General features: G+C 29.6%; 1 pseudogene; it reads right to left on the bottom strand.

The window, feature by feature from the left end:
• Positions 1-36,544: 36,544 nt before the first annotated feature.
• LOC143242342 (glutamate receptor ionotropic, NMDA 2C-like) lies at positions 36,545-64,624 on the bottom strand (annotated as a pseudogene).
• Between the last annotated feature and the right edge of the window lie 7,465 nt (positions 64,625-72,089).

Below are 72,089 nucleotides of genomic sequence, written 5' to 3'. Positions count from 1 at the left end.
TGTAGAACTACTGAACCATTCTTATTTATAAATAACATTGTATAAACACTATGAACAACATGTAGAACTACTGAACCATTCTTATTTATAAATAACATTGTATAAACACTATGAACAACATGTAGAACTACTGAACCATTCTTATTTATAAATAACATTGTATAAACACTATGAACAACATGTAGAACTACTGAACCATTCTTATTTATAAATAACATTGTATAAACACTATGAACAACATGTAGAACTACTGAACCATTCTTATTTATAAATAACATTGTATAAACACTATGAACAACATATAGAACTACTGAACCATTCTTATTTATAAATAACATTGTATAAACACTATGAACAACATGTAGAACTACTGAACCATTCTTATTTATAAATAACATTGTATAAACACTATGAACAACATGTAGAACTACTGAACCATTCTTATTTATAAATAACATTGTATAAACACTATGAACAACATGTAGAACTACTGAACCATTCTTATTTATAAATAACATTGTATAAACACTATGAACAACATGTAGAACTACTGAACCATTCTTATTTATAAATAACATTGTATAAACACTATGAACAACATGTAGAACTACTGAACCATTCTTATTTATAAATAACATTGTATAAACACTATGAACAACATGTAGAACTACTGAACCATTCTTATTTATAAATAACATTGTATAAACACTATGAACAACATGTAGAACTACTGAACCATTCTTATTTATAAATAACATTGTATAAACACTATGAACAACATATAGAACTACTGAACCATTCTTATTTATAAATAACATTGTATAAACACTATGAACAACATGTAGAACTACTGAACCATTCTTATTTATAAATAACATTGTATAAACACTATGAACAACATGTAGAACTACTGAACCATTCTTATTTATAAATAACATTGTATAAACACTATGAACAACATGTAGAACTACTGAACCATTCTTATTTATAAATAACATTGTATAAACACTATGAACAACATGTAGAACTACTGAACCATTCTTATTTATAAATAACATTGTATAAACACTATGAACAACATGTAGAACTACTGAACCATTCTTATTTATAAATAACATTGTATAAACACTATGAACAACATGTAGAACTACTGAACCATTCTTATTTATAAATAACATTGTATAAACACTATGAACAACATGTAGAACTACTGAACCATTCTTATTTATAAATAACATTGTATAAACACTATGAACAACATGTAGAACTACTGAACCATTCTTATTTATAAATAACATTGTATAAACACTATGAACAACATGTAGAACTACTGAACCATTCTTATTTATAAATAACATTGTATAAACACTATGAACAACATGTAGAACTACTGAACCATTCTTATTTATAAATAACATTGTATAAACACTATGAACAACATGTAGAACTACTGAACCATTCTTATTTATAAATAACATTGTATAAACACTATGAACAACATGTAGAACTACTGAACCATTCTTATTTATAAATAACATTGTATAAACACTATGAACAACATGTAGAACTACTGAACCATTCTTATTTATAAATAACATTGTATAAACACTATGAACAACATGTAGAACTACTGAACCATTCTTATTTATAAATAACATTGTATAAACACTATGAACAACATGTAGAACTACTGAACCATTCTTATTTATAAATAACATTGTATAAACACTATGAACAACATGTAGAACTACTGAACCATTCTTATTTATAAATAACATTGTATAAACACTATGAACAACATGTAGAACTACTGAACCATTCTTATTTATAAATAACATTGTATAAACACTATGAACAACATGTAGAACTACTGAACCATTCTTATTTATAAATAACATTGTATAAACACTATGAACAACATGTAGAACTACTGAACCATTCTTATTTATAAATAACATTGTATAAACACTATGAACAACATGTAGAACTACTGAACCATTCTTATTTATAAATAACATTGTATAAACACTATGAACAACATGTAGAACTACTGAACCATTCTTATTTATAAATAACATTGTATAAACACTATGAACAACATGTAGAACTACTGAACCATTCTTATTTATAAATAACATTGTATAAACACTATGAACAACATGTAGAACTACTGAACCATTCTTATTTATAAATAACATTGTATAAACACTATGAACAACATATAGAACTACTGAACCATTCTTATTTATAAATAACATTGTATAAACACTATGAACAACATGTAGAACTACTGAACCATTCTTATTTATAAATAACATTGTATAAACACTATGAACAACATGTAGAACTACTGAACCATTCTTATTTATAAATAACATTGTATAAACACTATGAACAACATATAGAACTACTGAACCATTCTTATTTATAAATAACATTGTATAAACACTATGAACAACATGTAGAACTACTGAACCATTCTTATTTATAAATAACATTGTATAAACACTATGAACAACATGTAGAACTACTGAACCATTCTTATTTATAAATAACATTGTATAAACACTATGAACAACATGTAGAACTACTGAACCATTCTTATTTATAAATAACATTGTATAAACACTATGAACAACATGTAGAACTACTGAACCATTCTTATTTATAAATAACATTGTATAAACACTATGAACAACATATAGAACTACTGAACCATTCTTATTTATAAATAACATTGTATAAACACTATGAACAACATGTAGAACTACTGAACCATTCTTATTTATAAATAACATTGTATAAACACTATGAACAACATGTAGAACTACTGAACCATTCTTATTTATAAATAACATTGTATAAACACTATGAACAACATGTAGAACTACTGAACCATTCTTATTTATAAATAACATTGTATAAACACTATGAACAACATGTAGAACTACTGAACCATTCTTATTTATAAATAACATTGTATAAACACTATGAACAACATGTAGAACTACTGAACCATTCTTATTTATAAATAACATTGTATAAACACTATGAACAACATGTAGAACTACTGAACCATTCTTATTTATAAATAACATTGTATAAACACTATGAACAACATGTAGAACTACTGAACCATTCTTATTTATAAATAACATTGTATAAACACTATGAACAACATGTAGAACTACTGAACCATTCTTATTTATAAATAACATTGTATAAACACTATGAACAACATGTAGAACTACTGAACCATTCTTATTTATAAATAACATTGTATAAACACTATGAACAACATGTAGAACTACTGAACCATTCTTATTTATAAATAACATTGTATAAACACTATGAACAACATATAGAACTACTGAACCATTCTTATTTATAAATAACATTGTATAAACACTATGAACAACATGTAGAACTACTGAACCATTCTTATTTATAAATAACATTGTATAAACACTATGAACAACATGTAGAACTACTGAACCATTCTTATTTATAAATAACATTGTATAAACACTATGAACAACATGTAGAACTACTGAACCATTCTTATTTATAAATAACATTGTATAAACACTATGAACAACATATAGAACTACTGAACCATTCTTATTTATAAATAACATTGTATAAACACTATGAACAACATGTAGAACTACTGAACCATTCTTATTTATAAATAACATTGTATAAACACTATGAACAACATGTAGAACTACTGAACCATTCTTATTTATAAATAACATTGTATAAACACTATGAACAACATGTAGAACTACTGAACCATTCTTATTTATAAATAACATTGTATAAACACTATGAACAACATATAGAACTACTGAACCATTCTTATTTATAAATAACATTGTATAAACACTATGAACAACATGTAGAACTACTGAACCATTCTTATTTATAAATAACATTGTATAAACACTATGAACAACATGTAGAACTACTGAACCATTCTTATTTATAAATAACATTGTATAAACACTATGAACAACATATAGAACTACTGAACCATTCTTATTTATAAATAACATTGTATAAACACTATGAACAACATGTAGAACTACTGAACCATTCTTATTTATAAATAACATTGTATAAACACTATGAACAACATGTAGAACTACTGAACCATTCTTATTTATAAATAACATTGTATAAACACTATGAACAACATGTAGAACTACTGAACCATTCTTATTTATAAATAACATTGTATAAACACTATGAACAACATGTAGAACTACTGAACCATTCTTATTTATAAATAACATTGTATAAACACTATGAACAACATGTATAGAACTACTGAACCATTCTTATTTATAAATAACATTGTATAAACACTATGAACAACATGTAGAACTACTGAACCATTCTTATTTATAAATAACATTGTATAAACACTATGAACAACATGTAGAACTACTGAACCATTCTTATTTATAAATAACATTGTATAAACACTATGAACAACATGTAGAACTACTGAACCATTCTTATTTATAAATAACATTGTATAAACACTATGAACAACATATAGAACTACTGAACCATTCTTATTTATAAATAACATTGTATAAACACTATGAACAACATACTGAACCATTCTTTATTTATAAATAACATTGTATAAACACTATGAACAACATGTAGAACTACTGAACCATTCTTATTTATAAATAACATTGTATAAACACTATGAACAACATGTAGAACTACTGAACCATTCTTATTTATAAATAACATTGTATAAACACTATGAACAACATGTAGAACTACTGAACCATTCTTATTTATAAATAACATTGTATAAACACTATGAACAACATATAGAACTACTGAACCATTCTTATTTATAAATAACATTGTATAAACACTATGAACAACATGTAGAACTACTGAACCATTCTTATTTATAAATAACATTGTATAAACACTATGAACAACATGTAGAACTACTAAACCATTCTTATTTATAAATAACATTGTATAAACACTATGAACAACATATAGAACTACTGAACCATTCTTATTTATAAATAACATTGTATAAACACTATGAACAACATGTAGAACTACTGAACCATTCTTATTTATAAATAACATTGTATAAACACTATGAACAACATGTAGAACTACTGAACCATTCTTATTTATAAATAACATTGTATAAACACTATGAACAACATGTAGAACTACTGAACCATTCTTATTTATAAATAACATTGTATAAACACTATGAACAACATATAGAACTACTGAACCATTCTTATTTATAAATAACATTGTATAAACACTATGAACAACATGTAGAACTACTGAACCATTCTTATTTATAAATAACATTGTATAAACACTATGAACAACATGTAGAACTACTGAACCATTCTTATTTATAAATAACATTGTATAAACACTATGAACAACATGTAGAACTACTGAACCATTCTTATTTATAAATAACATTGTATAAACACTATGAACAACATGTAGAACTACTGAACCATTCTTATTTATAAATAACATTGTATAAACACTATGAACAACATGTAGAACTACTGAACCATTCTTATTTATAAATAACATTGTATAAACACTATGAACAACATGTAGAACTACTGAACCATTCTTATTTATAAATAACATTGTATAAACACTATGAACAACATGTAGAACTACTGAACCATTCTTATTTATAAATAACATTGTATAAACACTATGAACAACATGTAGAACTACTGAACCATTCTTATTTATAAATAACATTGTATAAACACTATGAACAACATATAGAACTACTGAACCATTCTTATTTATAAATAACATTGTATAAACACTATGAACAACATATAGAACTACTGAACCATTCTTATTTATAAATAACATTGTATAAACACTATGAACAACATGTAGAACTACTGAACCATTCTTATTTATAAATAACATTGTATAAACACTATGAACAACATGTAGAACTACTGAACCATTCTTATTTATAAATAACATTGTATAAACACTATGAACAACATATAGAACTACTGAACCATTCTTATTTATAAATAACATTGTATAAACACTATGAACAACATGTAGAACTACTGAACCATTCTTATTTATAAATAACATTGTATAAACACTATGAACAACATGTAGAACTACTGAACCATTCTTATTTATAAATAACATTGTATAAACACTATGAACAACATGTAGAACTACTGAACCATTCTTATTTATAAATAACATTGTATAAACACTATGAACAACATGTAGAACTACTGAACCATTCTTATTTATAAATAACATTGTATAAACACTATGAACAACATGTAGAACTACTGAACCATTCTTATTTATAAATAACATTGTATAAACACTATGAACAACATGTAGAACTACTGAACCATTCTTATTTATAAATAACATTGTATAAACACTATGAACAACATGTAGAACTACTGAACCATTCTTATTTATAAATAACATTGTATAAACACTATGAACAACATGTAGAACTACTGAACCATTCTTATTTATAAATAACATTGTATAAACACTATGAACAACATGTAGAACTACTGAACCATTCTTATTTATAAATAACATTGTATAAACACTATGAACAACATGTAGAACTACTGAACCATTCTTATTTATAAATAACATTGTATAAACACTATGAACAACATGTAGAACTACTGAACCATTCTTATTTATAAATAACATTGTATAAACACTATGAACAACATGTAGAACTACTGAACCATTCTTATTTATAAATAACATTGTATAAACACTATGAACAACATGTAGAACTACTGAACCATTCTTATTTATAAATAACATTGTATAAACACTATGAACAACATGTAGAACTACTGAACCATTCTTATTTATAAATAACATTGTATAAACACTATGAACAACATGTAGAACTACTGAACCATTCTTATTTATAAATAACATTGTATAAACACTATGAACAACATGTAGAACTACTGAACCATTCTTATTTATAAATAACATTGTATAAACACTATGAACAACATGTAGAACTACTGAACCATTCTTATTTATAAATAACATTGTATAAACACTATGAACAACATGTAGAACTACTGAACCATTCTTATTTATAAATAACATTGTATAAACACTATGAACAACATGTAGAACTACTGAACCATTCTTATTTATAAATAACATTGTATAAACACTATGAACAACATGTAGAACTACTGAACCATTCTTATTTATAAATAACATTGTATAAACACTATGAACAACATGTAGAACTACTGAACCATTCTTATTTATAAATAACATTGTATAAACACTATGAACAACATGTAGAACTACTGAACCATTCTTATTTATAAATAACATTGTATAAACACTATGAACAACATGTAGAACTACTGAACCATTCTTATTTATAAATAACATTGTATAAACACTATGAACAACATTCTACTGAACCATTCTTATTTATAAATAACATTGTATAAACACTATGAACAACATGTAGAACTACTGAACCATTCTTATTTATAAATAACATTGTATAAACACTATGAACAACATATAGAACTACTGAACCATTCTTATTTATAAATAACATTGTATAAACACTATGAACAACATATAGAACTACTGAACCATTCTTATTTATAAATAACATTGTATAAACACTATGAACAACATGTAGAACTACTGAACCATTCTTATTTATAAATAACATTGTATAAACACTATGAACAACATGTAGAACTACTGAACCATTCTTATTTATAAATAACATTGTATAAACACTATGAACAACATGTAGAACTACTGAACCATTCTTATTTATAAATAACATTGTATAAACACTATGAACAACATATAGAACTACTGAACCATTCTTATTTATAAATAACATTGTATAAACACTATGAACAACATGTAGAACTACTGAACCATTCTTATTTATAAATAACATTGTATAAACACTATGAACAACATGTAGAACTACTGAACCATTCTTATTTATAAATAACATTGTATAAACACTATGAACAACATGTAGAACTACTGAACCATTCTTATTTATAAATAACATTGTATAAACACTATGAACAACATGTAGAACTACTGAACCATTCTTATTTATAAATAACATTGTATAAACACTATGAACAACATGTAGAACTACTGAACCATTCTTATTTATAAATAACATTGTATAAACACTATGAACAACATGTAGAACTACTGAACCATTCTTATTTATAAATAACATTGTATAAACACTATGAACAACATGTAGAACTACTGAACCATTCTTATTTATAAATAACATTGTATAAACACTATGAACAACATGTAGAACTACTGAACCATTCTTATTTATAAATAACATTGTATAAACACTATGAACAACATATAGAACTACTGAACCATTCTTATTTATAAATAACATTGTATAAACACTATGAACAACATGTAGAACTACTGAACCATTCTTATTTATAAATAACATTGTATAAACACTATGAACAACATGTAGAACTACTGAACCATTCTTATTTATAAATAACATTGTATAAACACTATGAACAACATGTAGAACTACTGAACCATTCTTATTTATAAATAACATTGTATAAACACTATGAACAACATGTAGAACTACTGAACCATTCTTATTTATAAATAACATTGTATAAACACTATGAACAACATGTAGAACTACTGAACCATTCTTATTTATAAATAACATTGTATAAACACTATGAACAACATGTAGAACTACTGAACCATTCTTATTTATAAATAACATTGTATAAACACTATGAACAACATGTAGAACTACTGAACCATTCTTATTTATAAATAACATTGTATAAACACTATGAACAACATGTAGAACTACTGAACCATTCTTATTTATAAATAACATTGTATAAACACTATGAACAACATGTAGAACTACTGAACCATTCTTATTTATAAATAACATTGTATAAACACTATGAACAACATGTAGAACTACTGAACCATTCTTATTTATAAATAACATTGTATAAACACTATGAACAACATGTAGAACTACTGAACCATTCTTATTTATAAATAACATTGTATAAACACTATGAACAACATGTAGAACTACTGAACCATTCTTATTTATAAATAACATTGTATAAACACTATGAACAACATGTAGAACTACTGAACCATTCTTATTTATAAATAACATTGTATAAACACTATGAACAACATGTAGAACTACTGAACCATTCTTATTTATAAATAACATTGTATAAACACTATGAACAACATATAGAACTACTGAACCATTCTTATTTATAAATAACATTGTATAAACACTATGAACAACATGTAGAACTACTGAACCATTCTTATTTATAAATAACATTGTATAAACACTATGAACAACATGTAGAACTACTGAACCATTCTTATTTATAAATAACATTGTATAAACACTATGAACAACATGTAGAACTACTGAACCATTCTTATTTATAAATAACATTGTATAAACACTATGAACAACATGTAGAACTACTGAACCATTCTTATTTATAAATAACATTGTATAAACACTATGAACAACATGTAGAACTACTGAACCATTCTTATTTATAAATAACATTGTATAAACACTATGAACAACATGTAGAACTACTGAACCATTCTTATTTATAAATAACATTGTATAAACACTATGAACAACATGTAGAACTACTGAACCATTCTTATTTATAAATAACATTGTATAAACACTATGAACAACATGTAGAACTACTGAACCATTCTTATTTATAAATAACATTGTATAAACACTATGAACAACATGTAGAACTACTGAACCATTCTTATTTATAAATAACATTGTATAAACACTATGAACAACATGTAGAACTACTGAACCATTCTTATTTATAAATAACATTGTATAAACACTATGAACAACATGTAGAACTACTGAACCATTCTTATTTATAAATAACATTGTATAAACACTATGAACAACATGTAGAACTACTGAACCATTCTTATTTATAAATAACATTGTATAAACACTATGAACAACATGTAGAACTACTGAACCATTCTTATTTATAAATAACATTGTATAAACACTATGAACAACATGTAGAACTACTGAACCATTCTTATTTATAAATAACATTGTATAAACACTATGAACAACATGTAGAACTACTGAACCATTCTTATTTATAAATAACATTGTATAAACACTATGAACAACATGTAGAACTACTGAACCATTCTTATTTATAAATAACATTGTATAAACACTATGAACAACATGTAGAACTACTGAACCATTCTTATTTATAAATAACATTGTATAAACACTATGAACAACATATAGAACTACTGAACCATTCTTATTTATAAATAACATTGTATAAACACTATGAACAACATGTAGAACTACTGAACCATTCTTATTTATAAATAACATTGTATAAACACTATGAACAACATGTAGAACTACTGAACCATTCTTATTTATAAATAACATTGTATAAACACTATGAACAACATGTAGGAACTACTGAACCATTCTTATTTATAAATAACATTGTATAAACACTATGAACAACATGTAGAACTACTGAACCATTCTTATTTATAAATAACATTGTATAAACACTATGAACAACATGTAGAACTACTGAACCATTCTTATTTATAAATAACATTGTATAAACACTATGAACAACATGTAGAACTACTGAACCATTCTTATTTATAAATAACATTGTATAAACACTATGAACAACATATAGAACTACTGAACCATTCTTATTTATAAATAACATTGTATAAACACTATGAACAACATGTAGAACTACTGAACCATTCTTATTTATAAATAACATTGTATAAACACTATGAACAACATGTAGAACTACTGAACCATTCTTATTTATAAATAACATTGTATAAACACTATGAACAACATGTAGAACTACTGAACCATTCTTATTTATAAATAACATTGTATAAACACTATGAACAACATGTAGAACTACTGAACCATTCTTATTTATAAATAACATTGTATAAACACTATGAACAACATGTAGAACTACTGAACCATTCTTATTTATAAATAACATTGTATAAACACTATGAACAACATGTAGAACTACTGAACCATTCTTATTTATAAATAACATTGTATAAACACTATGAACAACATGTAGAACTACTGAACCATTCTTATTTATAAATAACATTGTATAAACACTATGAACAACATGTAGAACTACTGAACCATTCTTATTTATAAATAACATTGTATAAACACTATGAACAACATGTAGAACTACTGAACCATTCTTATTTATAAATAACATTGTATAAACACTATGAACAACATATAGAACTACTGAACCATTCTTATTTATAAATAACATTGTATAAACACTATGAACAACATATAGAACTACTGAACCATTCTTATTTATAAATAACATTGTATAAACACTATGAACAACATGTAGAACTACTGAACCATTCTTATTTATAAATAACATTGTATAAACACTATGAACAACATGTAGAACTACTGAACCATTCTTATTTATAAATAACATTGTATAAACACTATGAACAACATGTAGAACTACTGAACCATTCTTATTTATAAATAACATTGTATAAACACTATGAACAACATGTAGAACTACTGAACCATTCTTATTTATAAATAACATTGTATAAACACTATGAACAACATATAGAACTACTGAACCATTCTTATTTATAAATAACATTGTATAAACACTATGAACAACATATAGAACTACTGAACCATTCTTATTTATAAATAACATTGTATAAACACTATGAACAACATGTAGAACTACTGAACCATTCTTATTTATAAATAACATTGTATAAACACTATGAACAACATATAGAACTACTGAACCATTCTTATTTATAAATAACATTGTATAAACACTATGAACAACATGTAGAACTACTGAACCATTCTTATTTATAAATAACATTGTATAAACACTATGAACAACATGTAGAACTACTGAACCATTCTTATTTATAAATAACATTGTATAAACACTATGAACAACATGTAGAACTACTGAACCATTCTTATTTATAAATAACATTGTATAAACACTATGAACAACATGTAGAACTACTGAACCATTCTTATTTATAAATAACATTGTATAAACACTATGAACAACATGTAGAACTACTGAACCATTCTTATTTATAAATAACATTGTATAAACACTATGAACAACATGTAGAACTACTGAACCATTCTTATTTATAAATAACATTGTATAAACACTATGAACAACATGTAGAACTACTGAACCATTCTTATTTATAAATAACATTGTATAAACACTATGAACAACATGTAGAACTACTGAACCATTCTTATTTATAAATAACATTGTATAAACACTATGAACAACATGTAGAACTACTGAACCATTCTTATTTATAAATAACATTGTATAAACACTATGAACAACATGTAGAACTACTGAACCATTCTTATTTATAAATAACATTGTATAAACACTATGAACAACATGTAGAACTACTGAACCATTCTTATTTATAAATAACATTGTATAAACACTATGAACAACATATAGAACTACTGAACCATTCTTATTTATAAATAACATTGTATAAACACTATGAACAACATGTAGAACTACTGAACCATTCTTATTTATAAATAACATTGTATAAACACTATGAACAACATGTAGAACTACTGAACCATTCTTATTTATAAATAACATTGTATAAACACTATGAACAACATGTAGAACTACTGAACCATTCTTATTTATAAATAACATTGTATAAACACTATGAACAACATGTAGAACTACTGAACCATTCTTATTTATAAATAACATTGTATAAACACTATGAACAACATGTAGAACTACTGAACCATTCTTATTTATAAATAACATTGTATAAACACTATGAACAACATGTAGAACTACTGAACCATTCTTATTTATAAATAACATTGTATAAACACTATGAACAACATGTAGAACTACTGAACCATTCTTATTTATAAATAACATTGTATAAACACTATGAACAACATGTAGAACTACTACTGAACCATTCTTATTTATAAATAACATTGTATAAACACTATGAACAACATGTAGAACTACTGAACCATTCTTATTTATAAATAACATTGTATAAACACTATGAACAACATATAGAACTACTGAACCATTCTTATTTATAAATAACATTGTATAAACACTATGAACAACATGTAGAACTACTGAACCATTCTTATTTATAAATAACATTGTATAAACACTATGAACAACATGTAGAACTACTGAACCATTCTTATTTATAAATAACATTGTATAAACACTATGAACAACATGTAGAACTACTGAACCATTCTTATTTATAAATAACATTGTATAAACACTATGAACAACATGTAGAACTACTGAACCATTCTTATTTATAAATAACATTGTATAAACACTATGAACAACATATAGAACTACTGAACCATTCTTATTTATAAATAACATTGTATAAACACTATGAACAACATATAGAACTACTGAACCATTCTTATTTATAAATAACATTGTATAAACACTATGAACAACATGTAGAACTACTGAACCATTCTTATTTATAAATAACATTGTATAAACACTATGAACAACATGTAGAACTACTGAACCATTCTTATTTATAAATAACATTGTATAAACACTATGAACAACATGTAGAACTACTGAACCATTCTTATTTATAAATAACATTGTATAAACACTATGAACAACATGTAGAACTACTGAACCATTCTTATTTATAAATAACATTGTATAAACACTATGAACAACATGTAGAACTACTGAACCATTCTTATTTATAAATAACATTGTATAAACACTATGAACAACATATAGAACTACTGAACCATTCTTATTTATAAATAACATTGTATAAACACTATGAACAACATGTAGAACTACTGAACCATTCTTATTTATAAATAACATTGTATAAACACTATGAACAACATGTAGAACTACTGAACCATTCTTATTTATAAATAACATTGTATAAACACTATGAACAACATGTAGAACTACTGAACCATTCTTATTTATAAATAACATTGTATAAACACTATGAACAACATGTAGAACTACTGAACCATTCTTATTTATAAATAACATTGTATAAACACTATGAACAACATGTAGAACTACTGAACCATTCTTATTTATAAATAACATTGTATAAACACTATGAACAACATGTAGAACTACTGAACCATTCTTATTTATAAATAACATTGTATAAACACTATGAACAACATGTAGAACTACTGAACCATTCTTATTTATAAATAACATTGTATAAACACTATGAACAACATGTAGAACTACTGAACCATTCTTATTTATAAATAACATTGTATAAACACTATGAACAACATGTAGAACTACTGAACCATTCTTATTTATAAATAACATTGTATAAACACTATGAACAACATGTAGAACTACTGAACCATTCTTATTTATAAATAACATTGTATAAACACTATGAACAACATGTAGAACTACTGAACCATTCTTATTTATAAATAACATTGTATAAACACTATGAACAACATGTAGAACTACTGAACCATTCTTATTTATAAATAACATTGTATAAACACTATGAACAACATGTAGAACTACTGAACCATTCTTATTTATAAATAACATTGTATAAACACTATGAACAACATGTAGAACTACTGAACCATTCTTATTTATAAATAACATTGTATAAACACTATGAACAACATATAGAACTACTGAACCATTCTTATTTATAAATAACATTGTATAAACACTATGAACAACATGTAGAACTACTGAACCATTCTTATTTATAAATAACATTGTATAAACACTATGAACAACATGTAGAACTACTGAACCATTCTTATTTATAAATAACATTGTATAAACACTATGAACAACATATAGAACTACTGAACCATTCTTATTTATAAATAACATTGTATAAACACTATGAACAACATATAGAACTACTGAACCATTCTTATTTATAAATAACATTGTATAAACACTATGAACAACATATAGAACTACTGAACCATTCTTATTTATAAATAACATTGTATAAACACTATGAACAACATGTAGAACTACTACTGACCATTCTTATTTATAAATAACATTGTATAAACACTATGAACAACATGTAGAACTTCTTACTAACATTGTATAAACACTATGAACAACATCTTACTTTCTTATTTATAAATAACATTGTATAAACACTATGAACAACATATAGAACTACTGAACCATTCTTATTTATAAATAACATTGTATAAACACTATGAACAACATGTAGAACTACTGAACCATTCTTATTTATAAATAACATTGTATAAACACTATGAACAACATGTAGAACTACTGAACCATTCTTATTTATAAATAACATTGTATAAACACTATGAACAACATGTAGAACTACTGAACCATTCTTATTTATAAATAACATTGTATAAACACTATGAACAACATGTAGAACTACTGAACCATTCTTATTTATAAATAACATTGTATAAACACTATGAACAACATGTAGAACTACTGAACCATTCTTATTTATAAATAACATTGTATAAACACTATGAACAACATGTAGAACTACTGAACCATTCTTATTTATAAATAACATTGTATAAACACTATGAACAACATGTAGAACTACTGAACCATTCTTATTTATAAATAACATTGTATAAACACTATGAACAACATATAGAACTACTGAACCATTCTTATTTATAAATAACATTGTATAAACACTATGAACAACATGTAGAACTACTGAACCATTCTTATTTATAAATAACATTGTATAAACACTATGAACAACATGTAGAACTACTGAACCATTCTTATTTATAAATAACATTGTATAAACACTATGAACAACATGTAGAACTACTGAACCATTCTTATTTATAAATAACATTGTATAAACACTATGAACAACATGTAGAACTACTGAACCATTCTTATTTATAAATAACATTGTATAAACACTATGAACAACATATAGAACTACTGAACCATTCTTATTTATAAATAACATTGTATAAACACTATGAACAACATATAGAACTACTGAACCATTCTTATTTATAAATAACATTGTATAAACACTATGAACAACATGTAGAACTACTGAACCATTCTTATTTATAAATAACATTGTATAAACACTATGAACAACATGTAGAACTACTGAACCATTCTTATTTATAAATAACATTGTATAAACACTATGAACAACATGTAGAACTACTGAACCATTCTTATTTATAAATAACATTGTATAAACACTATGAACAACATGTAGAACTACTGAACCATTCTTATTTATAAATAACATTGTATAAACACTATGAACAACATGTAGAACTACTGAACCATTCTTATTTATAAATAACATTGTATAAACACTATGAACAACATATAGAACTACTGAACCATTCTTATTTATAAATAACATTGTATAAACACTATGAACAACATGTAGAACTACTGAACCATTCTTATTTATAAATAACATTGTATAAACACTATGAACAACATGTAGAACTACTGAACCATTCTTATTTATAAATAACATTGTATAAACACTATGAACAACATGTAGAACTACTGAACCATTCTTATTTATAAATAACATTGTATAAACACTATGAACAACATATAGAACTACTGAACCATTCTTATTTATAAATAACATTGTATAAACACTATGAACAACATGTAGAACTACTGAACCATTCTTATTTATAAATAACATTGTATAAACACTATGAACAACATGTAGAACTACTGAACCATTCTTATTTATAAATAACATTGTATAAACACTATGAACAACATATAGAACTACTGAACCATTCTTATTTATAAATAACATTGTATAAACACTATGAACAACATGTAGAACTACTGAACCATTCTTATTTATAAATAACATTGTATAAACACTATGAACAACATGTAGAACTACTGAACCATTCTTATTTATAAATAACATTGTATAAACACTATGAACAACATGTAGAACTACTGAACCATTCTTATTTATAAATAACATTGTATAAACACTATGAACAACATGTAGAACTACTGAACCATTCTTATTTATAAATAACATTGTATAAACACTATGAACAACATGTAGAACTACTGAACCATTCTTATTTATAAATAACATTGTATAAACACTATGAACAACATATAGAACTACTGAACCATTCTTATTTATAAATAACATTGTATAAACACTATGAACAACATGTAGAACTACTGAACCATTCTTATTTATAAATAACATTGTATAAACACTATGAACAACATGTAGAACTACTGAACCATTCTTATTTATAAATAACATTGTATAAACACTATGAACAACATATAGAACTACTGAACCATTCTTATTTATAAATAACATTGTATAAACACTATGAACAACATATAGAACTACTGAACCATTCTTATTTATAAATAACATTGTATAAACACTATGAACAACATGTAGAACTACTGAACCATTCTTATTTATAAATAACATTGTATAAACACTATGAACAACATGTAGAACTACTGAACCATTCTTATTTATAAATAACATTGTATAAACACTATGAACAACATGTAGAACTACTGAACCATTCTTATTTATAAATAACATTGTATAAACACTATGAACAACATGTAGAACTACTGAACCATTCTTATTTATAAATAACATTGTATAAACACTATGAACAACATGTAGAACTACTGAACCATTCTTATTTATAAATAACATTGTATAAACACTATGAACAACATATAGAACTACTGAACCATTCTTATTTATAAATAACATTGTATAAACACTATGAACAACATGTAGAACTACTGAACCATTCTTATTTATAAATAACATTGTATAAACACTATGAACAACATGTAGAACTACTGAACCATTCTTATTTATAAATAACATTGTATAAACACTATGAACAACATGTAGAACTACTGAACCATTCTTATTTATAAATAACATTGTATAAACACTATGAACAACATGTAGAACTACTGAACCATTCTTATTTATAAATAACATTGTATAAACACTATGAACAACATGTAGAACTACTGAACCATTCTTATTTATAAATAACATTGTATAAACACTATGAACAACATGTAGAACTACTGAACCATTCTTATTTATAAATAACATTGTATAAACACTATGAACAACATGTAGAACTACTGAACCATTCTTATTTATAAATAACATTGTATAAACACTATGAACAACATATAGAACTACTGAACCATTCTTATTTATAAATAACATTGTATAAACACTATGAACAACATGTAGAACTACTGAACCATTCTTATTTATAAATAACATTGTATAAACACTATGAACAACATGTAGAACTACTGAACCATTCTTATTTATAAATAACATTGTATAAACACTATGAACAACATGTAGAACTACTGAACCATTCTTATTTATAAATAACATTGTATAAACACTATGAACAACATATAGAACTACTGAACCATTCTTATTTATAAATAACATTGTATAAACACTATGAACAACATGTAGAACTACTGAACCATTCTTATTTATAAATAACATTGTATAAACACTATGAACAACATGTAGAACTACTGAACCATTCTTATTTATAAATAACATTGTATAAACACTATGAACAACATATAGAACTACTGAACCATTCTTATTTATAAATAACATTGTATAAACACTATGAACAACATATAGAACTACTGAACCATTCTTATTTATAAATAACATTGTATAAACACTATGAACAACATGTAGAACTACTGAACCATTCTTATTTATAAATAACATTTATAAATAACATTGTATAAACACTATGAACAACATGTAGAACTACTGAACCATTCTTATTTATAAATAACATTGTATAAACACTATGAACAACATGTAGAACTACTGAACCATTCTTATTTATAAATAACATTGTATAAACACTATGAACAACATGTAGAACTACTGTATAAACCATTCTTATTTATAAATAACATTGTATAAACACTATGAACAACATGTAGAACTACTGAACCATTCTTATTTATAAATAACATTGTATAAACACTATGAACAACATGTAGAACTACTGAACCATTCTTATTTATAAATAACATTGTATAAACACTATGAACAACATGTAGAACTACTGAACCATTCTTATTTATAAATAACATTGTATAAACACTATGAACAACATGTAGAACTACTGAACCATTCTTATTTATAAATAACATTGTATAAACACTATGAACAACATGTAGAACTACTGAACCATTCTTATTTATAAATAACATTGTATAAACACTATGAACAACATGTAGAACTACTGAACCATTCTTATTTATAAATAACATTGTATAAACACTATGAACAACATATAGAACTACTGAACCATTCTTATTTATAAATAACATTGTATAAACACTATGAACAACATATAGAACTACTGAACCATTCTTATTTATAAATAACATTGTATAAACACTATGAACAACATGTAGAACTACTGAACCATTCTTATTTATAAATAACATTGTATAAACACTATGAACAACATGTAGAACTACTGAACCATTCTTATTTATAAATAACATTGTATAAACACTATGAACAACATATAGAACTACTGAACCATTCTTTCTTATTTATAAATAACATTGTATAAACACTATGAACAACATGTAGAACTACTGAACCATTCTTATTTATAAATAACATTGTATAAACACTATGAACAACATGTAGAACTACTGAACCATTCTTATTTATAAATAACATTGTATAAACACTATGAACAACATGTAGAACTACTGAACCATTCTTATTTATAAATAACATTGTATAAACACTATGAACAACATATAGAACTACTGAACCATTCTTATTTATAAATAACATTGTATAAACACTATGAACAACATACTAGAACTACTGAACCATTCTTATTTATAAATAACATTGTATAAACACTATGAACAACATGTAGAACTACTGAACCATTCTTATTTATAAATAACATTGTATAAACACTATGAACAACATATAGAACTACTGAACCATTCTTATTTATAAATAACATTGTATAAACACTATGAACAACATATAGAACTACTGAACCATTCTTATTTATAAATAACATTGTATAAACACTATGAACAACATGTAGAACTACTGAACCATTCTTATTTATAAATAACATTGTATAAACACTATGAACAACATGTAGAACTACTGAACCATTCTTATTTATAAATAACATTGTATAAACACTATGAACAACATGTAGAACTACTGAACCATTCTTATTTATAAATAACATTGTATAAACACTATGAACAACATATAGAACTACTGAACCATTCTTATTTATAAATAACATTGTATAAACACTATGAACAACATGTAGAACTACTGAACCATTCTTATTTATAAATAACATTGTATAAACACTATGAACAACATGTAGAACTACTGAACCATTCTTATTTATAAATAACATTGTATAAACACTATGAACAACATATAGAACTACTGAACCATTCTTATTTATAAATAACATTGTATAAACACTATGAACAACATGTAGAACTACTGAACCATTCTTATTTATAAATAACATTGTATAAACACTATGAACAACATGTAGAACTACTGAACCATTCTTATTTATAAATAACATTGTATAAACACTATGAACAACATGTAGAACTACTGAACCATTCTTATTTATAAATAACATTGTATAAACACTATGAACAACATGTAGAACTACTGAACCATTCTTATTTATAAATAACATTGTATAAACACTATGAACAACATATAGAACTACTGAACCATTCTTATTTATAAATAACATTGTATAAACACTATGAACAACATGTAGAACTACTGAACCATTCTTATTTATAAATAACATTGTATAAACACTATGAACAACATGTAGAACTACTGAACCATTCTTATTTATAAATAACATTGTATAAACACTATGAACAACATGTAGAACTACTGAACCATTCTTATTTATAAATAACATTGTATAAACACTATGAACAACATATAGAACTACTGAACCATTCTTATTTATAAATAACATTGTATAAACACTATGAACAACATAACATTGTATAAACACTATGAACTACTGAACCATTCTTATTTATAAATAACATTGTATAAACACTATGAACAACATGTAGAACTACTGAACCATTCTTATTTATAAATAACATTGTATAAACACTATGAACAACATATAGAACTACTGAACCATTCTTATTTATAAATAACATTGTATAAACACTATGAACAACATGTAGAACTACTGAACCATTCTTATTTATAAATAACATTGTATAAACACTATGAACAACATGTAGAACTACTGAACCATTCTTATTTATAAATAACATTGTATAAACACTATGAACAACATATAGAACTACTGAACCATTCTTATTTATAAATAACATTGTATAAACACTATGAACAACATGTAGAACTACTGAACCATTCTTATTTATAAATAACATTGTATAAACACTATGAACAACATGTAGAACTACTGAACCATTCTTATTTATAAATAACATTGTATAAACACTATGAACAACATGTAGAACTACTGAACCATTCTTATTTATAAATAACATTGTATAAACACTATGAACAACATGTAGAACTACTGAACCATTCTTATTTATAAATAACATTGTATAAACACTATGAACAACATATAGAACTACTGAACCATTCTTATTTATAAATAACATTGTATAAACACTATGAACAACATATAGAACTACTGAACCATTCTTATTTATAAATAACATTGTATAAACACTATGAACAACATGTAGAACTACTGAACCATTCTTATTTATAAATAACATTGTATAAACACTATGAACAACATGTAGAACTACTGAACCATTCTTATTTATAAATAACATTGTATAAACACTATGAACAACATGTAGAACTACTGAACCATTCTTATTTATAAATAACATTGTATAAACACTATGAACAACATGTAGAACTACTGAACCATTCTTATTTATAAATAACATTGTATAAACACTATGAACAACATGTAGAACTACTGAACCATTCTTATTTATAAATAACATTGTATAAACACTATGAACAACATGTAGAACTACTGAACCATTCTTATTTATAAATAACATTGTATAAACACTATGAACAACATATAGAACTACTGAACCATTCTTATTTATAAATAACATTGTATAAACACTATGAACAACATGTAGAACTACTGAACCATTCTTATTTATAAATAACATTGTATAAACACTATGAACAACATGTAGAACTACTGAACCATTCTTATTTATAAATAACATTGTATAAACACTATGAACAACATGTAGAACTACTGAACCATTCTTATTTATAAATAACATTGTATAAACACTATGAACAACATATAGAACTACTGAACCATTCTTATTTATAAATAACATTGTATAAACACTATGAACAACATGTAGAACTACTGAACCATTCTTATTTATAAATAACATTGTATAAACACTATGAACAACATGTAGAACTACTGAACCATTCTTATTTATAAATAACATTGTATAAACACTATGAACAACATGTAGAACTACTGAACCATTCTTATTTATAAATAACATTGTATAAACACTATGAACAACATGTAGAACTACTGAACCATTCTTATTTATAAATAACATTGTATAAACACTATGAACAACATGTAGAACTACTGAACCATTCTTATTTATAAATAACATTGTATAAACACTATGAACAACATGTAGAACTACTGAACCATTCTTATTTATAAATAACATTGTATAAACACTATGAACAACATGTAGAACTACTGAACCATTCTTATTTATAAATAACATTGTATAAACACTATGAACAACATATAGAACTACTGAACCATTCTTATTTATAAATAACATTGTATAAACACTATGAACAACATGTAGAACTACTGAACCATTCTTATTTATAAATAACATTGTATAAACACTATGAACAACATGTAGAACTACTGAACCATTCTTATTTATAAATAACATTGTATAAACACTATGAACAACATATAGAACTACTGAACCATTCTTATTTATAAATAACATTGTATAAACACTATGAACAACATGTAGAACTACTGAACCATTCTTATTTATAAATAACATTGTATAAACACTATGAACAACATGTAGAACTACTGAACCATTCTTATTTATAAATAACATTGTATAAACACTATGAACAACATGTAGAACTACTGAACCATTCTTATTTATAAATAACATTGTATAAACACTATGAACAACATATAGAACTACTGAACCATTCTTATTTATAAATAACATTGTATAAACACTATGAACAACATGTAGAACTACTGAACCATTCTTATTTATAAATAACATTGTATAAACACTATGAACAACATGTAGAACTACTGAACCATTCTTATTTATAAATAACATTGTATAAACACTATGAACAACATGTAGAACTACTGAACCATTCTTATTTATAAATAACATTGTATAAACACTATGAACAACATATAGAACTACTGAACCATTCTTATTTATAAATAACATTGTATAAACACTATGAACAACATGTAGAACTACTGAACCATTCTTATTTATAAATAACATTGTATAAACACTATGAACAACATGTAGAACTACTGAACCATTCTTATTTATAAATAACATTGTATAAACACTATGAACAACATATAGAACTACTGAACCATTCTTATTTATAAATAACATTATATAAACACTATGAACAACATGTAGAACTACTGAACCATTCTTATTTATAAATAACATTGTATAAACACTATGAACAACATGTAGAACTACTGAACAATTCTTATTTATAAATAACATTGTATAAACACTATGAACAACATAGAACTACTGAACCATTCTTAATAAATAACTACTATGAACCATTCTTCTTATTTATAAATAACATTGTATAAACACTATGAACAACATGTAGAACTACTGAACCATTCTTATTTATAAATAACATTGTATAAACACTATGAACAACATATAGAACTACTGAACCATTCTTATTTATAAATAACATTGTATAAACACTATGAACAACATGTAGAACTACTGAACCATTCTTATTTATAAATAACATTGTATAAACACTATGAACAACATATAGAACTACTGAACCATTCTTATTTATAAATAACATTGTATAAACACTATGAACAACATGTAGAACTACTGAACCATTCTTATTTATAAATAACATTGTATAAACACTATGAACAACATGTAGAACTACTGAACCATTCTTATTTATAAATAACATTGTATAAACACTATGAACAACATGTAGAACTACTGAACCATTCTTATTTATAAATAACATTGTATAAACACTATGAACAACATATAGAACTACTGAACCATTCTTATTTATAAATAACATTGTATAAACACTATGAACAACATATAGAACTACTGAACCATTCTTATTTATAAATAACATTGTATAAACACTATGAACAACATGTAGAACTACTGAACCATTCTTATTTATAAATAACATTGTATAAACACTATGAACAACATGTAGAACTACTGAACCATTCTTATTTATAAATAACATTGTATAAACACTATGAACAACATGTAGAACTACTGAACCATTCTTATTTATAAATAACATTGTATAAACACTATGAACAACATGTAGAACTACTGAACCATTCTTATTTATAAATAACATTGTATAAACACTATGAACAACATGTAGAACTACTGAACCATTCTTATTTATAAATAACATTGTATAAACACTATGAACAACATGTAGAACTACTGAACCATTCTTATTTATAAATAACATTGTATAAACACTATGAACAACATGTAGAACTACTGAACCATTCTTATTTATAAATAACATTGTATAAACACTATGAACAACATGTAGAACTACTGAACCATTCTTATTTATAAATAACATTGTATAAACACTATGAACAACATGTAGAACTACTGAACCATTCTTATTTATAAATAACATTGTATAAACACTATGAACAACATGTAGAACTACTGAACCATTCTTATTTATAAATAACATTGTATAAACACTATGAACAACATGTAGAACTACTGAACCATTCTTATTTATAAATAACATTGTATAAACACTATGAACAACATGTAGAACTACTGAACCATTCTTATTTATAAATAACATTGTATAAACACTATGAACAACATGTAGAACTACTGAACCATTCTTATTTATAAATAACATTGTATAAACACTATGAACAACATGTAGAACTACTGAACCATTCTTATTTATAAATAACATTGTATAAACACTATGAACAACATATAGAACTACTGAACCATTCTTATTTATAAATAACATTGTATAAACACTATGAACAACATGTAGAACTACTGAACCATTCTTATTTATAAATAACATTGTATAAACACTATGAACAACATGTAGAACTACTGAACCATTCTTATTTATAAATAACATTGTATAAACACTATGAACAACATGTAGAACTACTGAACCATTCTTATTTATAAATAACATTGTATAAACACTATGAACAACATGTAGAACTACTGAACCATTCTTATTTATAAATAACATTGTATAAACACTATGAACAACATGTAGAACTACTGAACCATTCTTATTTATAAATAACATTGTATAAACACTATGAACAACATGTAGAACTACTGAACCATTCTTATTTATAAATAACATTGTATAAACACTATGAACAACATGTAGAACTACTGAACCATTCTTATTTATAAATAACATTGTATAAACACTATGAACAACATGTAGAACTACTGAACCATTCTTATTTATAAATAACATTGTATAAACACTATGAACAACATGTAGAACTACTGAACCATTCTTATTTATAAATAACATTGTATAAACACTATGAACAACATGTAGAACTACTGAACCATTCTTATTTATAAATAACATTGTATAAACACTATGAACAACATGTAGAACTACTGAACCATTCTTATTTATAAATAACATTGTATAAACACTATGAACAACATGTAGAACTACTGAACCATTCTTATTTATAAATAACATTGTATAAACACTATGAACAACATGTAGAACTACTGAACCATTCTTATTTATAAATAACATTGTATAAACACTATGAACAACATGTAGAACTACTGAACCATTCTTATTTATAAATAACATTGTATAAACACTATGAACAACATGTAGAACTACTGAACCATTCTTATTTATAAATAACATTGTATAAACACTATGAACAACATGTAGAACTACTGAACCATTCTTATTTATAAATAACATTGTATAAACACTATGAACAACATGTAGAACTACTGAACCATTCTTATTTATAAATAACATTGTATAAACACTATGAACAACATGTAGAACTACTGAACCATTCTTATTTATAAATAACATTGTATAAACACTATGAACAACATGTAGAACTACTGAACCATTCTTATTTATAAATAACATTGTATAAACACTATGAACAACATGTAGAACTACTGAACCATTCTTATTTATAAATAACATTGTATAAACACTATGAACAACATGTAGAACTACTGAACCATTCTTATTTATAAATAACATTGTATAAACACTATGAACAACATGTAGAACTACTGAACCATTCTTATTTATAAATAACATTGTATAAACACTATGAACAACATGTAGAACTACTGAACCATTCTTATTTATAAATAACATTGTATAAACACTATGAACAACATGTAGAACTACTGAACCATTCTTATTTATAAATAACATTGTATAAACACTATGAACAACATGTAGAACTACTGAACCATTCTTATTTATAAATAACATTGTATAAACACTATGAACAACATATAGAACTACTGAACCATTCTTATTTATAAATAACATTGTATAAACACTATGAACAACATGTAGAACTACTGAACCATTCTTATTTATAAATAACATTGTATAAACACTATGAACAACATATAGAACTACTGAACCATTCTTATTTATAAATAACATTGTATAAACACTATGAACAACATGTAGAACTACTGAACCATTCTTATTTATAAATAACATTGTATAAACACTATGAACAACATGTAGAACTACTGAACCATTCTTATTTATAAATAACATTGTATAAACACTATGAACAACATGTAGAACTACTGAACCATTCTTATTTATAAATAACATTGTATAAACACTATGAACAACATGTAGAACTACTGAACCATTCTTATTTATAAATAACATTGTATAAACACTATGAACAACATATAGAACTACTGAACCATTCTTATTTATAAATAACATTGTATAAACACTATGAACAACATGTAGAACTACTGAACCATTCTTATTTATAAATAACATTGTATAAACACTATGAACAACATGTAGAACTACTGAACCATTCTTATTTATAAATAACATTGTATAAACACTATGAACAACATGTAGAACTACTGAACCATTCTTATTTATAAATAACATTGTATAAACACTATGAACAACATATAGAACTACTGAACCATTCTTATTTATAAATAACATTGTATAAACACTATGAACAACATATAGAACTACTGAACCATTCTTATTTATAAATAACATTGTATAAACACTATGAACAACATGTAGAACTACTGAACCATTCTTATTTATAAATAACATTGTATAAACACTATGAACAACATGTAGAACTACTGAACCATTCTTATTTATAAATAACATTGTATAAACACTATGAACAACATGTAGAACTACTGAACCATTCTTATTTATAAATAACATTGTATAAACACTATGAACAACATGTAGAACTACTGAACCATTCTTATTTATAAATAACATTGTATAAACACTATGAACAACATATAGAACTACTGAACCATTCTTATTTATAAATAACATTGTATAAACACTATGAACAACATGTAGAACTACTGAACCATTCTTATTTATAAATAACATTGTATAAACACTATGAACAACATGTAGAACTACTGAACCATTCTTATTTATAAATAACATTGTATAAACACTATGAACAACATGTAGAACTACTGAACCATTCTTATTTATAAATAACATTGTATAAACACTATGAACAACATGTAGAACTACTGAACCATTCTTATTTATAAATAACATTGTATAAACACTATGAACAACATGTAGAACTACTGAACCATTCTTATTTATAAATAACATTGTATAAACACTATGAACAACATGTAGAACTACTGAACCATTCTTATTTATAAATAACATTGTATAAACACTATGAACAACATGTAGAACTACTGAACCATTCTTATTTATAAATAACATTGTATAAACACTATGAACAACATATAGAACTACTGAACCATTCTTATTTATAAATAACATTGTATAAACACTATGAACAACATGTAGAACTACTGAACCATTCTTATTTATAAATAACATTGTATAAACACTATGAACAACATGTAGAACTACTGAACCATTCTTATTTATAAATAACATTGTATAAACACTATGAACAACATGTAGAACTACTGAACCATTCTTATTTATAAATAACATTGTATAAACACTATGAACAACATATAGAACTACTGAACCATTCTTATTTATAAATAACATTGTATAAACACTATGAACAACATGTAGAACTACTGAACCATTCTTATTTATAAATAACATTGTATAAACACTATGAACAACATGTAGAACTACTGAACCATTCTTATTTATAAATAACATTGTATAAACACTATGAACAACATGTAGAACTACTGAACCATTCTTATTTATAAATAACATTGTATAAACACTATGAACAACATGTAGAACTACTAAACCATTCTTATTTATAAATAACATTGTATAAACACTATGAACAACATGTAGAACTACTGAACCATTCTTATTTATAAATAACATTGTATAAACACTATGAACAACATATAGAACTACTGAACCATTCTTATTTATAAATAACATTGTATAAACACTATGAACAACATGTAGAACTACTGAACCATTCTTATTTATAAATAACATTGTATAAACACTATGAACAACATGTAGAACTACTGAACCATTCTTATTTATAAATAACATTGTATAAACACTATGAACAACATATAGAACTACTGAACCATTCTTATTTATAAATAACATTGTATAAACACTATGAACAACATGTAGAACTACTGAACCATTCTTATTTATAAATAACATTGTATAAACACTATGAACAACATGTAGAACTACTGAAAATAATTCATTGTAGATATGACAATGACATCTTAAAAAACGAATCTGGCCATCGGAAAGTGTCAATAGAGGGCGATAATACTGCTGAATCTAACTTTCATTCATATCACAGCCTGCATACTTGAGATGACTTGAGAGCGAGTTCAACAAACTATCCAGTTTTGAATATAGATGCATGTTTTGGAATGGCACACTTGATTTTCGGCTATAGGTTTATTTTAAGTAATTTCTATATCGCGGAGTGCCTTCTGTGTAACATTCCACTTCAACCTGTAACCACGTTCGTAAAAAAATGCACCACGCTAGTACAGCGGTATGTTTGGACTTACAACACTAAAATCAGGGGTTCGATTCCCTCGGCTGTGAGCAGATATCCCTTTGTGGCTTTGCTACACGAAAATACACACACACACCCTCAAAGAATATTGAAAACTTCTAAAGGCAAACCTTTATCCAGTGATGACAGAGAACTACTTGAAATAAAAATGTATCTCAAAACGGCTGGTATGGGTATTAACACTTTTATTGATAAGCAGAGAAATTATGCCATATGAGAGTGAATAATCCCTTCTGACCTCATTGGTGTATCTAACAAGAATTATTACCCAATGACAAAGTTTATAAGAATGGAATATTACACGGAATTATTGACACTATAATTCAAGGTTTAAGTCATTCCTTCTATGTTAGTTATTCATGTCTCAAGATATAAATACAATGTGTTATTATCGCCAAAAGTTTTGTTGCTACACAGTTTAATAAACTTTTACACAAATAAATTTGCCTGGTGTATTTTATTTGTAGTAATTGTTTTTCTGTAATCATTTTGCAATCATATCTGCTGCGATACCTGTAATTAGGGTTGCTCAATAAGTTGAACTAATTTTAAGGAAAACAAATCACTTGTTGAAGATATTCCAAACTGATTAAAATATGTTATTATTTTCAAAGGGTACTTTTAACATGATTGTATAGCAAAAGGTGTTTTTAAAACATTTATTTTAAGTTATAACGCAAAACATAACATAATAGATAGAAAATATTATGTATAGGAAAAATATTAATTCATTAAAAATCACCTTAACTGTATTATCTTGCAGGAAGTGGATAAAATTCTATATGTTTATAAACCTTATATAAATAATATAATTATAATTATAGAGAGGTCAAACAACATACATGACTTTATGCAATAAAATAATTATATAGTTTTAAAGTTACATAACTGTTACATGAAAAGATATTTTGGACCCAAAGAGATGATGACCTGTAAAATGTAGTTACCTCTCAAGTATTTTCTAATTAAACATAATAAATCACAAAATACCACTACTTACGGCGTTTGAATAGTAATGTTATCGGACCTTTATAAGCTCATAAAGTAATATTGGGTTTTAAGTTACTGGAGCAAGCTGTAATCTGTGTAGCAAGCTGTAATCTGTGTAGCAAGCTGTAATCTGTGTAGCAAGCTGTAATCTGTGGAGCAAGCTGTAATCTGTGTAGCAAGCTGTAATCTGTGGAGCAAGCTGTAATCTGTGTAGCAAGCTGTAATCTGTGTAGCAAGCTGTAATCTTTTTTTTGATTCCAAGTACTACTTATCATACTTTACACGTTAACTACATTCTCGAAAATAACGCAATGTTAATTCTCCGTAAAATTAAGTGCATATGTTGCTAAAAAAATAAAGGTTTTAAAATTACTTCTAGCTGCATTCTAGTTACCTTATTAAGTCTTCTTCAAAAGACCAAAACGTTGTTCTCTGCTTTTACCAGTAAAAGTTTTAATACCCATACAAGCAGTTCTGAGAAACATTTTTACTTCAAGTGGGTTTCGTCACGAATTTCATTGTCTGTATTTGTATTAAACTTGCATTGTGAAATTATCCAAGACTGTTTTATACCCGCTGCATGCAGTAATGACACGGTTTTCAGTTTACTTTAGGGATCAGGAGTAGCCTAGTGCCGGACAATTTGAGCCGAGTCTTTACACTTAAGGGCTGTAGATGCGTTATAAGAGTGATGGTCAAACCCACTTTTCGATTAGTCTAAGAGTCGTGGGTGCTGTTGAATGGTTAATCAGTTCAAAATTAGGAAGGCTAGCAGATTAACCCTTTGTAACTTGTGTGAATATAGAAACAAACAATTTTACTTTGTATGACCAATAAATAATTTGCACTTTGATCTACCTCCCCAAGTAGCTCAACGTTATATCTGGGGACTTAGGACGCAAACAAGGTTTCAATAACTGTGGTGTGAAGAGCACAGATCGCTCATTGCGTAGTTTTGTGTTTAACTTCAATCAAACAAACATATATCTTTGCTTGTATCAGTAAGTGTTAGAATTTTATTTAAAACTTATTTGAACTACATTGCTATTTAAACACAAATATTTGATAAAATATGGCCGTTATATTTTTTCAAATATTTTATTAATTATTTCAAGGCCAGCTATTGTTTAGTGGTTAGCGTGAGGGCCTTTGGTTCATGTTCTGCTAACAAAGAATCTCTCTAATTAACTCCCCAAAGAGACATTGATTACATAATTCGTTGCATCTATATTTATCTTAATCATTTACTTATACTTCAAACTATATGCTTGTCATTTATGTTACTTTGGTTAACATTTAACCACTGTGTTTCTGGCCACTTGATGTTTCAAGATACGTCGTTTTCATAGATTAGTGCGTCAAAATTAATTCTTGGTTTTATTTAAAATTACGAAATATGAATATAATCTTCCTATTATATCTTTTTTACAGATCAGTAATCAAACGTCCTAAAACCATGTATTTGATATACAACTTTAATGTTTAGTCATGTAATAAATCAATAAATGTTTTATAAACTAAGCCCTTATACCGATTAACGTAAGAAAAACCTAAGCAGAAAACATACGTTAATATATATAAAAGCCAAGTGTCGGTCAGCCACGCTTGATTTCTCCGAATATTGTGAGGTAAACAAGTTCAATTCCACTTTTTCTCCTATAACACTTCCTCTTTTGAGTAACAATTTCCATTTTAGTTGTATTTAATCATTAACATAGGCATAAAAGCTCCTCTCCTACATTTCAACACTTTTTCTGCCGTATAAAAGCGTGTTAAAGGATAGAGTTTTCAGAATTATATCAGGCATGGCTCTATGTGTGTAACACCATATCATCCACTTCATTAAGACTTCTAGCTATGTAGGATCCGAATAGAAAAGCGGGAAGAACCCGTGATAGTATACACGGAAGTGCATTCGTACCCTATCAACGGTTGTTAAAAATAATTAAAATTAGCGTAAATTTATGCTTGGGAATTATTACGAAAGACTTCAGTTAAAACAAACTGACGACATCAGTTATATGAATGGAAGAGAACGGCTTGCCCTCAAAAGAACAGGTGTGTTTGTAATCACATGGTCATCGTATGTTATAATCTTTTTACAAAGGCACCAATATGTGGAATGTTTGCTCAGTTATATGTTGTGGATTCAGGAACAATATGCAGCATGTTCTTGTGAAAGGATACGTTATGTTTCATTTATTTATTTATTTTATGTATTGTCAGTTATACACGGAACAAGTTTAGTTCCCAGTGGTTTCCGTCATTTTGACAGGCCTTTACGCTGGTATTCGTATATAATTGATGATGAGTCTCTGTCTGAATTCAAGTCTATTATTTTGGAAGCTTGTGAGTTTGTTTCAGCGCAAGCTACAGAATAGGTTATCTGTTCACTACGAGGAATCGAACTCCGAATTCTAGTGTTGCAAATCCGTCAATCTACTGGTGACTTACTGGTGAACATTTGGGAAAACATAAGAAGTAATAAGTTATAAAAACTCAGTAAGTGATTGAAAAGCACAGTACAAAATTTTTGAATTCTAATAAACTATTTTGATGAAAACGTAATATATATATATATATATATATATATATATATATATATATATACATTTACCTTTCTTAAATGAATGTTAAGTTCAGATCATATGCCATTAAAATATACTGTTAAAATTGCATCGTAAAATATATAAGTATGAAATATAAATCAATATTCATATGTGGATAAGTAGTCGACGCAAAAAAAAAATTATTCACTTTGATTCTATTTTGTTTGATCTATTTGCATCCACTTCATAATTCTACATCAAATACTGGTTTATAAGAGTAATAGATTTTAATAACATAATGTATAATTTTTCATGTTCTCAAAACAGCAAGAACCAACAATTACACCTTTCTAATCGTTTGTTTGTTTGTTGTTAAGAGAACAGCTACACAATGGGTCATCTCGATTCTGCAAAACGCGGGTATTAAAACCCGATTTTTAGTGTTATAAGTCATTAGAGTTACCGCTGAGTCATCAAGAACCCCTTCTTATAAAGATATTATATGTTATGGAAGGGCATGTTAACACCTTTAAGCTCACATTTTGGTTGTGTGTGTGTTGAATTTTACGCAAAATTATTCGTACAGTGACTGCATTAGCCGTCCCTAATTGTGAAGTGATAAGAGTAGAGGGAAGACAGCTAGTTAACAACACTTACCACTAATAATTGGGTACTGTTTTACCAATATTTAATAGGATTGAATGCTACATTACTTCTTCAAGGTTAGAAGGGAGCGTGTTCTGCGATGGTTTCTGATCCCGCCATCTATAGGTTCCGAGTTGGATGTCATAGCAGGCTTAAGTTCATTGTAAAACTTTCAGGTAGGTTTAAGTTCTCAGTCATTATCGTTAAGAGAGCCAGAAACTAGCTTGATCTTGCGTTATATTACATGTTGGTTTATTTTATTTCTGTATAATATAGATATTATTTTAGGGTTAATTGTATTATTGAAAGATGGTCTCTTAACTGTTAATGTCCGTCTATTTATGGTTTTGATGATTATTTTGAGTTGTATATGTATATATGTTCCTGGTGGTTCAACGGTAAATTTGAGTTCTTATAACACGTAAAGCTAAAAAGTAAACCTTATTTTAATTATTTTTCTCTTCAAGAACAACGAAACATTAGAGGAACAATATAATTTATATATTATACTTTCATCAGTTAGTTTGGTTTCAGTGTTTGTTTTGAATTTTGCGCCAAACTACACGAGTGCTATCTGAGCTAGCCGTTCTAATTTAGAAAGCAGTTAGTCAATACCATCCGCCACCAATTCTTGGGCTACTCTTTTACTAACGAATAGTAGGATTGACCGCCACATTATAATTTTCCACGGCTGAAACCGTGAGCATTCTCTATGAAGGATACTTCAACATGTGACCCTCAGATTGCGATTGGAACAGCCTAACCACCAGGCCATGCCAGGTCTGTCATCATTTAGTAATTTTGTGTAGGTTTCAGAGATGTTGTTTGAGGAAATGTTGTACACTTGCTTTAATTGTTTCTTTGTAGTTACATAGCCTCATTGACGTATTTGTTTCTAGGTGAAGGAAATAGATGACATTCATGTGAAACAACTTTTATAATGAAGAATGCTTTCAGAATATACAGAGAGATCTTTATAGCACTAATTTATAGTTTATGCGGATGATGTCTTTGTAGTGTTACTTTATTAATCAGACAAAATATACTCATGCATTTTTTTTTTACTATAGGTGTAATTCTATTAACAGCATGCTATTAAATAGCAGTTTTATGCCCAATTCTCTATACCTGATCCTATACATGTACATATAATGCTTAAATAGATACAGAAAATGTGATATGTTGCCTGGCCACTTTATTATACCACCTGATCATATATTTATATAATACTCAGTTTGTTTGCACGTTCAAAGAAAATTGATTGCGTTATTTTTTGGGCGATTTATTGAGTCTCATGGAGGCGAGATGCATTTATATCATCTTTCATTAGCAGAACGATGGGTATGAGCAGAAATATCTCCGGTTTAGGTGTAGCCCATCTATGATGGGTATCGTTATTAAATACCATTTTTTAAACCAGATATTCAAAGACATTTGTCATGAGTTATCTCTCAATAGCAATAATAAAAAAAGTGATGTATTTACCACTAGAAATCATCTATTTGTGTCTGAATAAAAGAAAAAGGTATTAAACAGGACTTAAATTTGATGACCAGAATCCCAAGATTTGGAATATAAACGATTGGAGACAACTTGACTGGATAATGAAGAAAATTTTATCATTAATGTACAACGTTTCGACAAGTTTGTGTGTCGAGTTCAAATAGTGTACAGAGACACTTGAATATATGCATAATATGGAACAATGATATTACATATTAATAATTATGGCCAGGTGGTTAGGGCGCTCGACTAGCAATCTGAAGGTTACAGGTTCGAATCCCTGTCGTACCAAACATGCTATCCCTTTCAGTCGTTATAATGTCATGGTCAATCCCATTATACTTTGGTAAAAGAGTAGTCCACGAGTTGACTAGTTTAGAGTTGGATGGCGCAGGTTGTCCTCGTGCAGCTTTGAGCGAAATTCCAAAACAAACAATTAAAATAACAATAAACGCAGGATAAAGAAAGCTATATTAATTTAACCAAACAGCTCCATCCTGAGCTAGCATTTCAGGGTACCAAAATAACTTTACTGGGTTGTGAAGCAATCTCTGGTCCTGTGACCTCTTCGTTTCATGCTAAATATATAATGTGTCACTGTAAACTACTTGTACCCGACAATGACATGATCTTGTTAAAACGTTATATATTTATAATAAAGGTTTTCATTGCCCAGTCAAACTCTCTCCAAACATTTATTAAAAAGGTGTATAGAACAACAGTTATTAGATCTTGTCCCACTTACTCAGCTATTTTGATAGTAAGTAGAATATTACTATCTCCAACCGCACGTGCGATGAGCATTATAAAATTGTAATGTGGAAGTTTATGATCATTCTGAATAAAAAATACTCATATAAAGAGCAAAATGAAGGTATAACTTCAAAGTAAGTGGAAACATATGCTGTAGTTTCTACTATTTTGTGCTTAGAGTAGGATAAAATGTAGAGAAAAAACCACATGAAACATTTGTCCATGCATGAGTTGTCTCCACAGATCAACCTGCTGGAAACAAGATGGATTCAAGTTGGATCTTACAACCGTGAAGAATGTGATTTTATATGGTTTTATTTAATGTAGATGGTCGTTGTACACCTATTATTTTAATGCACTTAATAACTGTTGTAATTTCTGGTATAAAACGTTTTTACAAAAGAAAACTAATTTTTCTTTATATGATTTGATGAAAAATTGGAAAATCGCTTGAGTTTTTAATAGTAATATATGTTTCTAAAATAGCATTAAAAGGTACTTAAGAGGAAGGTAACACTTAATCATCCCTGATTAAAAACACAACAAATATTCATTCATAGTGGTATGAAGAACAGCTGTGACTGGGATTCCTTTAAAAGTAAGAGTGATAAACTTTGTTGACGATTATGTGGACACTATTAAAAATACGAAGATCATAATGAAACAATCCGGGGATCTCTTATTGTCAATTTGTTTTAGTTTAAACCATGCTGATTTCTTGTTGTTAATACAGTAAAAAAGTGGCTAATCAACACAGTAATGGAAAAGTAAACTATAAATTTAGTAAAACTTGGGTTTGTTGTCAATTTGGACAGTAATGTTTACTCAATAGAATATTAAGTAAAATCTATGATACAAAAATTTCAAACAAAATGCATTCGCTAAATTTAGTGACGTGACATGACTCATTTTTTATTTTTCTTACAAACAAATAGCTCAACAACATTTACAATATTGTGTCTGTGATCACTTCATTATGGATTAACAAATAAAATGAATTAGGTAGTATTAATCTTAAAGGAAGACACATCTCCACGTGTTTAATTATTTTTTAGACAGTTTTAAGAAATAACTTAACAAAACATTACCTCTCGGAGGTGACATTTTCATATCATATCCAAATGGACTTAGCCATTCGAACAGAAAGATGGCAAGGCAGCAACCTGGATACTAACCAACAGGATGAGTAGCCAGGATAGCGTGTCAAAGGGTTCTGAAAACGCAGAAATATTAATGTGTGCATAATTTCTATACTTTATTTCTATTAGAAAACATATCAGTTCAGCATTAGGATAGAAAACACCTAATTTCAGCGAAATTTATAGAAGATGTATTATGAACTTCTCTTGCTTTAGATTTTGAGATGCAACCACAGTCACTAAGGCAATAGAAGCCCATGGTCGTTATGGACTTGCAATACATTGCATCGTGTCCGGAAATTAATAATCCATTGTTTAATAAAACATACTATTTGACGGTAAGTTTCTGGTGACAATGAAATAAAATGATCCTATAGAAATATATCTAAAGCAGTAGACTACGTAACGTGAAATTAGATAAGCGTAATATGTGTTTACCTTACGGTACTTCAACTAGTCTTATTATTATGTATTTAAATTTTATTTGGGGAATTGAATATTTATACGTGTTAGAAGGCAATTTTTTAAATTCACATTTTGTTATTTTTTCTTCAATTGACCAAATATTTAGATGATAAAATTTTGCAGTAAAAATACCAGGAGGCATGATCAATACTTTTGCTTTTTTATGGGAAAATGATACAATATATCATAGAAATAACAATGGTAAAAGGTATTAAGTGTATAATTCTCACCAAGAAATGCCTTTGGTGAAATAATCCCAGTTCGTTTAGCTACGATAAGAGTTATTCCGGTTTCCATGAAGGGAACTGTAAAGTCCAGCACTGTTTGACGTTCGGAATTCATCTTGAAACTTGTCACAACAGCATCTGCTCGCTCTTCTAAAATTTCTGCTATTAGTCCGTTCCATGATCCATTCTAATATGTCATCAAAAACTTGAATAATTTATAAATCTTATAATAATCCATAAACAACAAACTCCTTATCGTTCATTTCCTTGTCCCTTTACTCGAGAATATATTAAATCATGGTATTTATATTTATGGGACAAGGAGACTTCAGAGAATAGAAACATCGGAGGACCATGACAAACTGAAATGGAAATTTCATTTTCAAATTGATTTATCAATTAATCGTTTCTGATTCACGACTTAAAATGTAACATGTGCCTGATAATGAGTTTGTGGGCTGGATGCTGATTCAAGTTGGATCTTGCAACCGCAAAGAATGTGATTTTATATGGTTTTATTTAACGTAGATGGCCATTTTACACCCATTAATTTTTAATCTACTTAATAACTGTTGAAATTTTGTATATAAGATATTTATACAAAAGAAAACTAATTTTTCTTTATATGATTTGATGAAAAATCACAAAATCATTTTGGTTTTAATTGGAATATATGTATTTAAAAATAACATTAAAAGGTACTAAAGAGGAACATAAATTTTAACCATCTCTGATTAAAAACACAACAAATATTCATTCAGTAGTTAGCGTGGCTGCGTATTTTGTTTTGCCTATCATCATGTTTCAAGTTAAATAAAAAAAAAGAGGCCTAGCTAGCTAATGAATAAATATTTACTGGAAAATTATTATCAATTCTACAAGTTTATGGAAAAGTTTCATCACTGATATAATTGTAATTACTAATTTAGTTGTCAGTTTGAATTCATTCCTTTAAGTCGCACACTGAATCCTTTTTTTAGTTGTATCTTTTCACACCTGACTTGTTTTTCATTAAATATCATAATTGTCGTCAATACACACCAACAAGCCACAAGAAGTAAAATATGACACTCGATAGCAACTAACATTAGTTTTAGGATCACCAAACCCTTTTATTCGTAAAGATGTATACTTTATAAAACAAACCAGGTTCTTTAAAACACATTGTAGTAGTTTTCTCTCCAAAACCGTGTTATTTAATAACTTTCTTTATAATAACACCGTGGAATCTAGATTAACAGTTTTTTGTCATCACTCCATGTAGTCGGTACAACCGTATCAGGCATCATCATTTATGTTAATTGTGAGGTTAAACGCCCTTTGATTAGGATAATTTCATAAAATTTAGCAAATGTTACTCAAAGGTTGGCTATGAATAATAACCGTCCACCTGTATGATTTTTGTTGTATTTGTATGGGCTTTCACTCTATAGTTTTGCTGCTTTAGCTCAGGCTCTCTTTAACATGAATGACAAAATTTCCAAGGTTTCGAACTTTACTTTAGGTGAAGATATAGTGAACACGATAACTCACGTGAATTTTGCTTAGGTATGCGCAAAATGTTTGGTAAGAATTAAGCGGTTTTGTTGAATACTTTGCTCATGTGACTCATATTTAGAACAAATTTAACACATAATATAATATTATAAAGGGCTATCAGTGTATTAAATTTGAAAAGAATCCACTAAAGTTAACTACGTTTTCCATTAAATACAATTTTTTTTAATGAATTCATTTCAAATATGATATGTGAAATAATACTGCAGTGTAATACATCCACTGAAAATATGCGATAGTTTGATTCCCACACTCCGAAAACATAAAATTGAAAATTGATAGACTGTTACTTATGTTAATAGTATACAGTGATTTATATGATTTGAAAAAACAAAACAAAAACGAAACCAAACCCTAATTTCGCATTCAGCAAATTATGAAACACCGTTATCAGAATAAGTGGTGAGAATATATGCCGGATTTTCTGTATTCGCTATTGAAAAGGTTTGAAATTTCTACTGTTTCTTTGGCATAGCGACATTGATTATAATATTTGTTCATTAAAGGATAATTACGACGTTTCGAAGGAAAATATATTTCATTTTTTATCTTTTATGTTGCTTAAGTCATCATCATATATTTTCATCGAATTATTTTAATTAGACGTTAATATTTATCTAACACTGAAAAATAATATACTTAATTTTGTATAAAAGTACTTGCACTTCGTTGAGTGTTTTTTCTTATAATAAAGCAGCATCAGGCTATCTGCTGTATCCATCGACGGGAATCGAGCCCCTGATTTTATCGGGAGACATTTACATTTGTTGTTTTACCCCGCTTTAATAAACTGCAGCGAAGGGATTAATCATTGTGATTTTTTTCAGATTTAATAATTCAGGTAATAAATTTACAATTACCCTTGCTGAGTTGAAACAACCTCCAACTCTCATATTTTATACTGTAATAAAACCAATTACAAACACTTATAGGTTTAGTTTTCGCCAAAACAATAGTCACTTACCTCTAAACCCCCATATTCCGTCTTCTACACGATATAGATCATAAGTAAATCCTAAGTCAACAGCAAACTTCTGAAGAAGATCAATACAGAAGCCGGAACAACACATATAGTATTTGGGGTTTCGCATAGCCAGAGTAAGATTGACTCTGAAATCCAAATTAACACATTTTATGTGACTCTAAAATCCAAATTAACACAGTTTTATGTGACTCTGAAATCCAAATTAACACATTTTTATGTGACTCTAAAATCCAAATTAACACAGTTTTTATGTGACTCTGAAATCCAAATTAACACATTTTATGTGACTCTGAAATCCAAATTAACACAGTTTTATGTGACTCTAAAATCCAAATTAACACAGTTTTATGTGACACTCTGAAATCCAAATTAACACAGTTTTATGTGACTCTGAAATCCAAATTAACACAGTTTTAGTGACTCTGAAACCAAATTAGCACAGTTTTATGTGGACGTCTTGAAAAAAATTCTTATATTTTTCAAACTTATTAGGTCGATAAGTGATATGATAATTATTACTCATATGCGTTTTTTCTGAACAATATAACAAAGATGAAATTGGGGTTTCGCATACCCAGAGTAAGATTGACTCTGAAATCCAAATTAATACAGTTTTTATGTGACTCTGAAATCCAAATTAACACAGTTTTTATGTGACTCTGAAATCCAAATTAACACATTTTTATGTGACTTTGAAATTAAAATTAACACAGTTTTTATATGACTCTGAAATCCAAATTAACACAGTTTTATGTGACTCTGAAATCCAAATTAACACAGTTTTATGTGACTCTGAAATCTAAATTAACACATTTTATGTGACTCTGAAATTCAAATTAACACAGTTAAAGGATTATTGACCGCAGTTGAAGTAATTACAAAACGGTCAGTAAATGATATATAATTGAATACATATTTATTTCAGGTTTTGAACTATCAGAACAAGGGAGGAATGTGTGAGGTTAAAAGATAAGTTTTAATATGAAACAATATGTTTTATTTTGTTGCTTGTTTTCGAATTTTGTGCAAAGTTACTCGAGGGCTATTTGAGCTAGTCGTCCTTATTTTTCAGTGAGACTACAGGGAAGGCAGCTAGTTATCACCACCCAACGCCTACTCTTTTACCAACGAATAGAGAGATTGACCGTCACGTTATAACGCCCCACAGCTGAAAGGGCGAGCATGTTTGGTGTTATGGGAATTTGAATCTGTGACCTTCAGATTATTCCTTGGTAAAAGAGTAGCCCAAGAGTTGGCAATGGGTGGTGATGACTTCCCTCTAGTCTTACATTGTTAAATTAGGGACGGCAGGTAGCCCTGTGTAGCTTTGCGCGAAATTCAAAACAAACAAACCAAACTACAAACAAACAACGATCGGTGTCTTAGGGTAGCTACGAACATAGCTGGGTTGTCTGTGAATCGTCAGAGGAGTTTTAAATTCCACATTTACCGTGAGCTGTTTATGTTAAACAGCTTAAAAGACTGGGCAACGGTTGGATGGAAATAAACGTACTCGATATAGACTGTAGAGACTAGACAGTGGGATAGTGGTATAGCAGGTAGTAACTTACTGTTTATTATAGAACCTGCAGCACTAGTTGAAGAGTAGGAGGTGGAGAACAGAGTAACAAACGAAGCTACTATCGAAAGTACAATGGAAAGTTTAAGCAATGAAACACACCATGTGAGGAACATTAACCTTTTAACGTCACATAAATTTACGGGTAGGAAGCGAAGACCCAACGAATGGGTATGTTCCGTTGGGGATAATGCAGACTCCTGATATATTTGATAAGCTACACGTGGTAAACTATTTAAATCATTAAAGTCAGCTGTTTGAGGTACATAATGCTATTTGGAATATAATAATTTACTGTGATATAGATCAGTGGCTTACACAGCGATTAGTGAAGTAGAACACGTGTAACGAAAGGTGGTCCCGGATTGTTAGGGTAAACCGTTTGTATAAAAAGATAAGTAATTGGTCAGTGATGTGTGCATTACGTGTTTGAAATGTAATAAATAAGTAAATTAGTATAGTAGAATATATGTAGGAAATAGTGGGGTATTAGTAATGGCGTAAACTTTGATTAATTGAAAGAAAAAACAAATTAGACATTGTGAAATAAAGAAAAGTGTGAGTTAGGGAAGTAAATATCCTGAGGTAACAGGAAGATCTAAGTAACTGGAGTTTATTGTGTTTGTTTGATTTTAACTTCTTGCAAAGCTATACGAGGGCAATCTGCGTTAGCCGTCCCTAATTTAGCAGTGTAAGACTAGGAAGATGGCAGCAAGTCATCACCACCTCTTGAGCTACACTTTAAAATGAATAGTGGGATTGACTGTAAATCATAATGCCCCTATGGTTGAAAGGACAAACATGTTTGTTGTGACGAGGATTCGAACCCACCACCCTCAGATTAAGAGTCGCGCGCTAGCTGCATGGCCCGAATTTATGGAGTGTAACTGTAAATTAATGATTGGTCTTGAAACTACATATAACTCAATTAAACAACGTGTGTGATTAAAAAGAAAATAATAAATTATTTGAAATGAAAGTTTAGTGGACATATACATGTAGTAAGACAGATAAGTTGAATAAAGTATTTGAATGAAAGAATAACTGGATAAGTGTAATAAATACTCAGTAATATAAAGTTGGATTAAAGATAATGATGAGAGAAAACAAAGATGATATATTAGTGGTATAGGACATGCGTAATATAAAGACAGAAATATATCAGCAAATAAAATTATTTGAAGTAAAAGTTGTTGCTAAAATTTGTTTTCTAGACAACAAACTAAAAGTAGATGAACGATGACAAGCAATGGTTAATAAAAGGTGGATACCGACTTGTGAAAGAGACAAAAGATAATCAAAATAGCGTATGTATTAGTGCTATAGACTGTCTTTGGTTTGTCTTGAATTTCGCGCAAAGCTACAGGTGGGCTATCTGCGGTAGCCGTTCCTAATTGAGTAGTGTAAGGCTAGAGGGAAGGCAGCTTGTCACCACCATCCACCGCTAACACTTGGGCTACTCTTCTACCAAAGAATAGTGATTAACCGTCATATTATAACACCCCACGGCTGAAAGAGCGAACATGTTTTGTATGACGGGAATTTGAATCCGCGACCCTCGGAATACGAGTAGAGTGCCTTAACCACCTGGTCATGCCAGGTCGACTATGTTTGATTAATTTTAGGAAAATGCCAGTGAAGTATTAAAAGCTACTTGTAGAAAGAACGGCGAAATGTAGACTAATTAGACAACTAAACAGTGCGGAATAACATTTGGAGCAAAATTAACGATGCAAATTTTACATAATAAGTCAATGAGTAAATCAATTCAGTAGTTTTCAGTGAAATGTAAAATTGAGTTAGAAATAATAAGTCGCAGTTAACATAAAACTCACTACGAGATATTTTCGAAATTGCTTAACTACAGTTAAGAGCAGGACAATTTGTTTTCAGGTCTTAAATTTTAACATTTGTTTTTCCAAAAATCTTTTGTTTGAGTGCACTTTTTGAGATAAGACAGTAAGATACTGATAGAAATACCACTAAATTGTAATAATAACATAATTATACATTTCTGATGAAAGTAAGTTAAAAAACAACTTATTAAACCAAACAGTAAATTGAGAGCTTCACTAAATTTAAATAAGGAAACAATAATATAATTAAATTTATAAATCATTACACAAACCAACGAAAAAAACTCTACCTAATAACAGGCTTAGGTTCAGGGACAGTGGAACTAACTTATGATGAAGAAATGGATAGAGAACCACGGAAATACAGTAGATAGATTAGTGAAGCGCCCAGTGGGAACTTACAACGCTAGAAACCTGGTTTCGATACCCGCGATGGGCAGAACACAGATGATTCATTGTGTATGTTTGTACTCAACTACAAATAAACAAACAAGATTAGTGAACTAGTTATGTGGATTAATTGAGTAAAACTAATTGCACATTCTTGATGACGAGTAACCTACTTGAAATAAAAATGTATCTCAGTACGGCTGGTGTGTGGTATTAACACTTTTATTGCAATACAATACTGGGAATATATCAGGCAAATTAGCTATATTCAATAAAATACGAAGCCAGATTATTGGAGTAAACCTCATAAAAGTTTTAAATGGAAGTGAATCAGTCAATGGAATTAGTTGTGTGAATCGAAAGATAAGGAGGAGTGCACTGGAATATATTATTTATTTATCCTAAAGATAGATTAATCAATAAATAAAAAATAAAATGAGAATAGAACATCAAAAATAATATGGGAAACCAAGTGAGTTAAATGTTTGGGTTTGTAATAAATTGGTTGTGCTGGATAAGTAAAACAAAATACGTGGATTAAGTGTGACAGCCCCAAGATTGGAACTCACTAGAAGTAAAAAACAACAACAACACGGAAGATAAGTTATTCGAATAGAAAAGTAAAATATAAAGTTGAAATATATTAGTAAATTTTATTGTGATCAGTAAAATTATTGTTAAGGAGATAACAAGTGACACTCAGAAAATTAGTGAGGTGAATTATCGAAAAAACCCTCAAGATTATGTAATAATGAAGTAGTGTAGGAAGGACAGAAAATAAAGGATAATAATTAGAAGCGTCTGCTTGATATAAAGAACTATTATATGTCACTAGAATATATAATTTGTGGTAAACAGATGAAGTATTTAAGGTATTGTTTGTTTGGAAATTTCGCACAAAGCTACTCGAGGGCTATCTGTGCTAGCCATCCCTAATTTAGCAGTGTAAGACTAGAGGGAAGACAGCTAGTCATCACCACCCACCGCCAACTCTTGGGCTACTCTTTACCAACGAATAGTGGGATTGACCGTCACATTATACACCCCCACGGCTGGGAGGGCGAGCATGTTTAGCGCGACGCGGGCACGAACCCGCTACCCTCGGATTACGAGACGCACGCCTTACGCGCTAGGCCATGCCGGGCCGTATTTAAGGTAAGAATATAAGTAAAGTGAACTAAGAAACATAAAATATGATGGATTAAACTTCGAATAACCAAACTTAAGTCTTTTACCGATAGGCTTGTTGTGTTAAAAGCATGTTTGGTTGAAAATGAAAACCAGAAGAAAGGTTACAAAAATATTTTAATTGAATTATTGGATCACTGGCAGCCAGGTTAAATTCTTACAAAATGTTCTTACTCCTTCACTGGTTTGTAGTTTAGCACAAAGCTACACAATGAGCTAACTGTGATGTACGAAACATGGATATCTAAACTCATTTATTGGTGTTACAAGCTCGACGATTCACGGCTATGCTACAAAGGGACAGTTCCCTCTGAAACAATAGAAATGTTATTCTTTTTGAACACGGAATCATAACAGGTCAAAAAATTTAACGGAATATTTAAAAGTGTAAATCAAACTTTACTTACTAATATGTAAGTAAAACTAGTTATATTAATCTTATTACAAGTGTGTTACAATTTCTGTCAATTTGTGGTCAAAATAATTTTCCTGCATTTATAAAGTTTTTGAAAATCATTTCAAGAATTATATGCTAGAAACACTTAACGATTTTTAATTTTAAATATACAATGAAGTTATAATGTTGTTATTAAAACTAAAACGAAAATTTTGGTATTATACTTAAGTTCAAGTCCAGTCATAAACATTATAAATGGAAAATGTATCATGCTTTCAACTTGAAATAACTTATATATTCCTCTCTATACACTAAGCCATAATTTGTGAGATAACCACTATTATTATTCTTACAAGGTAGAGGTGAGGAAAAACACACATACGTTATTACTTTCTACTTTTAGGAATTGTTCGATATTTTGTAAAATGTGTATTTCGCAAAGGACATTTCTGCCAACCAGACGCGAGTGGTATTTTTAGGTGGCAGTACAAGGAATAAAATCAGTATTTGTTTCTTGGTTATTTTGTGCACACCGTTGAGAAGTCCGAAATCTACTGTATTAAGATATGCAGTTCATATAATAATAACTTATATCGATTAGAAGTTATAAGCAGACAAAGAGACACAGGGTTTTGAGGGACCAGACGACCTTATCAAAACAGACACACGAATTGATTAATTCTCTTTCGATTGTTAAAACAAATTATGTCCCCTTTCTTTGTGTGTTTGAGGTTGGATACCTTCTACTCTCTGATCTGGAGGAAAGCTACTACTACTGTCCTTGTCAGCACCAAACCCACTTTCGAGTACCACAATATCTTTTGGTTTGATAGATGGATTTTCTTCAAAAGAGCTGTCAAAATCTTTTCGTAATCGCATCTACAATGGATACACAGATTGCAAATTGAATGTCACGAAATTCTGCACATGCACAAATCGAATAAATAATGGAGACTGGTGGTGACATGGTGAGAAGCAAAGTTCCAGTAACGGTTAGTGGAGACTGGAGTTGTCTCCAGAAGTCATTTAGAGCTCTGGCCTGACAAATCTCGGCATGACTATGTGGATAAGGCGCTCAACCAAGTTAGGTACGATTTGTTAACCATCTTTTAGTATTCCAAAATTAGGCAAACGTGTCGATAACTCTATCGTTAGTGGTTTAATCTAATAAAGTTAAGATACTCATAGAAAAAAACGGTCTTATAAAATACTAACATATAATTATATAGTTTTAATTAGCCGTTTGAGGACATTTTATAAAGTACAGTTATCACAAATAATTACCCAGAAAGCTCTGATTCGGGAGCCACACGACAGGGGACAGCACGATCTGTTTTACATTCTCCTGTCTCATTGTCTGGTGGAACAAGATTCACATATGGTGGCTCTTCCATGAAAGTGATCTTTAAATTGAATTTTCTGGAACACCTTTAGGAGGAACAGGAGAGTCTCCGGGCCAAACAATATCCTTTATTTCCAAAACTCCAGCTGTCCATGCGCCAATCTGTGAAGAAAATCTTCTGTGTTATTATGTATCGATTTAAGAGTTTTAATTATTAAACTGTAAAACAAACATTAACAGAATAAATTGTAAATGCACTAAGTTTTATCATAAAAAAATAAATCATTTTCATGATCTGTAAAAACAAAAGAATAGTGTGAGGTTTTGTTTTATTAGTTATTACCACTTTGTTTGAAACAGGTTATCGGTGGTTAATAATAATTAGTTCAGGCCAGGCATGGTCAGGTGGTTAAGGCACTCGACTCTAATCTGAGGGTCGCGGGTTGAATCCTCGTCACACCAAACATGCTCGCCCTTTCAGCCGTAGGGGCGTTATAATGTAACGGTCAATCCCACTATTCGTTGATAAAAGAGTAGCCCTACAGTTGGCAGTGAGTGGTGATGACTAGCTGCCTTTTCTCTAGTCTTATACTGCAAAATTAAGGACGTCTAGCGCAGATAGCCCTCGTGTAACTTTTGCGCGAAATTGAAAACAAACAAACAAATGATAATTAGTTCTATATAATGTAACGATATTCATTGATTCACAGTAGTTTTGTATTTATAGAGAAGATATTCATGAGGTCATTATAGAAAGAAAAAATATTGGCAGTGTTGGGAATGGAAGAAAAGAGATATGCAGAGTATAAAGGGAATGAAAATTCTTACTTTGTTTCTTACGAAAATAGTTAGAAGAAATAATGTACACTACATGAAAAAAATGAATAGATGAGATTAATAATGTCAATTATTGATTAAACTGTTAAATATTATCTGGTAAAGTTGTGATTTTAGTGGAATACTGGACGGATGAATTACACCAAATGACATTCTGACTAGAAAACAATATTAAATACGCTACATGAATAGGCAGAAATATAAACTGTAAGAAAAGATTTGTTGTTCAGATAGATAGATATACAAGTACCCCGCTGGTTCATCGATAAGTCTACGGATTTACAACGCTAAAATCAGGAGTTCGATTTCTCTCGGTGGACTCAGCAGATAGCCTAATGTGGCTTTGTTATAAGGATTATTTGTTTGTTTTTTGAATTTCGCAAAAAGCTACGCGAGGGCTATCTTTGCTAGCCGTTCTTAATTTAGCAGTGCAAGACTAGAGGGAAGGCAGCTAGTCATCACCACCCACCGCCAACTCTTGGGCTACTCTTTTACCTACGAAAAGTGGGACTGACCGTCACATTATAACGCCCCATGTTTTGTGCGACGGGGATTCGAGCCCGATACCCTAGAATTACGAGTCTAGCGCCTCAATCAACTGGCTATGCAGGGCCGATTTGATAATAATTAAACCGATATTAAATTACGATTTGAGTTGTCAGAGAAATAGAATATTTATAGATGATGGATATAAATATTAGCAAAGAACAAGGAAATTATAATTGATTTATAACTTTTAACACATATAAAAAAAGTCTTGTTTCACGAAGTAATCCAACAACCACGTTCCTACATAAACCTTGAAGGTTCTACAATTCCTCGTGCTTAGGAGAATTCATCGTAACGTTAAAATTCTTATCCAAATATAAAAGCTTGCAAATATGTTGTATAAAATTACACATTCAAATGAACAGTTGCTCTTGCGAACTAAATTATTAAAAAAAGTTGACGGTTCTGCATATTTTCTACTATAATTTCAATATTACCGTGGCTACTGTTGAGAAAACAAAATGTGAAACATGAGCTCATGATTCTTAAAGAATCTTTTAAAATATCATTAGCATATTTAGAACAGAATAATATAAATCATATTAGATATACAGCAGTTTTGTAACTGTTATTTTGCATTTATTGGTTTGGTTTATTTTGAATTTCGCGCAAAGCTACACGAGGACTATCTGCGCTTGTCGTCCTAAATCTGGCAGTGTAAAGAACAAGGCAGTTAGTCGTCACCACCCATACCCAACTATTGGGCTACTCTTTTACCAACTAATAGTGGGATTGAACCGTCACATTATAACGCTCCCACAGCTGATAGGGCGAACATGTTTGATGTAATGGGGATTCGAACCCACGACCCTCAGAATGCCTTATCCATCTAGCCGAGTCCTATTTTTTATCGAAACAAAGTAATAGATCATTCAGAATACGTAACAATATTGAGCCCTTTACTATTCCATTATGTAAATAATTTAAACATTGTTTTTGAAAAAATGTGACTGGATAATTTCGGTAAAGAGGAACTTTAAAAACTTAGAAAATGCCTCATTATCATTAACTGCTTGAATTACTAAATGCATTCTCTATTGTTTTCTTTTGTGGTAAATTATTAGCTTAAAACTGGCACAAATTTTAAACATTGTTTTTTTTTTGTAAAAATTCAATGTTTTGTTTTGTTATTTTGTTTATACACAATTGTCTTATGATATATGCTTAAGCCATAATGTTACAAAAAAACAAATTGTTGAAACAGTAAAAGCAATGGAGGAATAAATCACGTGGTAGAAATAATCCCATTCATCAAATATCTTTTCGTCAACTAGCTGTAAGTAGCCAAGAATGAAAACAACTCATAATCCTCAAAAGATGTTAGTCATATTTACCATTAAAATAGCGATATTTAGCAACTTTTAACTAGTGTGTATACAAAGAGAGGCAAAGATTTATTTCTTGACCCAAAACAACTGAAAACAGTTACACTACATACTTCTATAGATTACAGCTGGAACTGTTTAGTTGAGATTTTCTAAGCAACTTTTCAAACGGGTAACATTTTTCAATTGTGTATAATAATACATAATTGATTGATTGTTTGAAATTAAGTACAAAGTTACACAATGGGCTGTCTGTGTTTTGTCCACCACGAATATCGAAACCCCTATTCTAGCGTTATAATCCACAGACATGCCGCTGTGTCACTAGGGAGCAACTCGTTTTTTTTATACTACGTAATACGGAATTTATTGTATTAAACTTTATATTAGCAATAATAATAATAATAATAATAATATATATATATACAGCCATATATAGAAATTTGAAATTATTTTAACTGAAGAAATATTAAAGGTGGCGCACCTTCTGATCTCGTTTTCACTTTTTTTTAGAAAAACTTCCAACCTTAGAGAATGTCTGGTCATCTATAATTTATTCATTCATATTATTTGAAAGAATATTAAGATTTCAACTGAAGCCAATGAGGATGACACTTTCTGTGTATAATATTTTTACATGTTCTTCAGCCACAAAACCCCAAAAAAGTGAGTTCATCAGATAGCTCACTACCTATCTTAAATGTTTATTATTCTAGAAAAAGACCCGGAAAGACCAGGTGGTTAAGGCGCTCTAATCGCAATTTGAAGGTTGCAGGTTCGAGTCTCCGCAACAACACCAAACGTGCTTGCCATTTCTACCGTGGGGGCGTTATAATGTAACGGTGAATCCCACTATTCGTTGGTAAAAGAATAGCTCAAAAGTTGGCGGTGGGTAGTGATGACTAGCTGCATTCTCTCTAGTCTTACACTGCTAAATTAGGAACGGCTAACGCAGACAGCACTCGTGTAGTTTTCTGCAAAAGTAAAAACAAAACAAATATAATCTGAAAAATAAGATGATGAATAAACGTTTAATTCATACATTATTATTAGTTTGTGATTCGGAAAAACTTTATTATTACCGAATGAGAAAACAAAACTAATAATGCCAAATTAATGATATGATAAATCTAACTTATTTCTTAAAGATGACATTACTTGCTCTTTCTTACGGTTAATCTGTATTATGAACAGAGTAAGTATTACTTGTGAAAATAAATATTATGAAGGTATATAAAGTACAACTGGGATCTTATAATTTCGATCTTTCTTGTTTTGGAACTGAGCGCCAAACTTCAGCTTCATGACATTTTAAATTAAAGTGCTATGATGATGTGAATGTTTTCTTTTTTTCCTTCAAATATTAAAAAACGCGTAATGTTTTAATGAGTACCCATTTATATGTATGAGTTTAAGAGCTGTAAAGACAAGTGTGCTAATCTATACAGTTATATATATATATTATTTCATGGAAATTATTTTTATATAAAGCATCAGTTTTAAGTTGATGTATAATAATTTTAAGATTTAATGATTTAGTGATTCGATTAGCGGGAACGACATATCATAGAGAATAGAAAAACTGACTTATTTGCTGGGAGCTACAGTAACCAACATTCCTGTGAAGTTAAAAAACAGATTCTACAGGAAAAGAACGTGATAGTAATGAAAAGCAAATATTAGGTAGAGTTGAGAATAATGAACGGTATTAAGAAAATTAAACGACGTCAAACCATAAATGAAAGGAAAGAAGTCAGTGTCGCTTCAGTTGTAAGTATACGTTCAGGGTTTTATAGAGAGTGTACAAGGTGGTGTTTCATAGTTATTAACACTTAACACAAAGGAAATAATGAGTATAATATAATTCATAATTATCTCTAAGAAGATAGAAATACAAGTATCACTAATTATCACATGCACTTCCTTATGCTAGAAAATATAGAAACGTCTCTTTAAATCGTTCTACGAGGGCTGTTCAAAAATACGCGGACTGACGTCATAAAACAAAATGTACTTTATTTAGAAGTTACAGGTCTGGGACCCCTTCAAAGTACTCTTCTCCCCAACGCACACACTTATCCCAACGGTGTTTCCACTTGTTGAAACAGTCCTGGTACGCTTCTTTTGTAATGTCCTCCAGCTCCTTCGTCGCATTTGCCTTAATCTCGGGAATCGTCTCAAATCTTCTTCCTTTTAAGGGTCTTTTGAGTTTGGGGAACAAGAAAAAATCGCAAGGAGCAAGGTCAGGTGAGTAGGGGTGGGGAAGAACAGTGATCGAGTGTTTGGCCAAAACTCACAAGTTCTGAGGCACACATTTCGCAGCAACGCGGTGCATTTTCAATTTTTCGGTCAAAATCTCGTAACAAGATCCAACTGATATCCCACACTCTTCAGCAAGCTTCCTGACAGTCAGACGTCGATTTGCCCGCACCAGGGTGTTGATTTTGTCGACGTGTGGGTCGTCAGTTGACGTGGAAGGACGTCCAGGACGCTCATCATCTTCAATGGACTGTCGACCATCCTTAAAACGTTCATGCCACTTGAAACATGCCGTACGCCTCATAGCAACATCACCGTAAGCCGTGTTAAGCATAGCAAAAGTTTTAGTCGCAGATTTTCTAAGTTTAACACAAAATTTCACAGCAAGTCGTTGCTCCTTCAGGTCATTCCTTCTGAAATCCGCCAAACGAAAAATCGCACTTCACTTAAAACCGCGTAGCTAATACACAAATGAAGATATCTGCAATCGGGAAATGGCGTCGTAATCAGCTGATCTGTGCAAACCTAGCGACACCAAGCGGATTCCCTGGAACTAACTGGAGCCGCGCAATTCAAACAGTCCGCGTATTTTTTGAAAAGACCTCGTATTACATTTTCAGCAAGAAAAAGACTCATTTTGATCGTTAAAGAATTGAAATTTTGTGATTCTCTTAATCATTGAAATGTCAGTTGTAGTAGACCATAGGACTAGTAAACTAACGGTAAAACAGTTAGCGTAGATCAAAATGTTATTATGTTAATCTGAAGACGACTTAGGAAGGTCGAAACGTTGTTCTCTGCTTATCAATAAAAGTGTTAATACCCATACCAACCATTTTGTGAAACAAAAGGTTTGTTTGTTTTGAAGCACAAAGTTACACTATAGGCTATCTGTATTCTGTCCAGTCATGTATCGTAACCCAATTTTATATTTATCCCCGACATTTGCCACCGTGAGGGAAACCAAACGGAAACAGCAAATTTTCTATCCACATTTGACCTGGATATGTAATTATTATAAGACCTTTAACTGTAACGCAAAATTCCTCAGCATCAAATAACTTATTGGATAAAATCAATAAATTTACTAATTAAAGAGCTTCCGATATTGTGATTTCGATTTTGATGTTATGCGAACAATTTTTTCCCCACAGGAATACATTGTATCGAACTGGATCATCTTAATAACTTAATAGAAGTAATAGGATGAGCTTGTCTTCTGTTGACCGTTATAAAGTACTTTTCCTTATCAGTACCGTGAAGTAGTTAGTTGGTTTGTTTTGAACTTTGCACAAAGCTACACGAGGGCTAACTGCAGTTGCCGTCCATAATTTAGCAGTGTAAGACTAGAGGGAAGGCAGCTAGTCATCACCACCCACCGCCAACTCTTGGACTACTCTTTTACCAACTAATAATAGGATTGACCGTCACATAATAACGCCTCCGTAGCTGAAAGGACGAGCATGTTTGGTGTGACGGGGTTTCGAACATACGACCCTCTGCTTACGAGTCGAACGCCCTGACTACCTGGCCATGTCGGGCCTAGAAACATATGAATATAAACATATGAAAACAAAATTACGTTACATAAAATAAACATGGGTCAAGTGTGTGTGCTGCTTGTAACATCTTCTACAAACTTTTTTAAATTGTAGAAATTTTGTCAAAACATTCTTCAGGGTACTCATTAGGAACATAAGATTCCAATATGAAAATAAGGTTAAAAGAAGAAGGTTACAATCAACATATCTTTAGGTATTCCGATTAAAGAAATCTAGTTATATAGATTCAATACAAAACCAGTGAATAATATAGTTAATTTAATATGTATCGTTCAAACTAGAAGTATGCAATAACATAAAAATATGTATAATGCTTATAATGCACGAATTCATTTTGCAAGTTTCCATTTTAGACTTCAGAAGCGAAGAATTCTAAGAACTATCGTTTTACTTGTGTGGATTAAAGAATTAGGTACGAAGTATGGAACTCTTTGTTTAACTTAAGTTTGATTAAGTTTTGGGTTCTATGAATATTATTACAGGTTAGTCAAAATTAAGATAAAATAATTGTATATAAGGACAACTCACACTTTTCTTTTACCGTGAACAGCATGAACTGGACACAAATTGCCTTTTAAATACCCTGTTTTTTAGTTTAAATTTCTTATAAACAGAATTTGATTCCGCTAGACAAAGTTTTACCCTAGAGTGTTAATTTAATAGTCAGGGAAATTCCGCCTTTTCTCTTTTCAGTAGTTCTCCACATGAATTATTCATCACGTGGTGAATAGGAGTTTTACAATCAGTTCACGGTTTGTTATCTCAGTAAGTTTTAACTAGTTGGTATTTTTATCTTGATAAAGCTCATTTTGTTTGTAAAATAATCCAAATTATTACTTGTGTCAAACCAATGTAAAATGAGTGAATATTCCATGAAGTCCGAACTTTACGATTATTAATGAAACTCTGAGGTTTCATTGTTGTTTTGATTTGTAAAAGAAAGAGGTGCAGTTTTAAAAAATAGTCAATAAGGAAATTTCCACTAATTACCCCAGTGGCTAAGGGGTAATTTCGAAGAATTATAATGTGAAAACCTGGCACAGCACAAATAGCTTATTTGTAGCTTTGTGCTTAAAACAAACAAACAAATTCACTTAATTGGTGATGAATATAGGAAGTTATGGCTCCCTGACCTTTATGGATTCAAGTGCACTTCTTTGTTATAATGTAAACTGAGAGATAAATAGAAACAGTCTGTTATAGGAACCAAAATTTGATGTCCTTCAATTATATATGATGGTTGTTACAATTTATTTACAGTAGTGAGGATGTATCACACTAAACAAAACTAACATTTCAACTAGTGGACTTGTATTTTATTAGATACGAGGAAAGAAAGTGTTTTTGCATAAAACTAAAGTTCAGTATGCTTTAAATTTTTTCTTACAAATTAGCTATTTACTAACACGTATTCATAGAATCGAAACAAATATTACAAAGTAGCACATTCTGAAGTAATTTGTGTCTATGTGTTTCTATTTTCCAAAGCTTTCTGAGTAAAAAAGAATCTATTAGGAGATTCTAGGAGCATTTTATAAATCAAATGTCTTGATCTATTAGGGTAAAACCAATGGGAAACCGAGAAAAGCTAATTAAATAAATTAATTTGCTATAATACGTAGTTAATGGACTTTGTCTTCTCCCAAAACCCTCGTGTATATTAATTAGTTAATGCGTTTCTTTAGTTTCGTTTTTTTGTATCTTACACTATTCCATTGTCTCTGATTATTACATCCTCCAAGAACCATCGCGTATATTAAGTAACGTATTTCTTTAGTTTCCAGTTTTTATTTCTTACATTATTCTATTGTCTATCATTATCAGATTCTCCCACTATCCTTGAGTCTTATATTATTCCATTGTCTCTTATTATTACCTTTTCCCAGTATCCTTGAGTCTTTAGATTCATCACTTCCAACTCCACATATCTGAGAGTGCCGTCTGGGTTGAACTCTAAGTTTGGTCCTCCGCTAGTTGATGGAATGCTAACGTTTCGAAGATATCTAAACATAGAAATATTAAATAGAAACTTTAGGCATCACTGAAAGTAGTACCTAAAGTGAAAATTTAATATATACAATAAAACATACAACACCGGCTCGTCTGAAAGATAAAAAATGGTTCGTGAAATCAACAATGAATTGTTGTCAATGAATTTACGTTTTATACTAAGAAACTTCCAATAATTAAATCCTCTGTCGCTAAACACAAAATCTAGCAAGATTAATTGCACCGTTAATAACTTTTAAGTGCTTCTTTCTCTTCAGATACTTTTTTAAAATCTTTAGTTTAGAGTACTTTTAGTTTTGTTTTATATTAAAGAAAAGCATACCAAATTTTTTTTGATTCTAGATAATTAATATTTTATCTAAGTGCACAACGTAAAATAATTTTTTGATTTCACTCATTATAAGCACACTTGAAATAGGGCCCTTGAAAATATACAACTGTTACTTTTCTGAAATAAACATAATGCTAGACTATTGGTTATAAATGTGAATTATTCTAAAACAGAAATAGTTTATAAGAGCTAACGTTTGAAAATTACGAAAGCAGAGTGCATAAAAATACTAAATACATATAATTAGGCTGATTATCTTTAAGAATAAATAGGTCAAGACGTTCGATACGGAACTGGAGGGTTACTTAATAAAACCTTTAATCCTGAAAGCTTAGAAGCCTTTAGAAAGAAAATATTCAAAATAGGTAACCATAAAGTTTAAAGAGTTTGTTTTTCAACTAAGCAAACATATCTTGCGAGGTCATTTTGAATACAAGTTTCTGAGTAATGCTTTGTAAAGACTTTGGTATACACAACTAAAACACATTAAAATAGCTCGAGTGAATGTTAAAGCCTTAAAATGTATTCCAATACATGATATATTCTTGTCCTCGTATCTCAATGCACTGAAATAATTTGGTCTTTGACGTTACATTTTCAAATGCATTTCTAGCATTTATATGAATAAATTTAACTTATTTAAACAAATATCGTAGTCAGTATTAGTAACGCCCCGAATAATTAATGTCATATAGTTTAAAATTCATCAATTCATTGAATTATTTTGCTTCTATTTAAGAAAACCAAATGTGCGGGAGCTCAGGTTTTGAGAAGTTCAAACTCTCCACGTGTCCATTGTCTAGGTTAATGCTTCTTTCGACTGTAAATTAAAGCATTTAGGAAAAAGATTAATAACGTATAAATTCAGCCTTTGAGATAGCTTTTTCTAGTGGTACTAAACGGTGATTTATGGTTTTATTTTAAAAAAAAAGACATTTCTAATTTTTTAGATATTTTCAAAGAAATGAAATAAACGAAAACAAATTCCATTGATTTTCAGTCCTAGAAAACATTTCTGCTTGCGTTTCAGAGAAGGACAAACGGTTGTTACAAACAGTTCGGCCAGCAATGAAACCAACAAGAAATTAAAATAAAACAAAAACAACAGTTAACGCAGGTCAAACTGTATTTTGATTATTTTTTCCCTTTCAGTTATAAGTAATAAAGTCATATTCATGTTAAACATTTCTCTAACGTGATGATTACATTACCTAATTTTTAACATACATTATGATTTCTCTTATACGTAAGAGGTAGGTTAATCGCAACTTATAATAATAATTTGGAAAATGCTTATTGAGTAAAGTGTCACCACAGATGTTAACCTTGACGTCGCGGGCGTTATGCTTAGAATCTATATATTTAGATTACTGCTATTTCCTGATTGATCAATGCACAATGCTACATTACAAATGTAATTATGGATGAAAGAATGATGTAAGTAAATAGACACCAAAATTTGAAAGAATGTCAGTTTATTATGGAATCATACAAAGCAATAACTAAATCCTAATGTGGTTGATACTTTGGCCTTATAGAGGGCAGCGCTGCGTTTAAACACTGCTAGATGAGACCAGTAATCCTGGTCTAAGGGTTAAAAGATAATTTATGACACTGCATCTGCTACATGGAATATCTGGAAGCCCCCTACCTACACAGTGACACAGCGGTATATCTACGGACTTACAACACTAGAAACCGGGTTTCGATACCCGCGATAGGCGGAACATAGATAGCCCATTATTTAACTTTATGATTAATTTTACATAGAACAAACAAGTCCTAGAAGTGTGTCTACGGGGACGCTTTTGCAGGACCGGCTAGAATATGCAACTTACGCTAAATAGGATTCATGTTCATTGATTAGCTGAACCATGAATACGTGATGGTTCTGACTCTAATTCCATTTTTCAATCTCTAGGAGTATTGAAATACTTGCGTCAAGTTTTTGTAAATCACAGCCTTCTGATAGAAAGGATACGCGCACAATGAAATTATTAAACAGTTTTCATTACAGTAATTATTTAAACAGCTTTGAAACCAAATTCCAAGTCAATTCAAAGCAATGCAATCATTCGCAAACTGTGTGTGTGTTTTCTCATAGCAAAGCCACATCGGCTATCTTCTGAGCCCATCGAGGGGAATCGAACCCTTAATTTTAACGTTGTAAATCAATGGACAAACCACTGTGTTAGGGGGCCATTCACAAAGTGAATGACTTTGGTTATGACTGTGACGCAGGATAGACATTGCAAATAATTTGGGCTTATCACTCTTGGTACTTTTAACAAGATGAAAACAAGGATTTGAAGCTGGTGAAGTCCCACACAATAAATATCTACAAATTCCCTGCCATAACTCTAAATTAACAGGTATATCATGAAAAATATGGCCAGAAAAACAGGAATCACAACAAACCTCATTGATCAAGTACTTGTCATTCTTTTGTAACGTAACTCTAATGGATCTTTAGGCTGCTTAAATGTTGTCTTTAAAGTCGACATCTCCTTAGAACGGTTAACTAAAACGACATTTTATACTCACAATATAAAATATAAAATGTACTTTCTTCATTTAGCTCTGTTCTTTGATTTTAATGAAATGCAAAACCTTCAGCTGGATCAGATTGTTTACTGTATAAGTTGTGATGTGAAATCTTTGCGTACAAAAATTCATTTGTTTTTATTTTGGTCAATTTAAGAAACTCATGCAAAGCCACATAAAGTGTTTTTCTTAGCCACTTTTAAGTTTGATATGTAGGCTAGAGGAAAGGAAACTAGTCAAAGGTTTTCACTAACTGTTCTTGAGCTACTGCAATTGAATAGTGAAATTTGACTGTTACTCCAATAACGTATAGACAGTCTCAAACTGTATATTTGTACAGCAGCAGAACGTAAACCATGAACCCTCAATACACTCTATAGTAACGACTTTGGTTTGAACGTCATTGAAATTTAGAAGAATGTACAATATTAATTTAAAATATTATTGTTTTATATGCGCTTTGAATTCTTCAGGAGTCTTCACAATGTAGGGAGAAGCAGTGTTGTGAAGTATGTTTTAATATTTCAATTTAGAAGTCTTGTATATTTTGCTTGAAGTGTTTTGGTGTGACGTAGTGATAATGCGTTATAGTTGGAAATTTCCGAGTATCTAGATTTGTCGTGGCGTGATAAAAAATAATGTCTTAAATTTTCTTTAACTTTAGAGAAAAACATTATAGTAATATGAAATATCACCGACAAAGTGTATTTATTGACGAGGTAGTTAGTTAGTTAGGTAACTGGTGGGTTTATTACGGTGTTGTCAATTGAACACTAAGTTAAAGAATGTTAATGGTTTTGGTTTGGTTTTGGAATTTCGCACAAAGCTACTCGAGGGCTATCTGTGCTAGCCGTCCCTAATTTAGCAGTGTAAGACTAGAGGAAGGCAGCTAGTCATCACCACCCACCGCCAACTCTTGGGTTACTCTTTTTACCAACGAATAGTGGGATTGACCGTCACATTATAACGCCTCCACGGCTGGGAGGGCGAGCATGTTTGGCGCGACGCGGGCGCAAACCCGCGACCCTCGGATTACAGAGTCGCACGCCTCACGCGCTTGGCCATGTCGGGCCTAAAGAATGTTAATAAACCAGTTTTGAGTTTATGCTGTGGATACCAGAAGAACAAGTTGTTTAGTTTCAATTGTGACTTAAGCTTAACACCTGGTTAAGTTGCAGAATTTTCTGAAAGAAATAAAACATTTTATTTTCTTTAAGTGAATTAGATTTTGACTTTGTACATTAGTTAGTTTGTCACTGTTTACACGTCTCACGAAATTAGTCACTGAATGGAGTGTAAGATTTATAATAAGAATTATTTTATTATTAATTAACTACTATTTTTTACAATTAAAGATTATATATTTGCTTGTTTTCACATTCCTTGATAATAATGCTAGCGATAAAGGTGTTTATGCTTTACAAAGTGATTCATCGTTACAAAATCAAAACTTTCTTAGCAAATAGAAATTGTATTTACTTAAAGAACATATCTCCTTTACTCCAGTGGTCGGTAGAAGTTCCATTGCATTTCAGTCCAGGCGACAGACTTTTGTTCTCATTTCGAGGGTCATTTACAAAGAGCTCCAAGCCGTAACCGAAGACATAGACAGCTCGTTCGATCTCATCTTCAAGTTTCGCTTTGGTAGTGTTAAAGTGAACTCCTGAGAATGAAAGACAACATAGGGTGAGCACATACTTGATGAATTCCTATTTAGAACTGGAGCCAGAAAAAGCTACGAGAGACTATAGGAAAGAAAATAATAGTATTATCAGCTAATAGAACACGACTGACTCTTTAAGATACCTTTTGAAATCTTCCTAGAAATGTTCTCATTAGATCTCGTATTATACAATCGGATATATACCAGTAAAATGTGTAAAGTAAAACAGTTCATTACAATAACACTTATCATTTTACACAGTAGATGAGAAACACAATCAGTATTTGCTTGGTCATAGTTATTCATGAGTATTTGTTTCAGTTGGATTAACTTTAATTCAGAAAAAAAAACCTGGACTAAACAAAGATTTTAAAGTTATTTTCTATGTAATTTCTATCATTACAAAGTGATGAAAACTTAACCATAAAACCACTTACCATACTCTTTTGTTTAAATCTATATTATTAATGTGTATTTTAGGAGTATTTATTTGCACTTTACCTGTGTTTGTCAGTCCTATTGGATGGTTTGTATTATAGTTTAAACTTTCTCATAACATTAGTAGCCAACCATTTTTTGTTGTGCAGATATTTAAAACACACATTTCTCGTTGATTACTTTTGTCTCTAACTGTTAAACTGGCTCGGCATGGCAATGTAGGTTAAGGCGTTCGACTCGTAATCTGAGGATCGCGAGTTCGAATCCCCGTCGCACCAATCGTATTCGCTCTCTCAGTCATGGGGGTTATAATATGACGGTCAATCCCGCTATTCGTTGGTAAAAGAGTAGCCCAAGAGTTCTACCTAAATTAGCGCAGGTAATCTTCGTGTAGCTTTGCGCGAAATTCAAACCAATTCTCAGTACGTACTTTAGCTATATAATATCATTTCTAATTCAGTAGAACTCTGTTTGTTTTGATTATTCGAACTAAGCGAAGCGTACTCTAGCGGTCCCTAATTTTGAATTGATAGAGAAGAAAACAGCTTATCATTATCTCCAACTCTTAGGGTAATTGAATCGAATTGTAGGGTTTTAATGCTTCTTTCATAACATACCCACAACCCTAAACTGAGGAACACAATTTTGTGGCAACGAGAAGTGAGCTATGGACCCTCAACTTTATGGTTCGAGCATGCTCACTATAATACGTTAGACATTTTATGAACGATTAATACTCAGTTTCACATATATAATTTTTTCTTAAGAGTAATAAGTCCGTTTTAATAAAATTTCTTTTCTAATAAGCTCTTTGTTAGCTGTGGCATAGAGACTCATGGATTGTTTTATTTTTTCAAGTACAAGCTCATAGTTTCATCTTTTGTATGATTTGAAATTTAACTACAGCTGCGGCTATTAAGGATTCCTTGTGGCTTGTTTATTAAACGTGTTATTTATATTGCTAAATACCAAAATAAATTAGATATGGCGTAAAACAAATAGCTTCTTAGCTAATATGTTTGGATACTTTGGCTACTTTATTTTCATTAATTTATTTGGGGTTACTTATATAGCGGCCTTCGACACTTACAGCATAAGAGTTTCAGTTCTGGTAGACGACAAGCAAGGACATTAAGGAAAGACTGTAGGTAAAATTAGTGGGCGACATTTTCCAATCAGAACTACCTCTTTGGCAGGTGAGATGGTGGTTCTCGAACGATGAAGTTAGTGGATCATGAAGCAGTGGTGAAGTTTTCTAAGTCGGGAATTATTTTGCAAAGATAACATTACGCAACAAAATATTTACTTTTTTTTGTTCCTGGGCAGAAAGTGTTATTTCCCGATTGCTTATGTCTAACGTAAATGGAAAAATCTATTTTCTCTTCAAAATTTGGTTTTGTGACCGGGTAGAATGATGTAGAAGCCTCAAAGTTGTGCTACTACATAACGGGAATAAGTATCCGTCTTGTTCCCTGGCTCATTCGGTGCACCTCAAAGAGGAATACAACAGCCTCAATACTTTGATTGAAGCCTTGAAGTATGATGAGTATGGCTGGGAGGTTACCAAATACTTCAGAATGGTGGCATTCCTGGTGGGTCTCCAAGGAGACTTTACCAAGTTTCCCTGTTATCTTTGCCTTTGGGACAGCAAGGACACCACAGCGCACTACAACAGGAAGCACTGCCCACAACGGACCGAGTTCTCTGTGGGGAGGCACAACGTCAAGTGTAAACCACTAGTGGACCTCCAGAAGATGTTGTTCTCACCATTTCACATAAAATTGGGACTTATGAAACAATATGTCACAGTTCTTGATAAGGAGTCTTCAGCCTTCAAGTACCATCGAGACTTCTTCCCTAAGCTGTCTGAGGTGAAGGTCAAACCTGGTGTCTTCGTTGGATCATGAATAAAGAAGATCCTGGAGTGCACAGAATTCCCAAGAAGCTCAATAGGAGAGAGAAAAGGCTTGGGGCAGCTTTGCCGTAATGATTCGGGGCTTCTTGGGCAATCACAAGGCCAAAAATTATGTGGAATTGGTTGGGGCTCTGATGAAGAACTACGGCATAATGGGCTGCAGGATGTCTCTGAAAGTCCATATTCTTAACGCTCATCTTGATAAATTCAAGTAGAACATGGGAGTATGCTCAAAGAAGCAGGACGAGGGCTTCACTAAGATATACTGGACTTTTAACTCTGCTACCAAGGAGCGTATAACGAAAACATGATGGGAGAATATATTTATGGGCTGATACGTGAGAGTGATTTACATTACAGTCGCAAATCTCGAAAAACTATTCACCTCTAAACATTTTTATATAACTTTAGTATAAATACATGTAAATGTTGATTCATATGTTGTTTTATTCAGACTTAATGTAAGTGAAAATGTGCAAATTTGCCCGTTTTACATAGAAAATAGATTAATTTCTAAATTTCATCATCCAGGTCACAAAAGCAAAGTTTTACGGGGATAATGGCCATTTCCGTACTTTTACAACATAAGCAATTGAGAAATAACACATACAACTCAGGAACAAAATTTATTACATAGAGTAACTATGGGCCACGAAAACACTTGGAAGCGAGGTCGTCATAGTCAGGTGATGGGAAAGAGAATGCAATTATGGTTCCATGTGAGTGAGACAAAATGATACGTAAGGGCAAAGCTAATGAAGATTTGGATTGGTTCTTGAGGCATTCCAAGCACTTGCCTGAAATACTTAAAATGGCTGGACACCAGAACAGGAACAGACAACACAAAATATTAAATGAGAAGCAACTCTAGGGCTATAAGACAGTTATTACTGAATTATGGTGGAGGTTTGACATGGACAAAACAGAGCAATACTTTGGGCTGAGTTCAAGGCTTCAGAAAAGCCTAACTGCTTATGTGTATAATCTGTACAATATGTATGGTAGGCTTATTTTGCAATGATTTTATTGGATTGTGAATATATTGTCACTAATAAGTTTGTAGAAGGGCTATCTAGTAAGACAATGCAGCAACATCTAGGCGTGAGAGAAAATCTCACTGTTTTGAGAAATGTTCTGTTGTTTTATAAAACAAAATGATAATTTCAACCTGAGCATAAAAGAGGAAGGAGCTTGCATTAGCAGCTGCAATGACTTTGCCTTGAACAGGCTTTCTTATCCAGGCATCCATTTTGTTCCAGCTTTAAATCCAAATAAAGGTTAACTGATCACTTACACATCCAGGTGTTTCAAGAAAACTGCAGTGGTTTTATGGTCCTCCCATGGTTTATATGCCACAACGTACGCTACTGACAATAACATTGTGAAACAAGAGAGGTAATCTCTATGACTAGCCAAGTACCTTGTGTTCTTTGCAGAATACCAGGTATTTTGATAGGAGATTGATCAACGTTTATCACTCTGTGCTTCATTGCAGGGTTACAAAATCCATAATGTTTTGGTTGGCCATAAATATAGTCTACATTTCTCTTAATTGCCTCAATCAAAGCTGAGGATCGAACTTCTGATAACACACCCTCCATCATACCATCATCATAGTGCTGACAATGGTGCAGTTCCAGATCTAAAAGAGATCATTCCCAAGAAATTTCCGTCAGATGGATGCAATCTTAGATTTCTTGTATAACCAGAAAGAGGATTGTATTTAATGAAGTTCAATGACACCTTCCTTGTTAGTGGAAGATGTTCACCAGCTGTAGACAGAGATGGAACAGAGCAGATGGACCTTGGACTGAGCAAAAGGTCGTTATCTGAAATATGGTGGCAGCCAATCAGCGATCAACAACTGCTTTGGAGTGTCTGCTGTATGGACTAAAATAAGAGTGAGGAAAAATGAATATCATAGCTACTGTTGACGTAGATGTAGGATTTGTGAATATTTATGTCATATGTTTTTATCTGAGGGTACTTTCTTGAGTGAACATTGTTTTTGTGTATCCATATTTTGTTTTTGGTGTGTATTATTTTCAAAGGGTTTTATTTGTGTCACAAAAGATTTTGTGATCGGTTTCAAAAGTTTGTGTTTCTATATATTGTGTATATATTGTAAGTATTTCAGTTTTTCTTTCTTTATATATATATATGTTGAGTTCCTGAGTGTATGTATACACATATATATGTAAACACTCATGTATATAGTTTTTTGTCGCACACGGTAGTTTTAAACATATATTATATTTTATTTAGTGTAAGAATGTTAATTTATTGTTTTTAATTAAATTTAAAGTTTAATCTTTACAACAGCTCTTAGTATATGTCTTTGCTATATTTATTATGATTGTACGGTTTTCTGTTTTACAATTACTTTTAAATGTATGATACTGTTGCTTTGTTTTACGTTAACAATTAGTAATGAGTTTACAGTGTGATTCTATATAACTGATAGTGGGTTTACATTCGGATTCTATATAACTGATAATGGGTTTACATTGTGATTCTGTATAACTGATAATGGATTTACATTGTGATTCTGTATAACTGATAATGGGTTTACATTGTGATTTTATACAAATGATAATGAGTTCACATTGTGATTCTGTAAAACTGATTATGGGTTTACATTGTGATTCTAAACAAATGATAATGAGTTTACATTGTGATTCTATATAACTGATAATGGGTTTACGTTGTGATTTATATAATGGATTGACATTCGATTTTGTATTTAACTTTTCCTGAAGTGTGTTGTTGATCATTGATAAATGATTTATATTTCGGTTTAAACTGTTAGGTGTATTAATTCTATGTAGTATTTGTATACGTTTTCTTTTCTTTATGATATTTCTTTGATAAAGGGATTATAAGTTTGGTTTTGTTTCTTTGTTAAAGGTCTTATTCGTGTATTATATATAGTTTATATGTCAAGGGTCTATTTTTGTATTATACGTGTTACGTTTTAGGTAATTTTTAAGTACTGTATTTTTATTTAGGAATTTTGTTGTATATTTTAAGAGTTCGACGTTTTAGTGGATTGTAAGTGTTTTCAGTGTTTCGGCTCGAGTTTATTGGTTTCAATATTAAAATTAATTATATGCTTACAGACAAACCTTAAATCGGGAAGGAAGGAGAATGTGATTATACTATAAACGTGTAACTTCTTATAATATTATAAAAATTATTATCATCTTGATCATTGTTTTGTATATCTCTAGGTTTCGTATAACACATGATCAAGAAATCCGTTCAGTTGTTTTGCTATCCTGTGGATAAATACTTGAGTTACTTTTGGCGGGGAAGGGGAGTTCGATATATTGCGGTTAAATACGACGTTTCTTGTGGACTATGGACTGTTAAATTTAGACAGTCTGGATCAGGATCTTAAAGGACAAGCAGCAAGTTATAAGAATTCAGTAAAATTGCGGTTCAGTGTAAGGAAAAACAAGTACTGTACTGTGTTTATGTTTAGGCTGAGAATAAAGACTGTTCTTTCTTCTTGTCATTTTGTGCCCAGTATTATCATTCAATTAGGCATCATGATTGAGTTAGTAAGAGAGTTAAAATTACTTCACGATCGACATTCTGAGTGAGATTTAGCATTACTTCACGATCACTACCTTGAGTGAATCTTAAGTTCTTAAGCGGCCTAACTATAGGATAGTTTGATGGTTAACTCGATTGACCTGAATATAAGACGTTACAACAATATTTAATACTCTGAGCTTAGAAAATGTAAAGTTACTGTTTTCACGTCCTACTTTTACTACATTTTTTTATTATTATTTTAGTGGAATACATCCAATTTGTACCTAGCCGTGTTTTATTGTAATAACGCCACTTTAACATGGGCTGAAAGAATTTTGTTCTACTTTATTTACAGATTTTATGTGTGATCTGACGGTTTATGTTGTAAATTACCAGTAAATGTCACTGTAGCAAGCGAAGGTTGCAGGCTTTGGTATAACTATATAGAACAATGTTGTAATTCTATAGAAGTGCTTATAGGAGTTTAATATGAAAATGATTCCACAAGCTACTTTTAAAGATCTCAGCTAACTTTAATAAAGTCAACGAATGAAAATACGCCTTTTCTTGTATCTTATAATAACAGCGAACATCTACGTTATTCTATTTATTTTGCAAAGGCAAGATTTTTAGAATATTACGTTCTATTGATTTTAGTTTAACTTTTTTAAAAATATCTTTAACAAAATATTTAATACTTTCTTAGGCTTTGTTGATATTTAAATCTAAGTTAAACTTCAGATTACTGTTTACAAAACCTTGTTTTAATACCTTTAACGGATATCAAATGAGGTAGTGATAACAGATAAAGTGAAAATAAAATGTTTCTTTTACTTGAATATTCTACGAACTAAGAGCGAATATGTTTAGTACCTCTTACAAATAACACAAGAAACTAAATGTTTTCATTTGCTGTTTTGATAATTTACAGTTAAAACTTTAATTAGGTTTATTGTTACTGTCAAGTAAGCACATTCTTCGGTATCGAAACTTTTGTCAGTTTTACTATCACTAACTTTTATCTAAAGGGTAGTATCGTTCAGTTTGAGCATACATTTATTCCACTGTTTCACGCACACACATAAAATGTTGTTAAAGTTTATTAAATTCAATTGTTTGTTTGTTTTCTGAATTTCGCGCAAAGCTACACAAGGCCTTCCTTAACTTAGCAGTGTAAGAGTAGAGAGAAAGCAGGTAATCATCACCACCCACCGTCAACTCTTGGGTTACTCTTTTACCAACGAATAGTGAGATTGACCGTAACATTATAATGCCCCACAGTTGTAAAAGCGAGTATGTTTGATGTGACGGGGATTCGAACCTGATACCCTCAGATTACGAGTCGAGCGCCTTAACTACTTAGCCATGTCGGGCCGATTATATTCAAAATGTTCAAAATAGATTGCTATTATTGCTTATTTTCTTTCAAAATGTTACTAGTTTTGGCTTTGCACACGACATAACAGTTTCAATATTTTAACAGTGACTACACCTTTTCTGATTTATTTCTTCAAATTTTGCTGAACAAGGTTTATTTTCATTATCACCATCCTTCTTTCCCAAGAGGTTTTACCATTGAGGTTGTTGTCATTCATCAGAGGAACTGCTGTTACTATCACCTTCACAGTTCTAAGGCTTTCTTTTCCTATTTGTTTCCACGTTTTCCAAGGTTTATTTTGACTTTCCAGGGTTTCTTTCTACCTTTGCTTTAAATGTTTCTAGGTTTTATTAGTAATATTGTGTGCACATATTTAAGTACGTGTTGCTACAGTCTCGTCATATTTTAAATTGGTTATGGGCAATGTTGAATTTACACTTTCCATGACATTGTTAAGGGTATTTCTGATGGTTCAGCGTACATAAGAAGACTGGTTATGCTAAAAATAGGGCTTGGATATTCACAGTGAGAAGAACACAAATAGCTATCATGTAGCGTTGCGCTCAACAACAACAACGTTTAAAACAAATTATTGTTATTTTTACATGCATTTAAGACGATTATTGTTTGTTCTATTACTTCTTGAAACATTACCAATTACTTTACTAATTATACTTGAACTATCATTCATAGAAGTTTTATTGTTACTTTAGAATTTGCATAGGGGAAGATTACAATGCCCGTAAGTGGTTATTAGTAAAAGTGAGTTAACTATATTGTTTATAACTACAACATAATTCAAGATTAATAAAGTTGCATAATAAACAGGAGAAAACTAACAAGTATATGATTAGAATGCACTAGATGAGGGAGAGTTGTGTACTTATTAAAAATATTTTTGTTTATTCTAATATTATTTCACTAGTTTCAACCAGTTTTATAGGACATTTAGACTAGCCCTAACACTTCATCAGAATAGCTTATTGATACTTTTCGACGAAACCCTACGTTCACGAGTATTACTGATTGCAGGTTTTAGTAGGTTCTAGAATTGTGTTTGGTACATTCTATTTACTAAGAGGTCACTAAAAGTTTTATGATTTATTTTCCATGAGAAGTGGTTGATGCTAATTTTGGTCCATCGAAATAATATAGTTTCTACAAGTTATTCTCAATGTAGTTTCTATTAGGTATTTTTAATGCAATTTATATGAGATATTTTAATATGATTTTAATGAAATATTTTCCACCAGTCTTTATTTTATTATCCCCATTGTTTTTTTTTTTAGTTTTAAGATGCTAGCATCAAGGGTCTTTCCGTATAATCAGAGAAATACTAACAGGAGCATTATTCTAACCAACAGAAATTTAATAGTTATGAATTTTAGAAAATCAACTAGAAGTAAAATAACAAATTAATGTATAAATTATAAATCAGATAATAAGCTTTATATATGATAACCTGCGACAAGTCAGGTATGTGTATAAAACTAGCGTCTCTTAAGTAAGAAATCCATTTAGGATGCCTGTCGTTCGAATGAAAATAGAAAAGTTTTCATAAGTTTTGCTTTAGGCTACTTATGTAATTTTATAAATGGCTTGAATTATATATAAGTGTTTTATTGTTTCGTATAACATCAGCCAGAAAATAACAACAGGTTCAAGATGTGAATTATTTGAAAAACTCATAAAATATATTGCATAAAGGTTCATATGAAGATAAGCAAGATAAATATTGTGAACAATAATATAACAGCTTTAGTGTGTGTTTATTTAATATAGTGAGCAATAATACAATAACTCTAATGTGTGTTTATTTTATATAGTGTAAATAATACAATATCTTTAATGTGTGTTTTTTATATAGTGAACAATAATACAATAACTTTAGTGTGTGTTTATTTTGTATAGTGAGCAATAATACAATAACATTGGTGTCTGTTAATTTTATATAGTGAACAATAATACAATAACCATAGTGCATGTTTATTTTATATAGTGTGCAATAATACAAAAACTTAGTGTGAATTTGTTTTATATAGTAAGCAATAATACAATAACTTTAGTGTGTGTTTATTTAATATAGTGAACAGTAATACAATAACATTAGTGTCTGCTAATTTTATATATATATATATATTGAACAATAATACAATAATTTTAGTGTTTTTTATTTTATATAGTAAGCAATAACACAATAACTTAGTGCGTGTTTACTTTATATAGTGAGTAATAATATAGTAATTTTAGTATGTGTTTATTTCATATAGTGAATACAATAACTTTAGTGTGTGTTTATTTTATATAGGGATAATAATATAATAACTTTAGTATGTGTTTGTTTTATATAGTGACTGCAATATCTTTAGTGCGTGTGTGTTTTTATATGGTGAGCAATAACATAATAACTTTAGTGTGTGTTTATTTTATATAGTGAGCAATAATATAATAACTTTAGTGTGTGTTTATTTTATATAGTGAGCAATAATATAATAACTTTAGTGTGTTTATTTTGTATACTCTAATAAAAAAACACACAAACCGAACTATTTCGTTTCAGAACTTCTTAAAGAACATTAAACACAGAATATGACGACATTTTCTCTTCGAAACGCCAAAAAATAATACATTTGATGTAAAAATAAATTGAACTTTGGGTCTATTAAAAACTAAAACTTCATTGGTTGAAGACGAAAAAAAATCACAAGGATCATGCGCTCTTTTGGTTTCTGTATTATATCATTTCCTGTACGAAATAGCACACATCTATAGAAATATTGATTTCTTAAAGAAAAACTAATACTTTTATTCGTCACATTTGAGATAATTCAAAACTTTAATATTTACGGTAGAAACACCATGACACATTCTATTTACAGAATATGAAACCTGTAGAATTACTATTCCATAATTACTGTTCCAGGTGCAAGGATCCGTGGATGGTCTTTCTAGAAGACATTTGTTCGGGATGGGCTACATATACTCAATAAAGTTTATAATCAGTAATAAACTGACCACGGAAGAGTGTTAAATGACCTAGTCATAGTTTTATGACTCAAGCAAAATTATCAGGACTCGTATCTTGCACGATAAACCCTGCCTTTTCTAGGAAACCGCGGATTGGAGTAGACAGGTAGGTCTTGTTTCAAAATTGCATCGAGAAGCAGTAACTGTCCTTTCGTATACCAATCTCATGGTAGTTCACAAGTTGTTCATCAATGGTTCGTATGAGGATAATTACCAAATCCAGGTGCGTCCACTGTATTACAATTGTGCAAATCTGGATTCACCAATAAACTTTAGCACATAAAAAGGTAAGAAGGTGTCACAGCATCTTTGATGCCATGTTGTTGACTTATGATATTGCTTGGAGTGAATAGGGTGTGGTCTCTATCCAGATAGTCTCCCATTGCTATTCGGACATATTTACAGCCGTCTTGCAACTACAAAGGTCGTTTGAGAGGGCTCATTCTTTTCGCCATTTCCGCACAGCGAAGAGTTCGCTCTGTTTGTTTTGAGTGTTCGGGTTATACAACAACCATTGTTTTCTTATATGAATGGAACTGAATTGTCACACTTTGAACAACATTATTGCCAGAAATTTGGTGATTTCTCACTGTGTTTGACTATCTTCCTTTAGTCCAGTTATGCGACTTTTTATAAGTACAATTCATTCTCAGAATAGTGCCATTCGTGACGTGTCTGTTAATATTTATGGTCTTTACCATTTTATTATAAGTGGGAGTTATATTGACATGATGTTACAGAACTCAATGTTATATATTTTCAGACTGTCTAGCTGACCTATTTGTGGGGATATTGGTAGAAAATTTAAAATTTCCTGACGTTAAGGAATCTTTAAATTCCTGATCTAAAATAAATAATGTTTCAATTTAGTTTTTATTTGCTATGCTATGAGTTTAGCAAATAATTCATGATGCTTGAAGAACGCATAGAAATAAGAAAAACATATAAACCTTATAAAGCTTAAGAAACCGAGCAATTTCGTAAAGAGACGTTCCTGCCTCATAGATGATTATAATAGATGAAATGTATACCTCGAGGCTTAGCTAAAGATAGATATAACTTCTCATGAGTTTAGCGTACTTCCGACATAGTTATAAAGAACCGCCACTTGAGAATGATAT

This window comes from Tachypleus tridentatus, unplaced genomic scaffold (genome assembly GCF_004210375.1).
Source record: "Tachypleus tridentatus isolate NWPU-2018 unplaced genomic scaffold, ASM421037v1 Hic_cluster_2, whole genome shotgun sequence".
NCBI lineage: Eukaryota > Metazoa > Arthropoda > Merostomata > Xiphosura > Limulidae > Tachypleus > Tachypleus tridentatus.
Note: the sequence above shows the minus strand (reverse complement) of the source record. Positions and strands in the feature narration are given on the sequence as shown.